The sequence below is a fragment of the Dioscorea cayenensis genome, chromosome 8 (genome assembly GCF_009730915.1).
Source record: "Dioscorea cayenensis subsp. rotundata cultivar TDr96_F1 chromosome 8, TDr96_F1_v2_PseudoChromosome.rev07_lg8_w22 25.fasta, whole genome shotgun sequence".
NCBI classification, from domain to species: domain Eukaryota; kingdom Viridiplantae; phylum Streptophyta; class Magnoliopsida; order Dioscoreales; family Dioscoreaceae; genus Dioscorea; species Dioscorea cayenensis.
The window spans coordinates 6,037,877-6,104,916 of record NC_052478.1 but is presented as its reverse complement, the minus strand read 5'-3'; the positions used below and the strand labels follow the sequence as shown (position 1 = coordinate 6,104,916).

Genomic DNA, 67,040 nt, shown 5'->3' with positions numbered 1-67,040 from the left:
TTTTAGGAATGAGAGTAATATAGGTTCTACCCCAAGAGGCCGGCAAAACAGAGTTATCAAAAAAATAGGAGATTGCCTCAAAGAGACTATCTCCAATATCTGACCAAAAGAAACGATAGAATTCAGCATTAAAACCATCGGGGCCGGGGGCCTTACCCTAGGGGAGATCTTGCAAAGCAGCAAAGACCTCATCCCGAGTGACCCGCCGAGTAAGAGTAGAACCCTCAAGCTCAGAAAGGAAAGGAAGATCATCAGGCAAGGCATTAAAAACATCAGCGAAATTATTATCAGAATTATCAGACCACAAATTAGAATAAAAATTAACAAACATACTCGCAGTGTCAGGATGTTCAGATGCAACATTACCAGCATTGTCACTGACCTGAGAGATGGAGTTAAAATGATTGTGGAGACGAACCGAGTTATGAAAGAATGTGGTGTTATGATCTCCGTCCTTAAGCCAGAGCAAGTGAGCGCGCTGGGCCCATCTAGAATAATTATGCTGCTGTAAGACGGCCAGCCGATTATAATTCTCCATTAGACGATCAATGCTAACAGAATCCAAAGAATCACTTAGCTCCAAGGATCTAATAGACTCTTCAGTTTCCTTCATATCAGCATCCAAAGGAGTTAAACCGGAAGCCCTCCATAATAAAATGTTAGACCGGGTGCGAGAGAGAAGGTGAGTAAACGAATGCAAAGGATTACCATGAGAGGAACCCAACCAGGCCTCTCGAACAGCATCATGACAACCGAGATAATCGAGCCAAAAATTGTAAAAACGAAAAAGAAACTTACGGCGCTGATGGGAAGAGGAGACTGAAATGAGGAGAGGGGCATGATCAGAGAATGTACGAGTAAGGTGAGTAAGAGAAGTAGAAGTGAAGCAAGAGAGCCAAGCTAAATTAACCAAACCACGGTCCAACCGGGCCCAACGCCTAGAAACCCCCGCTTGATTATTACACCAGGCAAACCTGCAACCTGAGAAGTTTAAATCAAGAAGGTTATTACTATCAATGAAGTCACAAAGAGCAAGAGCCTTGCGAGAGTAATAACTAAAGGAACCCCTACGATGTTCACTAGGACTAGCGATAGTGTTAAGATCACCAATAATGAGCCACGGAAGATTAAGGACAGAGAGCTTGGAAAGTTCAGACCAGAGGGCGCACTGTGAAATAAATCTATTAGAATTATAAATCACAGAAATAATCTAACTGGAATTAAAAGAAGGAGAAATAACCAAGTGCAACGCCCTGCGGGAAACCGCAATAGGAGTCACAAAACCAAGACATTTTTTCCAGATAATAAAGATCCCCCCGGAAAAGCCATCAGAAAGTAAGGCGACCTAATTCCATTTTTTAGCAAATTTTCCGCAGAAACGATCAACACGGGCACTATTAGCACGGGTTTCTACCAGACAGAGGATTGACGGGCGATGAGTTTTGATTAAGAAGAAGATCCGATTAACTGTTTGTTTAGAAGAAAGGCCCCTACAATTCCAACAAATAATATTAGCGTCCATCATTAAAAAAATATAACTGAGAAAGAGTCTAGGAACGGAGACTTCCATAAGAGCAGAGGAAGAACCAAAAGACCGGAGGTCCACAGGTTAAGAACTAGGCTCGCCAACCTCCAGTCGTCCCTTCTTCAGGGATGAGCCAGAGACCTGCGATCCCTTATGAATTAGGGTTTCTCTGTGAGATTCATTCTGATACTGAATGAGGGTCATAGAGTCATCCGGTCCATCACCATCAGACATGGCATCATCGGACTCTCCAGAATCATCATCATCACCAGATTCACTTTCTTCCGAAGGATCCTCACCCAAGGCGGAAAGAACATTATCCACGGCCATGGAGTGATGAGTCGCAGAGGAAGGAGAGTGAAAAGTGGAAGGGGATAAGACAGAAGAGCGGATGATGGGAGGAGGAGACCCAGGGCGAGAGCTGGAAGGGTTACGAGCAGGAGAATCAAAGGCATGTGGCATGTGGTTGGGAGATGACATTGGGATATGATCCACATTCAATGCAGAAGTGGACCCGTCAGGAAAAGTGGGCAAGGTATTGTCTCGAGGAGGCGAGGTATGGTTTCGAGGGGTCGAGGATCCAGAAGCCTCAACGGGCAGAGAAATAGGAGCCGTTGGATCCTCCATCGGGATTTGATCAGTATTATAATAATGGAGACGCGCAGCACGAGACGAAACAGGACCACCACGGCCGCGACTTTTCACACCAATCCACGTGCCTCGGGACGGGACACCATTAGGAACAGTGGGGGTGCGTTCTCCTCGGCTGCCGCGCCAGCAGAGACCAGGGCAGAACGAGAACCACCGCCCCGGCCACGGGCACGACCACGCCGGCGGGAGACAAGCATCCATAAACCGAAATCATGATCAGAAGAGTTGAGCGACCCCTGAAGATTATCAGGAGAGACATCCGTGTCCATACCCACGTCACCAGCCACCTCGGTCTGGACTGATCCTACCACCGTCCTTCGAGAATCTCGAAGGGGTGGAGGCGAACGACCATCCCCGGCGGCTGGAACATGAGCACAGGACCTGGAACCATGTCCAATCACACCGCAAGTATAACAAAAAGTGGGCAATCGCTCATAAAGAACAACCACAAAGACACGATGGAAATCATCACCAACCCAGAAACCACGGCAAAGCGGTTTGGATAAATTAATTTCAATACACACGCGAGCAAATCTGGATCTAGATAGAGAAGCAGTAAGACTATCAACCTTCAGGAGGTTGCCCAGATGCGCAGTGACAGTATCAAGCGTCTCAGCATCCCACATCTCAATAGGCAAGTTATGAAGCTGCACCCAGATCGCAGCAGTAGTGAGTTTAGAAAAGGTAGGTTCAAAGAAGGGTTGCCAGGGAGCAAGTTGAAGGATAAGCCCCCCAAGGGACCAAGGACCTTCAGTTAGAAGATGGCTCATGGCATCGTGGGATGCACAACGAATTAGCAAAAAGCCATTAGGTAAATCAGATATTTGCAACTCGCCAACAGACGACCATTTATCCATCAAGGCCTTCTTCACTTGATCAAACGGAGGAGGTTTACCAAAGAACTTTCCAAAGAGAGCATTCTGGAACTTCATTTGAGCTCGGGAAAGAGAATCTCCATCAAGCTTGACAAACGTAGAAGAAGAGTTCTTAAGTTTCTCAAGGAGTTGGGGGTTATGAAGAGGGGAAGTGTCAGGAACACGAAGACGAGAAGAGGCAACATGAGCCCAAGACTAAGGAGGAGGTTGGGGAGGAGGGGGCGGGGGAGATTGTCCCCCGCTTGCCATGGTAAATTGAAGAAGGAGGAGAAGAAGAAGAGTTCTCGCGTGAGGTTTTAGAGAGAGAACGAAGCTGAATGGTTGTTGGTTGGTCCCCCAAAGCAGCAGGCACCACTCGCTTTCACATTGTTGTTGAGCATGAACAAATACTTGAATTGGCGTGCGATGGGATCTACCAAGTAAGGAGTGGCCGCATTGACCAATGGGCTAACGAGATCGATGACACCCATATCAATCAATATTGCTAAGCATCAAACGAGATTATAAATTAGTAACCAAAAAAACTCTCATCACTCATCATTCAATTAAATAAATATTGTCATCAATTAATGTACAACTATAAATCCTTTTCATTCATCTTATAAATTTCTCTCTTGGATTGAATTTATTGTACATATTTGAAGTACGATAGTGCATGCAAATATAGAAAATGATTAGATGATCGATAGGTTATACTAAGGGGCCGTTTGATTTGTGGTAATAACATATTACCACGTAACGAGATTACCATGGTAATATGAGTGGGAATGTTATATGGTTGGTAATATTCCGGTAATTTAATATAACCATGTTTGGTTGAGAACTCTTATTACCGGGAATAGTTCATTACTGTATTTGGTTGTCATGGTAATCAATTTGTTAAAATATAAAAAGTTATAAGATTACCATGGTAATCCAAGATAGACACCAAATTTGGTGGTAATAGGAATACCACTTTTTTGGTAATATTTATAAGTTGGTAATGTGATATTACCATCCACATTACCACCGGTGCAATGCCAAACATGGTAATATTTTTAGATTACCACGTAACACGTGGTAATCTTTCTACATTACCACGAACCAAACATCCCCTAGAGTTATCAGATGTTTTTTATGCTAACTAATTTAATTTAATAAACAAAGCGTTAAAACTCGCATATTAAAAGAATAAAATTCACATATAAAAAAAAATTTAACTTTGAATCAGATAAGTTTGTATAGATAAGTAATGACTTTATAATAATTCTTAAAAAAATAAAAATAAAAATTTAATCACATTGGTTTGATCAATTAAAACAATTATAGTATTTGTATTTATCTAAAAATTGTGTTCTAAGAGAAAAAAATTTGTCATACCCATTTACACAATTGCAATCATGATATATATCTTTCTTGTTAACTTCTTGTAAAATAAATTATAAATCCAAATAAAAATGCATAAATATGTGTTACAATCTCCCATATCAGAGTGTCTTTATTGATTTTTTTGTTATTATAACTTTCTAATTTTTAACTCCAAAATTCTATCCAAAGAGATATGCAAACTTCTCCACATAAGCAAGAACATGAAGAATAACAAGAAACTCTACTCAACAAAGACTCAACACCCTTCATACAAAAGTTCACATTTACAAACTCAAAGGTTGCAAGTTCAAAGGTTACAAGCTCAAAGGTTCATGCCAAAGAACACACAAAACTAGAAATATTTTACGGACAATCAGATAACTTAATAATAAATAATTTTTCAATTATTAACCTTACCAAATTCAATCTTTATAACCATCAAAAATGCCCATCAATCTTGATATTCTGCACAGACATCCCATTTGAGATAGTTTACTAATAAAATCATATCTCATAAAATACAGGTATATAAAATTTAAAATTTTCAGGTCTTTAGGTAACATCAATATATACAACTTTCATATTAAACATGAGTCCTAATTCAACTTCTAAGATCCTCAAATTCTCAGATCAATCTTCATTCTTGCTACAGAAATGCCAAAGACAATGATAAAATCATCTTCTACAACTTTCTTATATAAATCTAAATCTAAATAAAAACTTACAATCATGAAATAAAAAAAAATGGATCAAGGCTGCACAAAAATCCTGACCTCGTCACCTATGTTTAAACCTTATAATTTATAGAATATTTGTGCAAAAATTCTAAAATTTGGCAGTAAGCTAAATAAGACCTCAATCTACAATTTTGCTATTTTGATCTCTTCCAAATTCTGTCTCTATGTCTCTCAAGATCTCTGCTATGCTAACAAGAAATTTTAAAATCTTATTCTCAAAAATCAACATTCTCACCAAACCCTAACCCTAACTAGAATCACGTCACAAACAAGCATAAAAAAAAGTGGAAACAAAAATAAATCCGGATCTTATTTCAAACACTCGAAATCTAGCACCCATGGAGGTGAGTTCCTCGTTTTAGTCGCCGAAACCACTTTGTGATGAGAGAGTAGATCACAATTTTTTCTTAAACGGTGAGACTAAATCAGAAGTAGACAAAGTGGTGGCTAGGGTTTCGAAAACTTAAAACATAAAAATCAATGGCTAGGATTAAATATAACATCAACGGCTTGAATTAAGCAGGGTGGGGCTCACACAAATTATCATAAATTTTGATTTTGTTAAAATTAATTCAACCAAATAATTTTTTATGCAAATTATATTAATATAATTAGTGATTAATAACTCAATTAATCTTTTTGATAGATATATTCATCAAATGAACTTTTTTTTAAAAACTCATTCTTACTTCAAATTAATTTTTTTCTTAAAAAAATAAACCATAATTTATTGGAGAACTTACTTCAAATTATTTAAATAAGTTGAATAACAACAAATCAAATTTTTCCAAAAAAAAAGAAAGAAAGATTAAAACTTGTTACATTCATTGGTAGTTAGCATTTATTACTCTCCCTAATAAAAGAAAAGTGTTCGAATCCTACACATGACTCATACACAATTCTTATATATATATATATATATATATATATATATATATGAGAGAGAGTGTGTGTCTATATGTGTGTCATCCCTTGCTAAATCACTAACTATTAAAAAATACTAATAAAAATAAAGTATTTAAAAAAAATTATTAGACATATCCACAAGAACCAGACACTTTATTACAGGGGGCAGGATCACACAAGGAGCATTTGTCATTTAGAGGTAAACAAAATCAACATAATTTATAGGGTTACATGAAATAAAACAGAAACGCTATTGTGACTCAGCTACATAAATTGTATAAATCGTCTTAACCGGCTGCGCTTACCCACAAAATGGGAGAAGTGATCCTTGTGTGCCCAATCCATGTTGTCCCACATGTCAATATCGACATCTATGTACTCTAGGGTTTTAGCACTGTCCAATCCAAGTGGGAGCTTTCTCAGCTTGGAACACCCTCCCAAAGAAATCTTTTCAATGGAAGACAGGGATAGATCTCCCTCGTATATGCATTCCAAATTTGGATTATCCCAAAGATCCAATGACTTGAGGCTCTTGAAAAGGTTCCCTTCTTCTTCAATCACCTTTGTAGCATCATCACTAGTTTTAATAATACTCTTCAGTTCATCACAAGTAGATATTTGGAGTTCTTTAAGATGTGGTAGGTCAGCAGTCCAGCACAAGCTAGTCAAGCTTTTGCATTTAAAGATATTTAAGTAAGCCAGCACAGGGAGAAAAAAGTGTGCTTCCAAATCCTTCCAAATGACATTCTTTAGCTGAGGGAGATTACTTAAACTAAAGGCATTGAGGTGAGAAAGGCACCAAGAACTGTCACCTTCTGTTGTCATCACCAATTCTTGTAAGCTTTGAATATTGAAAATTTGGAATTGTTGAAGGTTTGTCTTGCTGTTGCTTCCAAGCTGTGACGGAGATATGCTGAAGGAAGTAAAATCTGGTGCATCATCCAAGTAGCCCAATCGAAGTCTCCTTTTTGGAACAAGACATAGCCTTTCCAACGTAGAAATGCGTCTTATGTTAATCCCCACTCCTTTCAATTCTTTTAAGATCAGCAACTCATCCACATGTCTTTTTTCAAGGTAGACGTCGGCAGTGGAACATAGATCCAATACTCGCAACTTTGTTAGCCTTGTTAGTAGCCCATAAGGAATCTGTAACTTATATTGAGGGAAAGAATATAGATACTTCAAGTTCTTCAAATCACCCAAAGCAGTGGATAAAGATCTGAGTTGTGATGGTAACTTGAAATATTCCAGTCCAAAAAGCTTACCAATCTCTTTAGGCAAAGTGTCCATACGAGCACGACTTAGATCCAAAAACTTGAGGCAAGGCATTTTTGTAAAGAGTTCAGGAGAAATACGATGTCGTCCCACAATTTCTTTGGAGAGAATCAATGTTTTGAGCTTATGGAAATTAATAAATCCATCCAATGCTTTCATATTGCTAACTAAAATGTTAATCACTTCCCTATCGATGACATCCTCTGGTAATCTTTCTAAGGATGATTTTGGTTGCACCAACCAACCTTTCTTGTTTCTCCCACAATCTGAAGTTATCCATAAGGCAAGATCTCTAATCACATCATGAAGCTTTACAAAGCTCTTGTGTTTATGATACCGAAATGGGGTAGCTGATTCTAGTAATAAGCATGCTTCTTTCAGGTTTCCAATGAAGATCCCACCTTTGTTGTAAGCTTCACCAAGGTCATCAAAATCATCTAACAAACCATGGCCCATCCAACATTCTATGAGATCATCAGTATCTATTTCCACATCCTCACCCCATAAGGAACAATACAAGAAGCATTGTCTCAGAAGATCGCTCTCCAGATTGTCATAACTGAACTTCAAAATAGGAAAAAAGTCTGATTCCTTCCTCATACCTGGAATGCCTGAATACTTTGATTTCCTCATCATGCTAGCCACATACTCCCATTCTTGTTCTGTCTTCTTGATGCGCATGGCTTTGCCAACTGTGGCAAGAGCAAGTGGCAAACCAGCACATTCCCTCACAATATCCTTTGCATGCTGTTGAATTAGATTATCAGATGCAATGAGTTCTTCACCGGCTTGGGCTTTGAACAAACGCCATGCAGCATCAGGAACCAAGCATTCCATTTTGATCGTCTTGTTGGCCTCCATGTCACCACAAACATTCTCCGAGCGTGTTGTGAACACCACCATCCTCTTGTGCTTGTCTTGATCATGATGCATTAATTTAGGCTGAGGCACCCCAATGTTCTCGAGATCAAGCTTACTCCAGAGATCATCCAGCAGTAGGAGGAAACTTTTCCTTTTCAAAAAATCATGGATTGCATTAGCATTGGTAGATGTCAATCCCAAATTCTTGGCAATATCGGATTGAATCTTTTGATAGCTGTAATCTTGAGAAACCACAACCCAAATGACATGATCAAACATGCCATCTTTTGAGAGATAGAATTCATTGTTGATGCTCTTCAAGAGTGTGGTTTTGCCGACCCCTCCCATGCCCCATATCCCAATGATCCCAGTCATGTTTTCTTTGAGATATTGGCATATTGTCTCAAGGTTTGAATTTTGATTTGAGACCATTGAAGGAGTTGCCAACTCTCTCGCAGGACCCGGAGGCAATTTCTTGGCCACAACATCAAACTTCGTTGCTTTTTCAAGTAGTTCCATCATTTCTTCCTTTTTACTGAAAGCTCGCCTGCCAAGCTTGTAATTTGAAGCTATATTGAGTGAAGGCATTGCGATGCAATTTGTTCTTTGATAATATTCTTGCTCGATGGCAGTCACTTCACGCTGATCAAAGGCGTCCACCTTTCGAAGCCAAAGCTCTACGTCTGGGGAGCAAGTTTTGCCTTCTAACTCAGCTTTTTGAATGTCTTGCTCAGTGCTCACCCTTTTGGCTCTCAATTCATCCATGGCATCCGTCATGGCTTTCACATTGTTGCTGAGCATGAACAAGTACTTGAATTGGCGTGCGATGGGATCCACCAAGTAAGGAGTGGCAGCATTGACCAATGGGCTAACGAGATCGATGACACCCATATCAATCAATATTGCTACGCATCAAATGAGATTATTAATTAGTAATTAACCAAAAACTATCTTATCTCTCATCATTCAATTAAATAAATATTCTCATCAATTAATGTACATCTATAAATCTTTTTCAATCATTTAATTAAGATTTAATTTATTGTACATATTTGAGGTACGATAGTGCATGCGAATATAAAAAATGACTAGATGATCGGTAATATTAAAGTTATCAGATTTTTTAATTTAATATACAAAGCATTAAAACTCGCATTGCTTAATAAAAAAATAAAATAAAATAAAATTCACATATCAATAAAAAAAAAATTAACTTTGAATCAGATTTGATTGTCGACATAAAAAAAATATCATGTTGCAAGAGATGTGATTGTCATCCTTCCTAATAAATAAATAATTGTCAAACCCATGTACACAAGTGCAATCATGATATATATCACTTGTTAACTTGTTATAAAATAAATTATAAATTCAAATAAATTACATAAATATGTGTTAGAATCTCGCATATTAGAGTGTTCTCATATTAGAGTGTCCTGATTTAGTTTTTTTTATTGCTAGAATTTTTTTTGAATAAAATAGATAAACCACTGCTTTATTAAAAAAAACAAAAGTGAAACAAACAAACCCTGAAATTAAAAAAAAAAAAATTAAAAAAGAGCTACAAACCGAACGAGATATTGAGAGCAGTCACCAGAGGTGAAGCAAGAACAAGAACGATTACACAAAACAAGTACACAAAGCACACAAACATCAAAACAAGAAAGAGAAACGACTGAGAAAGAGGAACAACAAGAAATGGGAACAACTTGTTAGAATTTTTTTATATAACTTTCTCATTTTTAATTTTTTCTATATTATGTAATTTTCTCCTATTTTAATTCTTTTATGATTTGTTTCTATATTATGTAATTCCTATTTTGTCTCCGACCCTATCTATATATAGAGACAAGTTTTCTCAATAAAGTCAAGCCATTACATTCATAATATGTATTGTATATATTTACATAAATTATACTAATTAAGTGCATAGTTCACAAAACACCAATAATCAGAAAAAGATGAAAGTATGCAACTTTCTCGCTCAAATTAATTTTCACGACACATTCTCGTAATGAATCACATCCTTATTTATTGTCAAACACAACATAAAATAATAATTTTTATTCAATGAATAATTTTACACACTAATAATTTCTTGCTTATATTTATAATCTCAAACATCTATTTAATGACAGAAAATATTAAAATCATATCAATAACAAAAAATGGTAATGTGAAAACTACAGTAATAATTTTATACAAAGAAAAAAAGAAAATTTGATAATGGAATATATTTTTAGAAAGCAAACCATCTCTCTCTATAATGGAAAATTTTTTTAGAAAGCAAACCATATAACTCTCTCTCTCTCTCTCTCTCTCTCTCTCTCTCTCTGTCTCTCTGAGTTGACATTTATTTAATTTGCATATTCAAGAGTTCAATTTCTAGGAAAAATTCTAAATAAATAAAACTCAAATTAGTGAATATTATTTTAGAATTAATCTTTAACTAAGAGATAACAATCCAAAGTTTTATTATCAATATTCTTGGTCACCATCCATGATTAAATTTAATAATAAAATGCAAGTGACAAAAAATGTATTTCCAGCCTAATTTTTAGAGGAATCTGACTCTTGTTTGGTTCAAACCACCAAACTAACCGAGAACAATTACTATTTGAATGAAACCAGAACTTTAAAGAAAAATTTTAAGGTTTTGGTCAAGGTTTTTGTCAAGTTAGAAACTGAAAATCACCATGTTCAGTTTATTTTAATGTTTTAAATAAAAATTATACAATACTTAGTATAATAAAATTAATTGGAACTCAAATCATTCAGAAATAGGACTGACACTAGAATTAAAATTGAACCTTATGGCTATGGTTGAGTTCCGATTCCAAAATTTACAAAACCGAAATCATATACCAAAGGAACAGAGGTCAAGTCTATATTTAAGAGGACCCAAACTAACATCAATAGTAGAAACAATAGGACTAGTAGACTATACTAAAAAAATTAATAAAAGACTAACTTATATGTAAATTCAAAATTAAATAATACAGATTAAATAATATTAAAAATATGGATGATTCGGTCCTACAACCCCATTCACAAATGGGTTCTCGTTATTTTGAAAATTTTATTATACGCACTTAACTAATTACTCAAAATCCAAAATAACCTAGTGCAGTTAAGAGTTACTATATATGTAATTACATCTAAAATTATAGTGACATATTTAAAATAAAATAATAATTATAGTGTATTTGTTTTGATACCATTGAAAATAGCATGGTTTGCTTTAATATTGTCGAAAAGGTCAACGATATTAAAAATAAAGGTCGACGATTCAAATTTATAGTTTGTCAACATTTCTTAAAAATAAAGTATTTTAATAAAAATTTAATTTAAAACTAAATTTTACATATTAGGTATTTTAAGGAAAAGTTTAAAAATGGTAAAAAAAAAAATGCTGCCTACTTTTTTTAATAATAATATATTTTTTTAAAATAAATATTAATAATTTTAAAAAAATCAATAATAATTTTTAAAAAAATAAGTTAAAAAAAGTTTAGTAATTATAAAGTAATTATAAAGAAAAATAATGATGAAATTGAGAAAATCCCATTTTTTTAGTTTATAAAATTTTTTTATTGGCACTAGATGTTTGATTAGACATAGGTACGATGGCCCTAGGCTATTTTAATAAATAACATTTGGCCTCCGGATATTTAGACAATTATTACAAAAAAAAAAAATTTACTTTAAGAAAAAAACCTTAATCAAAATTGTTTTTTAAAATATTATTACTTATATTAAAAAAAAAAAGGAAATTTTGGTTGTTTTTAAATGTGTATAGGAGTTTTAAATGACTCTTATTATTTATAAAGAAAAAGCTTCAATATAAAAAATTATATTTTTAAATTTAACTATTACATGAAAAAAAATTTAAAAATGTATTCTCTTTGGAGAATGACGGATTATTTGCAACGAAAATAAATAATATTAGGGGGTTTTTATCAAATATTAATAATGCAAGTGCTAAATCATAAAGTGAGGGAGCTATAAATATATATTGAAAGATTTATGGTTTTATAGTAACTATGTAATGACCTACTTGGATAAACATATTTAAGTCTATTAATTCATGTCAATTACATTCAAATTTAAACATAAGTGGTTTAACATACACACTATCTTAGTTCAAATTGCTTCATAATTAAAAATTAATTAAAAATATGCAACTAATATAGAAATACATAAGATAACTTCATGAAAGAAAATAACAACAATAAAAGAAAAATATTATATATATATAATACTTGCATCACATGTTTTAAAAAATAAAATAAAATAAAATAAAATAAAGGTCTAAACCCACATCAACAGAAGTGATACGGAATGCTTAGTATTTCATAAATAAATAAAATGCATATGAACAATTGAAACCTAGCCTAATCAATCAAACTCAAAGAAGCGATAATATATGCTTATAGTCGGCTCTAGTGTTAAATAATTTTTAAAAATAATATAACTAAAAAAATAAATTAAGTTGAGAAACTCACAAGAAACAATGAAGCACCAAGGAAGTGAAGGCTTGTAATGCTAAAGATAAACATTTTAGAAACCTCCTTTTAATTTTATTTGTTGAATTGATGTGCCTTGGTGATGATTAAGTAACATATGCTACAGTGTATATACTTACACAATTTATACTAATTAAGTACATAGTTCACAAAGCACCAATAATTGGAAAACATGAGAGTATGCAACTTTCTTGGTCAAATTAATATTCACGACAAAGTCTCTTAATTAATCACATCCTTATATACCATCAAACACACTATAAATAACTTTTTTTTATCCAATGAACAATTTTCCACATGAATAATTTTCTTGCTTGTCATAGTTATACATATAATCTCAAACATCTATTTAATAGTAGAAAATATTAAAATCATATCAATAACAAAAAAAAAATGGTAATATGAAAACTATAGTAATAATTTCATACAAAGGAAAATAGAAAATTTGATACTGGAATATTTTATTTAGAAAGCAAACCATATAACATTCTCTTTTTATATATATATTTATTAAAAAACAAAAATCATATAAATTTCATCCAGATGAAGTGTTCATATTGCTGATTCAAGACTTCCATTTCTAGGAAAAATTCTAAAATAAATAATACATAAATCAATGAAAATTATTTTGAATTTATCTTTAACTATCAGTAATAGTCCAAAGTTTTATTATCAATATTCGTGGTGGCCATCCATTATTAAAATTAATAACAAAATACATAATGCCACAAAAATGTAATTCCAACTTAATTTTTAGGTAAATTTGACTCATGTTTGGCTCAAACCACCAAACCTAACCAGAACTGTTACTATTTGAATTAAACAGAACCATATTCGATTCATTTTAATTTTGTAAATAAAAATTATATAATATATAGAATAATCAAATTAATTGGAACCTAAACCATGCAAAACAAGAACTGAAATTAGAACTTAAATTGGAATTTTTATGGCCATGGTTGAGTTCCAATTCCAAAATTTACATAAGCATATCACGTATTCCAAAGGAACAATGGTCAAATTTATCCTTGGGAGACCCAAACTAACAACATAAGTAGAAACAATTGGACTAGTAGGCTACTAATAAAATTAATAAAAATTAACTTACATGTAAATTCCAAATTAAATAATACATATTAAATAATATTAAAAATATAGATGATTCTTTCCTACAACCCTGTGCACAAATGGATTCTGATTATTTTGAGAATTTTATTATACACGCTTAAGTAATTGTTCAAAATTCAAAATAGTGCGGTTAAAAGTTACTACATATGTAATTACATTTGAAATTACAGTGACATGCTAAGAATAAAATAATAATTATAGAGTATTTGCTTTAATATCATTGAAATGACATGGTATGTATTAATATTGTTGAAAATAGCATGCTATATTTGAGAGTTAGTAATTTGTCAAAAATAAAGTATTTTAATTAAAAATTTAATTTCAAGATAAATTTCACACATTAGATATTTTTAAATTGTAAATTTTAATTTTAAAATTTTTTATAGTTGTTGATCATGAAAAATAAGTAAAGAAAAGAAATAAATATGACTAGTGATTATCTTAAAAGAGAAATCATAATTTTTAATTTTTTTTTTCCATAAGTCTTCTTGTTAAAATAAATTCAACAAAATAATTATAAGGTATAAATGGAGAAAAAGTTTTTTCCATACAACCATTTATCTTATGGAGTAATTCTCATTAAATATCTATATTTTCCATGTTTAAGGTATAAATGGAGGAAAGGTTTTTTTTCATGCAACCATTTATCTTATGGAGTGATTTTCATTAAATATCTATATTCTCCATGTTTAACATGACCCGATATTATTAAAAACAAAATATTTCGTTACAACAGGGAAGCTAAATTTTAAAAAATTTAAAACAGATAATTTAAGGAAATTAGGAAAAAAAAAGTTTAAAAATTGTGGGAAAATGCTTTCTATTTTAATAATAATACATTTTTAAAATAAATATGTTTTTAAATAATAATTTAAAAAATAAATAACAATTAAAAAAGTAGTTAAAAAACAAAAAAAAAACAGTTTAGAAATTATGAAATAATTATAATTAAAACAATGATGAAATTGAGGAAATGCCATTTTTTTAGTTTATAAAAATGTCGAATCTGTAGTAGACGTTGATTGGACATGGATACAATGGCTGTAGGATATTTTAATAAATAAAATTTGGCCTTTGGTTATTTAGACAATTAACATAGAAAAAAAATTTCTTTAGCAATAAAGCCTTAATCAAAATATATTTTAAAATATTATTATTTGTAATTTTAAAAATAGAAAAAAAAATGGTTGTTTTTAAAGTTGTATAGGAGTATAGTTTGTGTATATAATTTTTTAAATGACTTATTATTTGTAAAGAAAAAGCTTCAATATCCAAAAATAATTATATTTTAAAATTTAAATATTAAATGAAAAATATTAAAAATATATATATTCTCTTTGGAGAATGACAGATTATTTGCAATGAAAATAAATAATATTAAAGTTTTTATGAAATATTAATAATGCAAGCGCAAAATCATAAAGTGAGGAAGCTATGTATAACCTTAACCAAAACAAAAAAAAACAAAAAGGAAGCTATATATATGTATATTTAAAGATTTGTGGTTTCACAGTAACTATGTAATGACCTGCTTGGGTAAAATTTAAACATAAGTGGTTTAACACACACTATCTTAGTTCAAATTGCTTTATCATTAAGAATTAATTAAAAATATGCAATCGATACAGAAATACATAAGATAACTTCATAAAAGACAATAATAACAATAAAAGCAAATATTAACAATAAAATATAAATAATACTTGCATCACATGTTGAAAAAATATAATATAATATAATATAATAAAGGTCTAAAGTTCTAAACCCACATCAACAGAAGTGTTGAAGAATACTTAGTATTTTATATATAAATAAAATGCATATCAACAATCGGAACCTAGCATAATCAAATTTTAAAAAAAACAATAATATATGCTCATGCTTGGCTCTACTGTTAAATAATTAAAAAAATAATATAACTAAAAAAATAAACTAAGTTGAGAAAACTCACAAGAACCAATGAAGCACCAAGGAAATCAAGGCTTATAATGTAAAAAAATAAGTCTTATGAACCTCCTTTTATATTAGTTGAATTGATATGCCTTGGGTGATGATTAAGGAACGTATATCTTCTTTAAATAAATGCAAGAGAATAACTTTTTTTTAATAAAAAAAGAGAAAAAGAAATAATATCATCAGTGTTTTGTACTGTCACATAATTTAATTTATAATTGGTGATAAAAGTGCCAGCAATATATAATATATACATGCATATGAAAAATGAAAAAGAGACTTGAATGGAATCATATTCTTAAACTTTAGTGGCCCGGAAGGCATAACTTTCTTTACTCAAAGCAACGAGCTGTACCTTTCTTTATCCTTTCGGAAAATCTTGAAGTCCAAGCCTAGCATTTCATCACAAATATTAAATGGTAGTATCTCAAACCTTGCTCTTGTAATGTCAAAATGTAGATAATTCATCTAAATTTTTTTCATACATTAATTATAATTAAAAGATTACTTTTAATATATATTTAAGAGTAAATTATTAAATATATTTATTTAGATAATTAAAACTTGTAAAATAAAAAAAGAACTCCTATCACAGAATTAATTAGAGAAAATATTCTCTGTCCAATTCTTTTAAAAGAATATTTATTTGATGAATTGTTATGCTAAGATTAGGAAATTATATGATTATTTGCAATCTATTGATTTTCATTTAAATTATGTAACAAATGATGTGGTAAAATAAGTCACATATATATATTTTTTTGTATAAATGGAAACAAAACTAATAAAAAAAAATTACACAATGGATTTCTTAAAATTAATTTTTTTTTAGACAAATAGAAATTTAGAAATGAACATTTTTTTTCTTTCTTTTTGGTCACTTGCCAGAGTATTCCAATGACATTTTGAAAATTTTTTAGGTCTTTAATTTCACTTCTTTAAATCTAAAATTATTTATTAATCACATATTGAATAAAAATTAACATATCACTCTAGCATCCCCTCATTTTTTTTATAACACAACCTGCAACTCTCTCTCTCTCTCTCTCTCTCTCTCTCTCTCTCTCTCTATTTGAATTTCTGTTTGTCAACTCTTGGAATGATTTTTTAAGAACAAGCAGCTGGCTGTATGTATCCAAAAGTGTATGAGTAAAGTGTACCTTAATGCATAAATACTATAAGTATATTTTTTTAAATATCTTATTCTTAATTTTCTTTTGAAAAATATGAATTACCACAGATTTTGACTTGATGTGTATATCTATATCATTGTGCTTTTATTATTATGTATAATAATAGTTATTGCGCAAAAAAACATATATAATATAAATATATTCAACAATAATTAGTTTTTATAAACAATAAAATATTTAATTGTGAAAATTTTTATAGCAATTAAAATAGAAATCCTATTATTAGTAACAATGAAAATATTAATGGTAATACATAGATTATGTTGATATAAATGTAACAATCCTGACAATCATAGCAATTTTTTTTTCTTTACTACTAGACTATACCTTGGTTCTTATCAAAAAAAATATTTATAATAATTAAAAAAATAATCCTATTTTTAGTAATAATTAACTTGTTAATGGCAATATATTGATTATGCTAATAATAATATAACAATATTGACGATCATAGCAACAATTTTTTCTCCTCAAAGATATATCAGTAGTATAAGATAAAAGGTAAAAATGTTAGATTTTTAAAAGAAATCTCTTAATTCAAATCCTCACAGAAACACTTCTCTTTGAAACAAACGTTACCAATTCCTTCTCATTCTTTCTTTCTATTCAAAACACTGAAAAGAATATAGTAACCGATTATTGTCTTTTGTTGTCTTAATCTAATCTGCCATTATTTGTGTTTAAGTTGATAAAAAGTGAATAAACCACAACTTTATAAAAAAAAAAAGAACAAAGGAACAAGACAAACACAAAGAAAGTAAAACAACAATGCAAAAGAAGAAAACAGTCTAAGGACCTCACCAGGGGTGAGGAAAAAAAGAAAGGCAAAGACAACACAGATAGATAGAAAGAAACTGGGCCGGCTAAGACTTCCTAAAGTAGTCACAGGCCTGCCCAAATTGCAGCAAAAAGAAGACTACTCTTGGTCTAAAGTGCGCGTTGTAGTGCCGAAATGCTCTGCAACTCTTGCGCTTATAAAGCTGAGAGAGCGCTTGATCCTCTGAGAGGTTTCCAGATTCGCATGTTGATGAGCCCCTAAATCTGCAGAAAGCCAAGAAAGGAGCATATTAACTATCTTAGATAATACAGAATGAGGGGGTAGAAAATTTAAGAAAAATATAAGATTATTCCGTTCTAGCCAAATATTTCAAATAATTGCTCGGGAACTAAGATCCCAAAGGTTATGAAGATTAGAATTTAGAAATAGAATCCAGGAGGTCCAAATATTGGAGATTAAGGATAGGAAAGAGCTTGGAGCAAAAATTTGTAAGAAGAAGGACCAAATTCGCTTTGAAAATTCACAATCCAGAAATAGATATATCTTTAGGAGGTCATCTAACCCTTATCAACTCTGTCTTATCCACAATCCCAGTTAACTGGATGTCGGTATTTAAACTACCCACCTGGGTTATACACGACATTGATAAGATTAGAAGAGATTTTCTGTAGAAAGGACCAGATCTTAGTTCCAATGGAATCAAATTGGCCGCCTGGAAAAGGATCTACCGACCTCGTATCATGAGCGGATGGGGAATCCTTAACCTTCAGGAGTTCAACAAAGCTCTACTTGGAAAATGGTGGTGGAAGATCACTTTGAACCCAAATAGTTGTTGGAGCAACATAATCAATGCTATTTATTCTATTAGAAAACCTCTTGGAGTTTTGTTTCAACATCCCCCGAGAAATAAACCCTTCTTCTGAGCAGGGATTAACACCATCCTACCATCATTTAGAGCATGTATCTCCAAAACAATTAAAAATAGTGCTAGCACTTCCTTTTGGTTTGATCGATGGTATGAAGGACAATCTCCTAAAGACATCTGCCCATCACTGTTCATGGATTGTAATTTTCCCTTGATTTTTTTAAGACAAATCACTCAATTCCTCAACTCTCCAGGTAACTTCTTTCGAACATCTATAATTTATGATCTTACTACACTCTTGAATTCAATTCTGGACTATTCTAATGATCAAGAGGATATCAATACTTGGCCATTATAATAAATGGGAACCTTCTTTGTTAAGTCCTTCTACAAATTCTTAATAGATGGAGGAATTCGCAGTTAGCTTTACCCTCAGTTCTGGAAAATCAAATCCCCAAGCAAAATCACTTTATTCTGCTGGATTGTTTGGAAAAATAAAATTTTTACTCTCGAGAACCTTTTTAAGAAAGGTTGTAATCTAAACGCAACAAACACCTACGTTTTTTGCCACAAAGGTTCTGAAACAGTAGAACATCTAGATAGTTTGCTTTCCAGGGTGTGAGTCTAGATTGGACCATTCCAATGAGCTTTGCTCAATCTTGATGTTTTGGTCGTCTTCCAGATAGAGGAACTCCAAGGTATGTAATTGGAAGACAATCCCTGTTGTAGTTTAGAATCCCTGCTGAGGATGAATGTGGTTGGTAGCCATAATTTGTGGAATATAAGCAACTTTTCGAGAAATTAATTGAGAGGCCAAAAGATCCTTCGAAGAGGTAAAGAATTAATTTAATTATTTGAAGATCTTCATGTCCTCCTGCAGAGAAGATGACAAGGTCATCTGTGTATTGCAAGTGACATATGCTATTTGATTAGTCGAGTTGAACTCCAATTAAGGCTTTTGATCTAATTTCATGGTTGAACATTGCACTGAGAACATCTACAGCTAGAGCAAATAGAAGAGAAGAGAGGGGATCTCCTTGTCTCAATCCTCTCTTGCAACGGATATATCCCTGGGTTGTTTCATTAATGAGGATATGTGTCTTTGCAGTTTCTAGAATGGTATGAACCCAGGATAACCATCGGGGATTGAATCCCCTTTAAGTTAAAATCTCTAGAAGGAAGTTCCAGTATAAAGAGTCAAAATCTTTTGCAAAATCCATTTTGAAGGCAAAGCCAAGAAGTTTCTTTTTTTGAAGATTAAAAATTACTTGTTGAGCTGCAACAATATTATCTGCAATACATCTACCCTTAATGAAACCAGAGTATGATTCATCAACTAGAGCATTAATCACTTGACTCAGCCTTGAGGCAAGGATCTTAGAAATAATTTTACAGGTAGAGTTCATTAAGTTGATGGGTCTGAAATCAGAAACTTCTGTAGGAGCACTTGTTTTGGCGATAAGTGCAATATGAACCCAGTTAAGGCGCTTAGAGTTGATCAAACCATCATAAAAATCATCACAAAGTTTATGAGGTTCTCCTGGATAAAGTTCCAGTGTTTCTGAAAGAAGAATATTGGGAAACCATCTAGACCTGGAGCCTTATCAGTGTTTAAGCCAAAAATTGCTTGTTTAATCTCTTCTAGAGTAAAAGAAAGTCCAAGAGAGGAGATATCAACTCTTTCCTTGTAGTCGAATAGGTTTTGCCAATCGAGTAGGAATCTTTGAGAGATTGGAGTACCAAGTTGTAATTGAAAATGTGCAATGAATATTTTACCAATTTCTTAGTTTCCTTCTACCCATTGGTCGTTGAAACGAGTGCTGGGTATGAAATTTTTATTCCTTCTTCCATTCGCAAGAAGGTGAAAAAACTTTGTATTTGAGTTTCCCTCTTTAAGCTAGGCTATTCTGGATCTTTGTTTCCAGTAAATTTCTTCTTGTTTTAGTAAAATGAATTTAATTCTACAAATAAGCTTTTCTTGTAGATATTTTGGACTCCAAATGTGTCCTTGGCCCAATTGCGGAGTTTAACTTTTAAAAATGCTAATTTTTTTGAGATAATGAAAGCCCCGCAGCCTTTAGGGTTTATGTCAGACCACCAACCTTGAATTAAATTCTCTATTTGTTCGTTAGTGTACCAAGATTTTTCAAATATAAAAATTCGAGGTCTAGGATGGTGATTTGGATCATAAAATTGAGAATAAATTGGATGTAAGTTTAAAATTTTGAATTTATATAGACAGAAAACTTCCATTTTAAGATGTTTCAAATTATCATAAAATTTGAATTTATTAACATTAAAATGAATTGTTTTATTGAAGCGATACGAATCTAATTAATGCTCAATCACCCAATTAATATTTTAGTCAAATGGATAAATTTTTGAATAAAAAATTCAGTATTGCTGCAAATAGTTTAAATTGATTAAATATCAATACATTAAATTTATCAAAAAAATTTCAAAAATTAAAATTAACTTGTTACAGTTCTCTGCCTACCACTTGCATTGTACTTGTCATTATAATAATAATAATAATTATAATTATTATTATTATTATTATTATTTATGAATAAGTGATTTATTTATTATTTTTTATTATTTTTAAAAACATTTCCTCCCACAATAACATAGATAATAATTTTATTTAATTAATAATGTGGATAGCACACTCTGCATAGAGCCCCAAAATTTTAATCATGCTTTTAAAATAAGTCAAACCCTCAATATTTGACTTTTTACATGGGAGTTAATTATATTATAGTAATAGTGTAATAAACACATCAAATTGTTAAAATACTTTCTCTTCAGAATAAATAAACAAATAAAATCTTTAATAAACATAAAAAGAAAACAAAATTACGAGACTTGTACACATGAACCAGCATTTCACGCAAATGATAGAAAAACATAAATAGGCATTTGTCATGGAGAGAAGCAAATCAAGTAATCTATAAATATATACAATGCCAATATGGATCTAAAAAAACATAATGGGTACCAAAGGACCAGCTATTGTGACTTGAACCAAATGAGAGAAGAGATCTTTGTGTACCCAATCCATGTTCTCCCACACACTCTCCGGTGACACATGTATGATCTTTAAATTCTTAGCGCTGTCTAATCCAAGTGGGAGCTTTTGCAACTTGAAACATCTAGTCAAACAAAATCTTTCAATGGAAGGCAAGGACAGTTCTTCCTCACATATCCATTCTAAATTTGGATTATCCCAAAGGTCCAATTCCTTGAGACTATTGAAAATGTTGCCATTTTCAGTCACTGTTGCATCACCATCAGATTCATCACCAGCTGTGATAATACTCTTTAGTTCAGTGCATCTCATTATAGAGAGTATCTGAAGACATGGAAGCTCAGCTGTCCAACACAAGTTAGTCAAGCTGTCACATCCATCAATTACTAAGCGAGTAAGGCTGGGAAGAAAATGACATGCTTCCAAATCTTTCCAAATGACATTCCTTAATTGGGGGAGTCCAACCAAAGATAAGGTCTTCAGATGAGAAAGGCACCAAGAACTATCACCTTGTGTTGTGATTACCAACTCTTGTAATGTTGTGATTATGGAAATCTTTAACTCATGAAGGTTTGTCTTGCAGTTGCTTCCAAGCAGGGATTGAGATATGTTGACCCAAGTAAGATTAATTAATTCATCAGGGTAGAGGTTCTTCTGATAGACCAAAAAATCCAAAAGACCTCGGCCTCGCAAATGAAGTCTCTGTTTTGGAACATGATAGAGTCTTGCCAATAAAGCGATCCGTTTTATGCAGATCCCCACTCCTTTCAATTCAGTTAAGCTCAACAACTCATCCAGGTATCTTTCTTCAAGGAAATAGAAACTAGTGCCATATAGATCCAACACTTGCAGCTTTGTTAAGCTTGCTATCAGCCCATAAGGAATGTCCTTTAGCAAATATGCTTGACAATATAGATACTTCAGGTTCTGCAAATTACCCAAAGGCATGGGTAAGGATATGAGACTTGTCCATGATAAATTGAGATATTCCAACCCAATGAGTCCGCCAATCTCATCAGGCAAAGTGGTGATATGAGCATGACTTAAATCCAAATACTTGAGGCAATGCATTTTTGTAAAGAATTCAGTAGAAATAGCAACTAATTGCCAATTTCCGGAGAGTATCAGTGTTCTGAGTTTATGGCAATTAGGAGATCCATCCAATGCTCTTATTTTGTTTAGTGAAAAATTAATCACTTCACTGTCGATGCAATCTTCAGGTAATCTTTCCAAGTTTGTGTTTGGTTGCACCAACCATCCTTGCTTGTTTTTTCCACAATCTGAAGTTATCCACAAGGCAAGATCTCTGATCACGTCATGAAGCTTCACATGGCTGTCATATTTAGGATTCAAACGCAGCACCTTGCTCCAGTCAACTGGTTCTAGTAAGCATGCTTCTTTCAGGTTTCCGATGATGGTCTCACCTTTGCTATAAGCTTCATTAAGATCATCAAAATCATCTAACAAACCATGCCCCATCCAACACTCTATGAGTTCATCAGCTGGTATTTCCACATCCTCACCCCATAAGGAGCAATACAAGAAGCATTGTCTCAAAGTATCACTTTCCAAATTGTCATAACTGATCTTCAAAATAGGAAAGAAGTTTGATTCCTTCTTCATACCTGGAATGAAGCATTGCCTCAAAGAATCACTCTCCAAATTGTCATAACTGAACTTCAAAATAGAAAAGAAGTTTGATTTCTTTTTCATACCTGGAATGCTTTGATACTTTGATTTCCTCATCATGCTGGCGACATACTCCCATTCAGTTGTTGTCTTCTTGGTACTCATTGCTTTGCCAATTGTGATAAGAGCAAGCGGTAGACCAGCACACTCCCTCACAATGCTCTCCGCATGGTATTGAATTAGCTTGTCAGATGCAATGAGTTCTTCACCGGCCTTCTCCTTGAACAAAAGCCATGCAGCAGCAAGATCCAAGCACTCCATTTTGATTTTCTTGTCAGCCTCCATGACACCACAGATCGCCTCCGAGCGTGTTGTGAACACCACCATCCTCTTGTGCTTGTCTTCATCATGATGCATTTTAGGCTGAGGCACCCCAATCTTCTCAAGATCAAGTTCACTCCAAAGATCATCCAGCAGTAGCAGGAAACTTTTCCTTTTCAAAAAATCATGAATTGCATTAGCATTAGCATTGGTAGAAGGCAATCCCAAACTCGTGGCGATATCGGATTGAATCTTTTCATAGCTGTAGTCTTGAGAAACCACAGCCCAAATGACATGATCAAACATGCCATCTTTCGCGCGAAAGAATTCATTGTTGATGCTCTTCAAGAGTGTGGTTTTGCCGACCCCTCCCATGCCCCATATCGCAATGATCCCGGTCGTGTTCTCTTTGAGATATTGGCATATCATCTCAAGGTTTGGATTTACATCGGAGACCATTGAAGGAGTTGCCAGCTCTCTTGCCGGACCCGGAGGCAATCTCTTCGCTACGATGTCGAACTTCTCTGTGTGCAGTAGTTGCAGCACGTCCTCCATCTTCTTGAAAGCTCTCCTGCCAAGCTTGTAATTAGAAACTACATTGAGTGAAGGCATTGCAATGCAGTTTGTTCTTTGATCAAATGCTTGTTTGATGGCAGCCACTTCAAGCTCACCGGTGTCCACCTTTTGAAGCCAAAGCGCTACTTCTGGGGAGCATGCTTTGCCTTCTAGCTCAGCGTTACGGATGTCTTGGATAGTGCTCTCCCTCTTGGCTCTCAGTTCATCCATGGCATCGGTCATGGCATTGACATTGTTGCTGAGCAAGAACAAGTACTTGAATTGGCGTGCGACTGGATCCACCAGATAAGGTGCCACAGCACTTGCCACAGGGCTAACCAAATCGATGAGACCCATATGAACAACGCTATGCATCAAATGAATTTATTAATTAGTATTTATAAGGGACAATTAAAAGATCTCTTGTATTTATTTAAATAAAGATCAACACAAACAAAATTGTGGTTAATTTATTCTTATGAAAATATCATTGACTTTAATATACAAAACTAGCTTTCTTTCAATTATATTAAACTTTTATTTTGTATTTAATTTTTTTTTTTTTTACAAAGGCGACAAACGACAAAGCAAAAACACACATAAGTACAGAAGTGCACCAATTATGATGGCTTCACTGACCTCCTAAAAATAAACTCTCCACTCAAAAAGTGAATTATAATCTGAAAAATTCAAACATGAGACCTTTCAATTATAAATACAGGTAATTAGTAGTGGACTAATTTAGATTTCTGGATTTAAATTATTATATTAGAGGTATGGTAGTGCTAATATAAAAATTACTATGTGATATGCCAGACACAAATTGTCAGATTTTTTCTAATACCAAATATTTATTTCATGCACTAAACATTAAAATAAATATTTGGTTATAAAAACACTAAAATTCGTATTTTACTAAAAAAACAATTCAGCTTGCCGTGTTAGTTGCTCAGGATAGGTTGACTTTATGAATTCCTTTTAGAAAAAAATATATAAATTTTTTAAAATTTTATTTTTTTTAATTCTTTTTATGAAATCTGACGAGCTATGTGTTGGGAACATGCATATACACCCCTACAACTGTGTATATTTGCTTATATACTACCATAAAAAATCACATTGTAGCATATTCTCAATGAAAATGATACTTTGTGTATACACTTATAAAAAGCATTTTTTTGGGGGTTGTATACACAACTATGAACATTTATGGATAGGAACACATATGCAAGTATAATTTTATGGTGAAAATATGCACTTTACAAGGTAAGCAAAAATATCATGTTTCCCTATATTGAATATGTAAATATATACTTTACAAGGGTATAATAAAAAAATATTTACTTTTATTAGGATTGTAAATGCAAATGTGATTTTTGATTGGGGCATACGTCCAAACAGGTACTTCAATAGGAGCATAAATTCAAATGTTATTTTTTTTAATAATCAAATGTTAATTTTGTCAAGTTATATACGTAAAAGTTCATTTTTTATATGCCACATTTCTAATTGTGCTTTCAAAAATATAAAAGTTTATGAATTGTGCCTATGGCTAATTGGCTATTCCAGCCAGGTATATGAACAGTGATTTAAAATATCCAAAGTTTAAACTTTCTGGTATGTAAGGACCCAATCGTATTATTATTATTATTATTATTATTATTATTATTATTATTATTATTATTATTATTATTATTATTTTAACACTAGATGATAAGCATCCTCATTTAAGATTTAGTTAGAAACATACACTAATATAGAGTACATCCCTAAGTTCAACAACATCGTACACTCACCTATGATCAATAGTATTTATTTTCATTACAAATAATTCCCTTCTCAGATCAAGTAAATGAAATGTATAAAATAATGAAATGATTTTTTATTTGAAAAAATTAATTATTTCTTATTAAAAAAATTATATTTTAAAAATGTGAAAGAAGTTTTGGTTGTTTTTAAAGATCTAAAAGAGAAGTATGGTTTGGGTATAATTTTTTTAAAATGTTACTATTATTATCTTAAAAAAATAGTTTCCATATGTAAAAATAATTATAATCTTTAAGTTAAATGTTAAATGGAAAATATTTTATTTAGACAGTGGTTTTTTTTTCTGAAAGTAACTAACGTCATGGTTTTTATGAAAAATTAATAATGTAAGTGCTAAATCACAATAACTAAACAAATGGGTGGAGTTATACCCAATATGCTATACATATTATAAAGTGGTGGAATTAGAAACAAAATTTAAAGGTGTTGGATTCAAAATTTAAAAAAATTATAAGTATTAAATAATTCTATTAATTTAAACTTGAAAGTATAATAATCAATATTTTAAAAATATTAAATATATATGCATCTAAAAATTTTGGTTAAAGTGTAATACCTATTATATCTATATAATTAGCAAATAACTCAATTAATAATTAAACACTAAATTAATAAACAATATAATTAAAAAATAACTTAATACAAATTCATAATATAATTCAATTATTAAATACAACAATTATTTAACAAATAATCTAATGCATAGATATAAGACTCACAAACAAACCATATATAATAAGTGTCTATAATGAAAAATAAAACATAAACTCGGGAGAGATGGAGCAAATAGAGAAAACTCATTGGTGTAACCTGCAATGATTTTTTTATAGATATTTTGAGATAGCAATTGCATTTGTTTAAAGTTTTATTTTTTTATTTATTATTTCTATTTATTTTTTTTGGGAAAATTTTGCTAAAGTAAATTGTGGTTTGTCTCTTTATCAATTCCAAATTTATAGTTTGAATTATAATACTTTAGTACTTTGTAATCTAAACTGTTTGCAAAAATGTGCCAAAATGCTTAACTCATTTAATTTAAATATAAATTTACCTTTTTGCCATTACTAAAACACGTACTAATTAAGAACCATTCAAGTTTAACTCTTAATTATAATTTGAAGGGTTTTTAAACACTATTTATATATGTTTTAGTAATATAAATAAGGGCAAAAATGTAATTTTAAATCTATTTTTATGCCACGTTAGAGGATTAACAGAGTTAAAAGTTTTGACACTTTTATGAAAATAGTTTAGATTACAAGGTATGAAATTGTTACAATTTAAACTACAAGTCCCTAATTGATATATAACGAGACAAACCATAAAGTACTTTAGCAAAATTTCTTTTTTTTTTTTTACATTAATATTCACAAAATTGATAATCATGTATTGATAAGTTCAATAAAAATATATATCTAAAATTAAAAATTTACAAACAAAAATATTTGAAAATTCATGTTTAGCTAGCCATATTATTTATTATTAACACCGGATATCAGTTTTATTTAATATAATAATTGTATTATTATTTTTATTTAATTTATTTTAGTATTGTGGGGTTATACTTTTATTTTATTGTTTTTATTTTAAATAAAGAGTAAGTTTACGCATAGTGGTTTAGACATGCTCTCTAATTAGTTCAAGTGCATCTACTTAAAAAAAATACATAAGATAACTTAATTAAAAGAAAATATATAATAACAATGATATAATAATTGCATCATATTTCTTTAAAAAAATTGAAGGTCTCACCCCACATCAACGTAAATAATGAGTATTTTATATTATACAAATAAATAAAATGCATATGAATAATTCAAATATGACCTAATTAATAGAAATTAAAGTAATTAATTAACATGAATAAATTTTTGATAGAGTACCAAACTACAGCCATTTTTTATTTTTAGATCCAAATTTCAATTTTAATTAAAATGGTTATCCATCTTCAATTATGTTTCACCGAGTGGTCGTCTAAGATATTCGGCCTATTTTTGATTATGTACAAACAACAAAATTCTCTATTATTATATATATAACACGGTGTTTGCTCAGCTGATAATTCTATCTCACTTGTTAACAAAAACTTTTGACATCACATAATAAAAAATACACTAAAATTTGTCAATGATTTTCTAGTGAAACAAAATTAAAGTTGATGAGTAATAATTTTGATTCAAATCAAAGTTTAGACTCTACAATACAAACTGACCATAATTTGATGCCTTATCAAAAATTTTACTCAAACTAACCTACATGCCCATGCTTGGCTCTACTATTAAATAATTATTTAAAATAATATGATATATATATAAATATAAAAGTTTAGAAAACTCACAGGAAACAATGAGGCACCAAAGAAATAAAAGTTGTAAATAATGTTAAAAACCATCATATGGACCTCCTTTTATATTATTTGAAATTAATGTGCCTTGTGTGTTGATTAAGAAACGTATTTCTTCTATAAGAAATACAAAAGAATAACTTTATTTAAAGAGAAAACGACTTAAATTGAATTATATTCTTAAGCTCCACGGGTAATGGAGGCATACATTTTCACTCATCAAAGCAATGAAGCTATACCTTTCTTAACCTTTTTGGCATTCTTGTAGTTCAAGGGTAGTATTTGGTATATTTTCTTAAATAATTCATCTATTTTTAAAATTTAATTTTTAGCTTTTTATTTTAAATTATAACCTTTTAATCTTTTTACTATGTTAAATGAGGCATATCAGTTCTTCTTTTTAAGGGGTTAGAGTTTAGGGAGACTGATAATTATAATAGTACAAAAACTTAAAGGTTTAAATTTGTAAATAGACTAAATAAATAAATTTTAAACAATAAAGAAATTGTTCAAAAAATTATATCGTACTATTTTATCATACATGGTAGTATCTCAGGTCTTGTCCTTGTGATGTCACAAGATGCATCCACTACTTTGGCCGTTATTCCACTAAAATATGTGTTGCATGTATGCCATTCGCTTGAAATTCAACGTCAAAATCCTTTTTCTTTACTAATGCATTGTGGTTTATTCATTTTTTCAAAAAAAAAAAAATATTTTTTAAAAAATAAAAATAAAATAAATAAATAAATAAATAAATAGGTAAAAATTTGAACCTCAAGTTGGTAAAATCATTTGCTAAGGAAGATGATATATTTTAACCCCTAAAAAAAATCTCTGTCTTCTCCTTCGTTATTTTCGAAATACAGTTCAAGTACAATATGTTTGAATGAAATTTATAATAACATCAACAAATGTTACCAATTTTGTTAGCCAACAAAAACGATATGCAATGTAATGATATATTATCTCTCTAATATGTTTAAATTCTTTTTTTTTTAAAAAAGGGTTTATTTAACATCAACAATAGTTATTTCACAAATAGAGTGCATATATAAAATAAAAACTCAATTTTTATAAATTTAGATTTAAACAAACTATTATTGGGGAACTGGGTTGTAGACCAACAGTAACTACCATGCTTTATTTTTAAAGAGTTTCGAATTTGAACCTCTTAACTTGTAAATTGAGGGTTTCTTGTGAAAAATTTATATGAGGAACACTCTTCCTCTCTTCTAGAGTTGTATGATAGAAATTTTTAACTCACTTATGATGCATCCCAAGAGATTTACAAGTTATCATAACTGGTGCACTGTCATACATCCCTTAACTAATAACATTTATCATCTTCGTTAAAAAAACAAAAAAAAAACTGTCATTGGTTCCATGTTGACTCTAGTGATAGATAATTCTTTAAAGTAATACGAATTATTTTTTTAAAAAATAAGTTAAGAAAACTCACATGAAACAGTGAAATACCAAGAGAATGAAGGCAGTAAATAACGCGTCCGAACCTCTGGTAGTTGTACTGGTAGGAGTTAGTGTATTATTTTCCTCTTAATCATTTTTATTCAATGTGCTTTTGTTACTGTATAAATATGGCACGCGAATGTACTTTATGAGACTGTTTACGATAAATAGACTGCTGTCAGTCTTTGATGACATGAATATTAATTACTTTTCTTGATAAATACTTAGGGAAATTTTTAAATTTCGAATTATAAAACATTTAATTACCAATTATTCCAATGAATAATCAATTGGTTTTGCTCTTACACATAATACAAAAACCAATATTGTTGCAACATCAAATTTCAATCTTACTACGATTCATTTTTATGTGGAGAGATTACCAATTTCTTTTTGTGTTTTAGATTGGTTACCCGTAGTAATATTTGATAAAAATCATTTCATTGTTACATATAATATAAATCCCATTAGTCTCCATGCAACGTAATATAATATAAAAATATATATATAGTAAATAAAAATATACTTTTACATTTTACACAAAATTATACATCTACGTAAAAAAAACCTTTTATCATACAGTTATTAAAAAAATCCAACCTAAAATAAAAAAAATAGTCAACTATTGACGTCGCAATCCAACACCAACTTAATAAATAAAATATCATGCACTCTTGCGTGTTCTCCAAAAACTCTTCTCATTTCTTTAATCACAAATAATACAAATATATTTATTCACATCTTTTATGTCCCATCATCCAATCAAATCCCTCCACGTGTCTGATCGTGATCCACGGCGGCCGCCGCCGCCGCCGCCGACGCAAACCTCGCCGAGAAATTTCGAATTCCGGCGTCCTCCTCCTGGCCATCATCATCTTGCCCAACTCCATCATCGAAATTGAGCGCATAGCTCAACGGATCATACTGAAATCTGGAAACCGTCCTTCCGATCCTGGAACTCCGCCTGAATCTTCTAATAAAGGTCTTCCATCTCGGCCCGGCGACGATCTCCGACCATTCTCGGACCTTCAAGAACGGCTTCGCCCACCACCGATTTGGCGTTGTGGCGGCGCAGCTGCTATCTGAGACTCCGATGCGCTCCCACCACTCGGCAGAGGCGGATGGAGGAGGGTGTGATCTACTTGACGGCCATGGAACCCAGACGCAACAGCAGCAGCGCCGGGCGAACAGCGTCTCTGGATCCGGATCGGCTTCTCGGGGATCAGAACCACTGGATTCTGCCATTAGGGTTTACAATTGCGATGGAGAAGGAGAGGGATCTCGAGAGGCTTTATTAGGGTTTACTTGTTTGCTGAAAATGGTTGAGCGAAAGAAAGAAAAGCGAGTTTGTAGATATGATCACAAGGGGGTGACTTGCGTTTTATTAAATATTTTCTAATAAATAATAATTGTGTTCAGGGAAAAAAAAATTTATTATTGAATTTTATCTATTTAAAAGGATAACACTTACCATAAAATAAGGCCAGAACATCTTTCTTGAGAATCAAATAGCATAACCTTGTAGTAGGTGCTCCATTTTATATGGAAAAAAAAGGTGAGATATTTAAAAGTTTTGAATTCAAATATTTTAGAAGAATTGATGTTAAGGAATCACCGGTTACACCAATCATTTCAGAGGAGTCCCCAGATCGAAACCTACACAAGGCGAAGATAAGGTGTTGTTGAGATTACAAGTGCCCTCCACATCTGTATCTGTCTCTGACTTAAATTTAAAATAGGAGTGTTTGTGGCTTAATGTCAAAAATCACCGATTATAGGTGTGGGTTCATAGTTTAAACCTCTCATCCGTAGTTAAAGTCATGTAGATTGAACAATCAATTTTGGTAAGCATGCACGCTCCTTATTCACATCGTTTGTATTTTTTGTGTGAAAAAAAAATCTTAAGTATCTTTTTTTTATATATATAAGACGGGAACAAAATCCAAACACATTTGAATTATGCAAACTCTGGGGAAAGATACTCCCCTAATGTTGTCATCCAAAAGCACCTTGATAGCATTTGGAGGTTGAGTAAAGATAGATAGGCTTGGATTTAAACTATGCGCGAGGAGTGCCAAAGCGTTTGCACATCGATTTCCTTCCCGATACGTGTGAGTAATGTGGATCGTCCAATCTTTCTCTAGTAATTGATGAATCTCTCTCAATATGCGATAAGAGCAGTTAACATGAGGCATTCTTTTGGATATTATCTCAATCACACATTTACTATCCACATCAAGACATACACATCTGTAGCCTGCCAAAAGGAGGCCTTTCCAAACCCCTAGAGCTCACCCAACACAGAGTTGCCAGGGCCAATGTTATAGTTGAAACCAGTAACAAAATCTCTAGTAGAGTTTCTCGCTAAACCGCCCACGGTAGCCCATCCTAAATTAATATTAATTGAACCATCTGTATTGAGTTTAATCCAGCCACTTGGAGGACACTGCCAGCTGATCAAACGTTCTTCACTATGAATTTGGATATTCTTAAGATTCTCTTTAATGAGATGGATTGAAAGGATTATTATATCATGAGCTGAAATTTGCAAGCAAGCGTGTTATGCCACTTTCAATTTTGAATTTCTAAACTATAATATAGCATGATTAAATTGAATATTTGAATCGTGAATTTGTGTTAAAGAGAAAAACATTCAATGGAAGATATTTCAAATTATGATAAAGTTAATTTGACTAAGTAAATTTCATTCGAATTTTATTAATATAATTAATGATTGATAACTTAGTTCATATTTTTTTTAATTATTATATTAATCAAATGAATCATATTTAAAGGACTCATTTTTACTCCAAATTATTTAAATTAGTTAAGCAACAATATATAAATCAAAATGAGGAAAAAAAAAGTTTGGAAGAAAAAAACTTAGATAGTAACAGATGGTTATCGTGGAATCATACCATCCTAAAGACCGCCAAGGCCCAGATCCTAATCAATGGCACCACCCAAGGTTACATTCGCTACAAAAAAGGGCTCAGACAAGGAGACCCGCTCTCTCCCCTCCTTTTCGCCTTAGCTGCCGACGCTCTTAGTGCCATGTTCCACCACGCCCTCAGTTCTAAAATCTTAATTGGGGTTCAGCTTTTTCAAGATGAACGAATCTGCCATATTCAATATGCGGACGATCTTATCATCTTCTCCGCTGGTGGACATGAAGACCTTCATATCATCAAACTTATACTTTACCTTTTTGAAGGTTCTTCTGGGTTATCAATTAATTTTTCCAAAAGCTGCTTATACTCAACAAACTTTGCTTTTCAACCAAATATATCATTTGCAGCAATTCTCAACTGCAAAAGGAACTGCCTCCCTATTACCTACTTAGGAGTACCTCTTTCTGGTAGACGGCCCAGGCGCCAGGATTGGACAAAACTTATCCAGACTGTCCGAGTGAGACTTCCCACTTGGAAAGCTACTAACCTTTCCCTTGGTGGTCGTCTAACCTTTATTAATTCTGTCTTATCCATAATACCTATTTACTAGATGACAGTCTTCAAACTACCAGCTTGGGTAATTAAGGAAATTGATAAGACTCGTAAGGACTTCCTTTGGAAAGGGCCAGACTTGAACTCTAAAGGAGCTAGACTGGTCGCTTGGAATCGGATCTGTCTACCTCGTCCCATGGGACGTTGGGGAATTCTCAATCTTGTTGAATTCAACAAAGCTCTCCTTTGGAAATGGTGGTGGAAGTTTATATCTAATCCTAACTTGTGTTGGGCTAAAATCATCAGATCCAATTACTCCATCAATTTTTCTGGAACTTTGTTTCATACACCTCCTAGAAACAAATGCTTTTTCTGGGCTGGTGTCAACACTACCCTACTTTCTTTTAGATCATGTATTTCCAAAACTGTTAGAAATGGCAAGGATACTCTTCTTTGGCATGATAGATGGACGAGGGGACAAGTACTTAAGGATCTTTTGCCAACACTATTCAACAACTGTTCCCAACCATGGATTTCCCTTAGACAATTCTCGTACCTTCGCAACTCTACTGAAAGTTTTTTTCATTCTGCAACACGAGAAGATTTGTCTATTATCCAAATCTTAATTCCATTCTGCACTTTCTTTGTTAAATCATTCTATAATTTTTTAATTGATGGAGGAATGCGCAGTCCATTATATTCTAAATTTTGGAAAATTCATTATCCAAGTAAAATTACTCTTTTTTGCTGGCTTGTTTGGGATAATAAAATTCTCACACTCACTAATCTTTTAAGAAGGGATGTAACCCAAACGCCACAGATACTTGCACTCTTTGTCACAAAGATTCTGAAACAGTGGATCATCTCTTTTTAGACTGTGTCTATTCTTTCCGATTTTGGTCCTACTTTTCCAATATTCTTGATCTACAATCTCTACCTTCCACAGTTCCAAGAATCTGGACCTTATGGTTACCTTCATTACATTCAAACATTAGATTGCTGAGGGACCTACTTTCGAGAGCAATTATTTGGAATATTTGGCTGGAACGTAACAACCGCATTTTTCAAAACACTACATTACCTTTTCCTAAAGTATTATTCAAAATCATTAATATGCTGCTTGCTTGGTTTTCTACAGCTTCTTTACCCCACCAGCAAACACTTAATGAAGCCTCCAAGAAGATAAAGTGCTCCCTCGACTTCCTGAGCGCACGGACCGCAGATAACACTGGCAATCTTGACACTCCATTGATTCAGAAGTAATCTACTCCTTCTTACAGCTCAGACTGTCCTGTGACTCAAGACGGATTTCTTCGCTTTCCCAGCTGCCTTATTTGTTTACTTGTATTTCCTTTTCTGAGTTCTTCACTGCTTGTGAGAACTCTTTGCTTTGTTTTCTTTGTTGGTTGTACTTTTGGTTTGCTGCTCTTCTTTTTCAATAAAATAGTGGTTTATCCACTTTTCTCAAAAAAAAAAAAAACTTAGATTATATTCAATTCATTCACTATAGATATATATACTGACATAGTCATCCACTGGCTCTTAAAAAAAATAACACTAATAAGAATTAAAGTAGTATTGAAAAGCACAAAAAAGAAAAATTATTGGACTTTTTCACAAGAAGCGGACATTTTATTCCGGGCGAGAATAACATAATTAATGGAGAAACTAAATAAGCAGTACACTTGCAATGGAGGTAGAGAGAAACAAAATAAGAACAGTTATAGCTCACTTATGAATATCTAATTGTAAGTAACAAGTACATGGGAGAAACGATCCTTGTGCTCCCAATCCTAGTTGGCCCACATGCTTTAAGGTGAGGCAAATTTGCTCTAAAGATTCTTAGCACTGTCCATTAGTCCAAGTGGGAGCTCTCTCAATTTTTAACTTCTCAAAGAAATGTTTACAATGGAAGGAAAGGATAGTTCTTCCTCATATATGCATTCTAAATTTGGATTATCACTAAGATCCAATCTTTTGAGACTCATGAAAAAGTTACCTCCTTCAATCACCTTTGTATCATCATCACCAGCTTTAATAATACTCTTTAGTGCAGCACATTTATGTACAATGAGAATTTGAAGCCGTGGTAGGTGAGAAACCCTACACAAACTAGGCAAGCTGTTGCATTCTTGGATTGTTAACAAAGCAAGCATGGGAAAAATAAAGTTTTTGGTCTTTCAAAATGGCATTCTTCAGCTGAGGGAGTTTACGTAAGTACAAAGTATTCAGATGAGAAAGGCAATAAAAAAGTAAAAATTATCACCTTCTGTTGTTATATTATCACTTCTTGCAAGCTTGGGATATAGAAAACCGCCAATTCACGGAGACTTGTTTTGCTGTTGCTTCCAAGTTCCAAGCAGGGTTGGCCATACGCTGATTTACTTTAAAGTTGAAGTATCCACCTCCATTGTATAATATATAGAAGCTTATGCTTTGGAACACGAGAGAGTTTTTTCAATGAATAAATGTCTTGCACGGTGATCCCCACTCCTTTCAATTAGCTAGCTTAAGCTCAACAACGTCATCTAGGTATTCTACTTCACAGAAAGTGCCAAATAGATCCAATATTTTCAACTTTGCTAAGCTTCGTATTAGAGCATGAGGAATATTCTTCATCTCATATTCTTATTTAATTTACAATGTAGATACTTCAAGTTCTTCAGATTACCCAAAGCCATCGGCAAAGACTCAAGCGAGGTTGATGATAGATTGAGATATTCCAACTCAACCAATTTGCCAATCTCTTCTGGCGAAGTAGTAATATCAGAGTTGGTTAGATCCAAGTACCTGAGGGGACCCATTTTTGTAAAGAATTCAATAGACATGTAAATTGTGATTTCCGGAGAGCACCAATGTTTCGAGCATATTGCAACTAGGAGTTCCTTTTAATGCTTTTATTTTATTATTTGACAAACATATCACTTTCCTATCCATGACATCTTCAGGAAATCTTTCTAAGCTTGCATTTGGTTTGGCCAACCATCCTTGCTTGTTTTCCCACATCCTTTCTTATTTGCATTAAATGTTTGATTATATGTTTCAAATAAATTATAATTATTAAAAAATTAATTTTATTTTATGGAAAAAAAAAATGTACCAATAGTTTGTAGAATATTTGGAGTATAGTTATTACAACAAATTCAAACATAGTTCAATCATTAGATCATTCGAATAAATGTTAGGTTAATAAAAAGAAATTTTTAAAAATTATTTAGAATTATAAATTATTTTTTTAGTTATTTAATATATATATATATATATATATATATATGTAATATCTTTTTAATTACAAAATAAATAATATAAAGAGAAAAAAAATTTTGTCACTTATTATAACTATGAACTAAAAAAAATCTTAACAAAGAAAAGCTTCAACCATAATTATTAAAAAACAACGAAGCTCTATTTTTATTTTTTACAATTTTTAATTTAATAAAAATTATGTTTTATTTTCTTTTTAAAATAAAAAAAATAAATGTAATGAAAGAACAAAAAAATTATTTCATGAAATAAAATTCTTCTCACCGAGTCAAAGAAATCCTTTCAGTGGGGTTGGCTGGTTAAAAGTTGTCAACATGGGTTACACTAGTTACTTATTTACATAAGTGGCCCAAATTAGAGATCTAAACTAATTTGGCTACCAAATCACCCGATTGGTCGTTCTACCTAGAAATCAAATGACAGAAGGTGTTGGAATTTTATAAATAGAATAAGTTTCTCAACAAAGTGTATTAGTAATATTTTTAATGAAGAAGAACAATATAATTTAGAGTTAGTTTGTTGATCATGTTAGTTAATGGTCAAAATAATAATTATCTTGCATTTGATTCTTTCAATATGTTACACCTCTATACTTGTTTGTCCCTTACATCGTTTGTCGCTTTTACTTTAAAAAAAACAACAGGGCACCATAATTTGTCCCTTACACCTCTAATGTGTCATGTCATTCTCTCAATTTGACGTTCTGGCTTTTGATTATGATGGCAACTTTCAAGACAAGCTACAAGTAGTGCACCACAGCTTGATTCCATTGCCCAAATTATCATGTCAACACTCTGAAGGTTTAAAAAAGTGTTGCCAACTTGTTCAAATAAGTCTCCAGTGATGGAGAGTGGGGATCCATCTTTGGTCCCGAGCTGGGTGGAGATCTCGTGGGTTGCTAATGAGTGCATTTTATATACATCTTCAACACCTCTTATTCATATTTTGCTTGCTTATTAGCATTTATTTATATATTTTAGTAATACTTTGGTATATTTGTGTTCTGCATGTAGATTAGCAGGTCTTGGGTCAATAGAAGAAATATTAGAGCGAATTAGGCTTCAAAAGGACCAAGTGCAAATTTGCCAAGGCAAGCACGACAGTGAATTTAAGCCATGCAGATTACTAGACTTCAATAATTATTCAGATGGTTGAAAAGCACGGTCACTGTGCCCAGAGCACGGTTATGTTTATGGAAGCATGACCCAAGCACGGGCGTGCTTTTGGGCGGTGCACTTTTCTATCTGGCGAAAACTCAATTAATGCTAGAAACCCATGATCTAGCTATGAAAAGCACAAGCCAAGCTTGCCCGTGCTTGGGTCCAAAACTTCTTTTTAAGGCCCAAAGTTAGGGTATCAAAGGGATTTCGGCTTGAGGAAGGCAACTCTTGGGCAACCTTCACCACCATTCTTCTGGAGATTAAAGCAATGGTTGAGAGGCAAGATTGGGAGTGGAGGTTTGCCATCAGATTGTTCCTAGGAGCCCAATTGGATCAATTGAGAAGCAATAGGGAGTCTAAGCATTTCTATTTGATTGCTTTCTTTATTATTTTCATATTGTGTAAACGTATGAGGGGCTAACCATCTCCAGTGCCTTGGATTCATTAACCTATGTGTTAATTTATAGTTTGATTTACTCTCTTTCATTGACTATGGAGTTCTATTATTTTCTATATTAAAACTTGTGTCATATAACTGGATGTGCATGATTTTGCATAGATGTGATTGTAAAACTTGGCGTGTGTTGATTAATTGTTGTAGTTGTAATCGCTAAAGGTGGCTGCAAAACTTGAAGTGCATGATTCCCGTAGTTACAGTTGCAGATCTTGGCTTATTTGATTGCCATAGATATGACAAGGCTTGAGAGCACACGTAGAATTCATAGGATGCACCGGATAGTCATTGTAGGAGAGTTACTATTTTTTGCACTAGGGATTGATTCGGGGCGCTACTCCCCATCCTTGCTATTTGCTAGATTTATCTCATCATCTCCTGTCTTCTCTTCTCTTCTCTTCTCTTTTCCTTCTTTAGATTTATTTGTTAGAACCTTTCATCCGACATTGAGCCGACTAGATATTGGAAGATCAATTAGTACCGAATACTTGCTAGTCCTTGTGAAATCGACTACCCGATCCCTTATTAGATACTCTTTACTAATTTTTATAACCCGTGCGCTTACGGATACACAAGGGATGTATCAGTTGCACACCGTAAAGATAGTCTCACCCCATTCTTAGATGCTGAAACATTGGAGAAACTCAAGACAACCGTCAAGGATGTTCTCAGGGTGGATTCTGCTTGTAAACTTTAGGCCAAGCAATGATTCCAACATGCATTCTATGGAAAACTATTTGGTAAAACTCTGGCTTTTGAATATGTCAAGAGGATGCTAGTTGGTTTGTGGAGTTCTGTAGGGTTTGTTCAGATATCAGACATGTCTAATGGGTTCTTTCTCATCTGGTGTGTGTCCCATGAAGTGATGCAGAAGGTCCTCTTCGGTGGCCCATGGACGGTGGGTGGGCTTTCACTTCAACTCTTTCCATGTCATCCATGCTTTGAACCATCACTTTAAGATTTGGCAAACTCCTCAAAGTGGAAGAACACACAGCGTCTTTAGAACACACTCGCTTTGCCAAACTGTGTCTAGAAATTGATTTATCGAAGCCTCTGAAGCGGGGTTTTGGTTGCAGGATGACGACAAGGAGGCATTCATGGTAGTTCTCTATGAAAAGCTACCATTATTTTGCTGCAATTGTAGCTTGGTGGGACACATCGCTAACTCTTACGGCCTTCGGCGAAAGGTCACCCATGGTAGTGCATCTTTTGATGTTCGTCTTGGTAACCCGAGGAGTGGGTTAATACCGGAGGCTGTATTACCGGGAGACCCAGTGCAAGGAGCAAGTTTGGATATTGACGACTAGTATCCGACCCCACAAGAAGCAATGGAAAAGCTTGACAAGTCCAGTAATGGGTGGTGGATGATTGTAACTCATCAGATAGGGCTCAACCATGGCTGTGGCCATGGTGGAACACTTGGAGGACCAACAAGTGAGATATATGCACATGACGTCTTGGATGGATAATGGTCGGAAGCAAACTGAGAAGATGCATGGAGGCCACGTGGAGGTTGGGTCTCACCCTCACTTTCCACATGGGGAGATGAACCAAAAGAAATAAATGGAGTTTCCCAAGAGCCGTCTAGTTATTGTGCAGCCACCACTCCACCTGATGTCATGATTGCACCATGTCAAAAAACAATGACTCCAATAGGGTTGATGTGATGAGAGATGGATGATCCTATTTTCAACCCCATCCAAAGTTGGGAAACTATGTGCAAGCAAGATGTTGGTGAATGTTCTCAATCTCCAAGGCAACAAAGGGGTTTTTTTGCTAGCTGTGGAGGATGAACATGTATGCGATCAGGAAGAGTCCCTGAGACCCTAGGCGTTGACATCTTTGCCCTTATTTTGGTGTCTTCTCAGTTCCCCATCCTTTGTGCTGGTGAGGTTGATGGGGGCATCGGATGATGGTGGACCAAGTGTTTGAAGCACTTGAGGTTGAGGGGACAGAGGATAGATCTAACCAAGAGATGGAGGACTCGGAGACTTTCGAGGGAGAAATAGATATGGTGCTTTTGACAATACCATGACAATATGACAAAAGAAGCTTTGGCTTGCATAAGACTTATACCCAGTTCAATGTCGCACAAAAAGGGAAGATTGGATGTGGATAGTGGTGGAAGTCAACCATCATTACCATGATCCTTTCCTTTCTCTTCCGTTTTGTTAATCTCTTAGTTTTTTTCTTTTTTCTTATTTTCTCTATTATTTATTATGAATCATATTAACATCATATGCTTGAATTGTAGATAAGCTTCAAGAGTGAACACTTTGAATAGAATTAAGCTTATTATGCATAAGCACAAGTTGAATATGATCTGCCTACTGGAATCTTGTGTTGATAAGGCCAGACTTACTCACTTTTGTAATCATTTTCATCTAACTAAAGTTGGCCTGCCATTGAGGCGGATGGGTATTCTGGTGGGATTATTTGCTTATGGCGCAAGAATATCGGTTCCGTCACGCCAATAGTGAAGTCCAAACTAGATTTACATCTGGTAATCACCCCTCAGGATTGGAGAACCTTGGTTTTTATTGCAATTTACAATGGCCACCACATTGCTATTTAGAGGCATATATGGAGAGAATTATCTGGTATGTCTTGTACTAATATGCCCTGGATTTTGATGGGTGACTTTAATACTATTGCTTCTTACATTGAACATAAGGGTGCCCCTTTCGGTATTATGCCAATAAGATGCATTTATTCTCTGATATTATTCTTAATAACTCCCTTTTGGATGTTGATTTTATCGGTCCCACTTTTTCTTGGTGTAATGGTCAAAGTGGATTGGCCAGGTGGTGTGCTTGTTTGGACCTATGTCTAGCTAATCCACAATGGTCAAGTCTTTAATTCGTCTTCGATAATGGATCTTACTAAAATTGCTTTTGATAACTCCCCTTTACTTTTGGTTGTGAATAATACTAATTGTTGTTCATGTAAGATTTTTGGTTTTGAGAATTATTAGCTTGAATATGCGGATTGGCTCTCCGTTGTTCATAATTCTCTTAATTTTCAATCGCACTCTTCTGTAGTGCATAATTTTGCTCACATTCTTTCTTGTATCAGAAAATCCTTGCTTGACAGGAATACTTCTTATTTGGGTGCTCTAGATAAGGTTATTAAAGATACTGAAATGGAACCTTAAGCCCTAGTGTCACACCTCAACCAGTGGACTCCGGGACTCAACAACTGTTGTGACAATTGGAGGAGGGATACCCACCCCACTCAACCCTCGAGTCGTCGCAAGGCTAATAAAATCCATGGAATGAGAAATGCTAAAGAGAATAGATAAATTAAGGAACACAAAGGTACACAAAGGAAGCAACAATATAATACTGTGATAGTAGAGTTCAAGAAATATACTGTTCACAGATACAACAAAACCTCCAAGAAACTAGATAATCAAACAAACCATACATACAGAGTTCAAACAGACTAGTGGATCCATGTTCTATTACAACATACTGATTCTAAAAAGATAAACATACAAGGTACAGGAAACAGATGAAGAAGAAGAGCTAGACAATGCCCAGCACACAACTATATAGCCACGCTATTGGCTGCTAGAGCTTAGGAAGAAAAAGAGGGGGTTAGTAGCCTAAGTCACTCAGTGAGTGAGTTAGTACAATTTAAAAAGTATATCAAACCAAGTAGAATAAACATCAATAATCAAGCTTTTGAATAAATACAAGAACTTTGATTAAAACAACAATTTGAATAATATATATATATATATATATATATATATATATATATATATATATATATATATATATATATGCGAACCCCATAACCATAATGCCTTTGCCTCAAATTAGGGGTTCAACTTCAAAAATCGTATTTAAGAATAATACAACTTTTTAAAACATCAAATTGCAAACTCACAATAAAAAATCTCAGTCTTTCCAAGAATATGCATAAACATTTCACAAGAATTCAACATAATAATCATGAAGTCTCAAATAAATAATATGCATCTCAAAAAAGCCGAAGAATGGTCTAGAAAACCCTCTAAACTATAGTTGTGGCCGCGGCTATGTTTAGAGCCATCAAGGCCCTCATGTCCTTGATGTTAACCCACTAGTTCCATATGGTGACTCTGGAATCTCGATGTATCATACAGTCAAAACTCTATGCACCACCTGATATGGATAAGCAAACCGGGTCCTCCACGACACCTCCAAAGAGTGGCCCATGGGGACCCCCTATTACAGCAGGTTGGTTACAACCCCATCACCATCAACCAACCATAGGTGTAATAAGAAATATCATCAAGACAATATAATCATTGGTCCTTGACCAGGACAATGCCCACATGTCGGGAATGTGCATCATTCCACATAAATGAAAATCACAAGTATTCCATGCTCAAGATTAACATACCTCACTTCAAATGCGATAAATCAATATACATATAAATCTTCATGCACATAAACACCAAATAGCAATACTCTTGCTCATAAATCAATGATATAGAGTTTCAACAAAACATTAATTCACAGCGGTAAAACCATGGAAACTTGTAATTAAAAATCATAAGATTTATAATTCTTATAACATTGTCTTTGATGTTTAAAATTTTTTTAAACTTTCTCAACTGCAAAGACATTTTTTAGGTTGATTTACTCATCCATAAGTATGGTATGATTAGCTTATGGAATTTGAGCACACCCTCTAACTATTCTTGTTTCTTTAAAGGGTTGTATGAAATTGTGAAATTGCCAATGTTATCAAAGATTGCTTGTGGTTACAATCTTTTGATCCCCTGTTGTTTTCCTTTTTATATGACCCTTGGTATTTTGAGCTTGTGACAACATTCAAACCGGTCTATCTTAATATGCACCTAGCATTTGAGAACATGTATGTTACTGATTTCATGCATGATAATGGCTGGGATAGCACCAGAATTTTTTAACCATGTTTAGCTCTGAAGGTAATCCTCATGTTTTAAGTTAAAAGGATTTCAACTCCGTCTTCATCTCAATGGATTTGGTACTTGGGTACTAATAGCAAGTCCTTATCTGCTGTTGTCTATGGACACTTCATTAGCAGACAAAAACATTCTGAGAGTTGGATTGGTCGGAGAAATTTGTGGAATCTCAAGATGGCACCCAGAGTTGAAATTTTCATTTGGCTACTTATGCATGGCAAGGTTAAAACATGTAATTATCTTCATGCCATTAATTTTGGTCCCAAGGAATTGTATTGTTTCTGTGGGCTAGTTGATGAGACCACATAACACATATTCAATACTGTTAGGAATTGCATTCCCACGGATGGTTGAGAGAGAAAGAACAAAGGCAAAAATCAATCACACAAAGACAAGATTTAAGTGGTTTGGCATGATTGGCTACATCCATGACTGCACTAGGGTTTTCTTTCAAAATCAGAAGCCTATTACATCTTACAAGGAACTACCTATGTATAGAAGAAATCTAAGGCATATCTAGAACAGAAATCTGAAGCATATCTGGAATAGGGTAAAGCATCTCTAAATCTTAAACTTATCCAAATCCTAAACATATTTGAATACAAATCCTATCCAGATACAATTTTACTAGATTATCAAACTATAATCCTAACCAGACATAAATTACCCTTGTATCCTACAGCGGGGCGTTGTCCCCACACACCCAATCTAAACCAATGCTCTCTCGTACCCCCCGCCAACTCAGCGTTGAGTTGGATCCACGCCTCAAGGGGTGTCACACAATCAGGGCTCCACATACCCAACAAATACATGTATACTAGCCCAAACAGTTTGGCATAATCTTACTACTCTAACTGGGCATACTTTTCAATTCAATAAAAGAATTTTGACTGGAATTTGGCTTGAAAATCAAAATTCTAATAGTTATGCTCTTAAGGCTTCAATTACTGCTACTGCCATTTGGAACCTTTGGAAAGCTAGATGTGATCAGATTTTTAAAAATAAGAAGCCTAATTATAATTGGTTAGTAAAAAAAGCAATTGACCATGTTCAGGAAATGAGGTGGCTCCAGTGGATCAAATGGGAAAGCGTTTTTACATCCTCAACAAACCAATTGGTGGTGCTATCTGCTTATACTCGAAAGTTGTTAGATCTAGAGGGGAGCATGAGTTAGTTAACCGAGTCCGCCTAGCCCGGCCCAACCAATAATGCCAAATCGCCGAGCCGATTCAGCCCAGGGGAGCCCCAAAACCGGCGAGCCAGGCGGAACCCGCTGGTTCACTGGCCGGCCCACCGGTTTTTATTTATTTATTTATTTAAATTATAAAATATCATTTAAAATATATAAATATGTGAAAAAAATCACAAAATAAAGTCTTTTAATAAAGAAAAAATGTTACTCAAAAGTTTATTGGTGTATTGGTTAAAGTCATGCTGTCATAAGTGTTTTGTTGCTTTGAAGTTATGAGTTAAAATCTTGTTGGCTGCTATTTTCTTTTATCCATATCGTGAATTAAATTTTTAAACATTTAAAATTATATAAGATAATTCAAAAAAATCAAACTAATTAAATATTTTTAATAATGTTTTCAAAATTGGATATTAATAGACATGAGATTAATCTATTGACCATGTAAAATGCAATGAGAAGATGGTTGAGTGAGAAAGTTTTACTTGTTTAATGTTGTTAAAATTCAGATTAGCTAGTAGTGTGAGCCCCACACCAGTAAAGATTGGCTAACCATGCCTTACATGCTTTTTCACATGCCATGCTTGCTTTTTCCCATACCATTCCATGCTCTCCCTCTCCTTAGGCCTCACCATAAGCCATTCCTTGGCATACGAAAGGTGAGAGGATCCAAGCTTTAAAGAGGCCAAGGTTTTCTTTTTCTTCTTCTTCTTCTTCTGTACCTTGCTTCTGTTAGGATTATACCCTCGAATGTCAACGAGGATACTTGTATAAGGGCATTTCATTTATATTATACATTGTTATTATTATTAATAGGCATTTATTTTGATGTTCAAATAAATCTTGTGATGGCATTATAATTAGTTTTAAATATCATAGTCCATGTGTATTAAGTTAAACGTTCTACTCTTTATGGGATAAAAAGGAGAGCACTAGAAGGGTTTGGTACTTATACACTTAAATAATTCACAAATCAGAGAATCTTTAATTGGACGTTAAAGATTTATAAAGATTTGTGTGACATATACTTTGACGAAGAGTGTTAGTTGAACACTATGGAATAGAGGGAACATATGTCATAAATACATCACTGGAATTGGTGTATTCGAACATGACTCACAATAATCCAATCACATGGGTTTTACTTTTATATAGTCCATGATTGGGATTACTGGTTATGATCATATGAGTGGATCTTAGACCTAAGATATCATAATCACAATGTACCTGTGACGCCTAGTCTGTTACTAGAGTTGTTAGGCCCAGTTTACCTTTTGGTAGGGCTGACCTCGAGATGTGACTATGTCAGACAAGTAGCAGTTGTGAGTGATCACCAAGAAAGAAATCTTTTTCTCAGAAGTAAACGAGCTAGTATACTATGTGATTATAAGTATGTGAGATTAGAAGATCTTGTCAAAGGCAGTCGAACTAATCGTGTGGGACACGAAGGGTAGTTTAGTAATCTCACTCTACTATAGTTGTTTGCATGTGATCGAGTTCAATGAGTTTGACAATTACCATGGTTTTCACTCTGTTGGGATATAATAACGAAGGGTTTACACACATATGGTAATCATAATCGAAAATGTTTGTAATGATCTAACTAATTCTTATTCAATTGGGTTCCAACGTGGGGCCACGGAGTTGGCTAGGTATCACCCACGTCCTTCGGTATCCTCCCATTACCAATCAGAATGAACCTAGGGAGTCACGCTTAAAAGAATAAAAAATCAGTGTCATTTTAAGTGCAGCGGTAAATTTGTCAATTTACAGTTTTATTTCATGGGATAAGTGAAATTGTAAATTATTCTAGGGTTTTTGTTTTAAGTTTAAATTTTGATTTAAATTCGATGGAGTTGAATAGATAATCAAAATTATAAGGACTCAAAGACAAAAGTGGTTTTAGTTACATTAGAACTCATATTTCGGATAGAACTTCTATGATAATATTTATCATATTATGAAAGTTCATATTTTGAATAGGACTCATAATTGAATAATGTTTATAATATTATGAAAGTTTATATTTCGAATAGGACTCATAATTTAATAATGTTTATCACGTTTTATGAAGTCTCTAACCCTAGAATCAATCAATTAATTCTCTAGTGAAAAAAATCCCCAAGCTCTCTCTTCCTCTATAACCCTAGCCACTATTTTTAGAAGAAAAAGATATTGTTTCTTAATTCTAGCGTGTAATCTAGAGGTGTGGGACTTTCATTCAGTGCTAGGAGATCTACGACAATCCGAAAGACAAATTTGGCACATCAAAGAAAAGGCTTTCAAATTTAAGAGGTAATTTTCTAGGTCTTTTAATTAAAACAATTAGAACATATCACAAATTTATTATTGCTTATGCATGCCTTTAATGATATTATTTGATTTTTGCATAATACCTTACAGCTTTAACCTTGGAGAACTTGATAAGTTGCAGGTTAGAGAGGGAGCTCTAGAGTTGAGTGACATATTCTCTAGCTTTATTGGGTAAGCAAGCTCTCATTTGGCTTTTAGCTGAAATCTTCTCCTTAGATGTTTATTCAAGCATGTTTGTATGGCTTCCTTGTATTGACATCATGTCTTCTTTAACCTAGTAGCTACCTTGCTTTGAGTAAGAAATGCATAGGATGCTCTTATTGGTTCATGCCAGTGTCGGTGTAGTCAAAATGCTTAGTGGGTCTTTTTGACTTTGAGCAAGTAGATTTGGCTATGCTATTGATAGGGCTTTGAAGAAGGATTGTCTAGCCTGTGGGAGTGAGTTGGAGTGGAGCTTTTCCAGGTAAGTAATTCCACATTTAGTTTCAACTATATTTTGTCATACATGTTTATAAATTTCAGTTATATGTGTATTTTAATTATCTACTTTTGTGTTAATTGCCACCTACTTGATCAAAAATCATTTAAGGCTTTGATAAATCGAATCTTGTGAACTTTGAGGTTATCTTCATTTCACAAGTGAGAGCTTGGTTATTGCTATTGTTGAAAAGTTCTTTTCAATTATTTTACATTGGAAATCCTATCAGTTTCTTAAAATATTGACATGGGTTAGAAATGGTTTCTATTAAATTTTTCACACTTGAATAAGCAACCAACTGCACAATTTCATACATTTTATTTATTTATTTATTTAATTGATTACTTGTTATTTATTATTTATTTAATTATTCGTTGTTTTGAAATACTGGTTAGTTCTTAAAAGTGGGATCTTGCAAGAATTATTGCTATGCATAAGTTAGTCTCCAATTATAATTATGTCCTAACCCAGTCAATAGGGGTCAATATTGACCATGTCGACATGAACTTTGTAACTGAGACTATAGTTTCATGTCGCACCGTCAGCAAGATAATAGCGTTTTAAATTTCTGACTCGAGCCACCGAGGTAAAACAAATAGGTTATGATATTCTGACTCGGGTGCTGCTGAGGTAAAATAAATGACCGTAGTGAATTGGAGACACTTAAACGATTGGAAAACCCCCTTTTTTGTTAAATATTTATAGATCCATGTATTTGGGTTTTGTTGATGTTTTGTACTCAAGATTTAGCTTTGTATATATATGCATGGTTCAGATTTTTGCAACATGATGCTACTTTAAATCTTTAAACTCTGTTAATATGTATTTTGGTTTTTAGTGGATTACTTACTGGGTTTTTTGAAGCTCATCAAGTTGTTGATATTTATTTTTTATCAGGAGTAGGGTTTTGCAAGGGTCAGCTTAGTCGGGTCGTCAGGTAGCGCATGTTCCTTTTTGGTTGGTGTGTGGTTATAGTTGTTGTAGTAGTTTGCCTTTGTTTTAGACCATGTCTTGTACTAACACTCTAAGCTCCTATTTGTAAAAACTTTTATAGAGCTAAAGTTAAATTTAGCCAATCTTCGTAGATGCTCCCGAAGAGCTGTCACTTTTTTAGCCATAAGAAACGCCCCATAGCCCACATGAGTTCGTTCCCCCCCACCATTGATGAACTAAATCCTAGAAAACATCTGTAGTAGATCATGCTAATTCGTAGTGGAAGGGTCTTGAATTGGAGTTCCAGTCTGGTTGGCACATGATCAGACCCCAGTCCAGGAAGTCAATTTTGAGTAATCTTGGGAAAGTGAGCCACCCAAATCATTGTTAACTAAGAAACAATCTAGTTTCACCAAAATCTTGTTCTCTTGCCCATTTGTCCAGGTAAATCTTCTACCAATGGCGAGTGGTTCCAATAGTACCAGGTCCCTGCATAAAATCATTAGCCTTTTGAATGTCCATCAGATTATGGACCCCTAAAATTTTATCTTCTAGGGCAAATATTGCATTGAAGTCACCACAAACAACCCATGGGCAGTGCGATGGCCCCCTACTTGCCCGAAGCTCCTCCCAAAAAGCTTGCTTTAAGGTCCTCACGTTAGAACCGTACACCACAGTGCAACGCCAGTAAAGTTATATTTCTTGGAAGAGAATTCAACAGTTAAACTAAACTCTCCCAACTTTTCAAATTTTCCATGGATGTCGTGATTTCTTCAAGTTTCCACTCTTGTAAACAACAAACTTCGGCAAAATGCAAATTTAAAAAGTCCTTAACCAGAAACCGATTAGCCGGTCTTCCTCGTCCTCTAACATTCCAAGTGACAATTTTTTATAAAAACAGTTAGAACTCGCATACCTCTGAAGAGGTCGCCGCCAACCCCCTAGAAGGGGCAGCACGTCTCTTTTCTAGCATACGAATATAGGTAATACAATCATGCACAAATTCAGAAAAATTAATGCCACATACATTATAATAGCTTGAAATTTGTGCATCAAACCAATCAGAGAAAAGGAGAGGTTTGGAGGTTGTACCTTCCAAGTTATCTCTCTTCAAAACTTTCTTTTTGGCAGACTTAAGGGGCTCATCAAGAAACCCAGCGTCCTCATTTAATCTTAAAGAAGGTTTTTTAGGCCTTTCACTTCTTCTACTTCCCTGTGGTTGCTCTAAAGTTGTCGACTCAGTACCATCATATAAGTTTGGTAAAAGAACTAGGAGGTTTCTTTCAAATTTGGAAATCGAATCATCAAAATCAGACACAATGTTAAGCGATGTTTTATCAACAAATTGATTTTCAATGCCCTCGGAGTACTTAGCAATGAAAGCAGCACTGTCGACCCCTAACGATGAATCAACATTGGCTGGAATCATGGCCTAAATGCCTGTTATGAAATACCATAGGTATATAAGTCTCCGATTTCTTCAAGTGTCCACTCATCAACCCCTACTCATTCTGCATAGATGACTGTGGTAAAAACAGCATATTCGGGCCAATATCTGGCCCATTCTGTAGCCCAAGAGTCTCACTGTTTGCAGGCCCAGTGATTGGCCCAAGATCAGGCCTCACTTCTGGCCCAGACCCAGTACACGCCGAAGAGGTCTCAATAGCAGAATTCAAAATCTCCCTATTTTGGCCCAAACTCTGGCCCAAAGGCTGCTCAACTTCACACATAAGCAACGGGTCCACACTACCAAAAGTTGGCTCAAGGCCCATTCACAAACCCAACCTAATATCTGAGTCCAGAGGATCAGTCAAAGGGCATGATATCTCCACCTTACGTGCTGCCAAATCAGAGTGACAACTATCCTCTTTACGTCTAATTACCACCTTACATTCCCCAACCTAGGACGCTTCAAACTTGCCACATGTCGTAACCTTGGAGCTCTCTGCATTTAGCATCCAGATGTGCAACTAGTCAACAGGTTGAGGCCTCAAGCCCAACCCTCTCGACATGTCCCTTCTCAGCTTGGGAGACCGAGCCCTCTCCCGACCACCGGTCCATCTCCAGACGCCAAAGTGACTATTGGTCTATTTTACGGACGACCGTGAGCAAGGTACAGTCCTAAGTCTGCCAACGTGGGAGTAAGGCTCAAGCACCGTCAGTAAGGCCCTTTCTCCGCCATTATGGGAGATCCGCTTGACCACCGCCAACAACGTCACCTTTACTTTCTCCGACAAATCCTTTGGTTGCAAACCAACAAGGCTCCTCACGCCACCAACTTCGTCGTCTCCTGAACACGAGCCGCGGACCATTATCCCACTCTCATTTGAAGGTAGCTGAGAAACATGGGCCTTGAGCTTCCCTTTCTCCTCCCTCGAGAGCTCATGCTTGAAACAATGCTCCACAAGGTGTCCCTCAACTGCTATGGCCCACATCCGGTAGCAAATAGGGACCCAGCTCCCGCTTAAACACCGAAAATAAGCTACGGTCCGAGGTGATAAGTACAAGACATTTTCTCATCCCCAGACTGGCATTCACCATCATCAGAAGAGAAGCTCCGGGCCATCATCGCACTAGTGCTGTAACGAATCTTTTATGAGGTACCGTCGCCTATGACAGTGTCACCAACTCCCCGCCTGCCAAACCACCCATGCAACGGGAGGTTCCATACAAGCATCCACTGCCCTCCCCGGATGCCTTCCCATTAGCACCCAACTCCGCCAACCATTGAGCAATTTTCAGGTCATAGGGGTCGTCCTTCATTGACACATCAAAATTGCCAAGCTTACAGACCTCCTTAACTTCTTCTCTGCTCGCAAAAGGCACCAAAAAAGTATATTCATTCACCAGAGTAATGGGCCCAGCTAGCTGTTTGTTGATCAAAGAGGAAGCAATCTCCAGAACACTAGACTAGTTGAAGAAGGACAGAATGGCCACTTTAGCTAGATCCTCCTGGGTTGCAGAAAATCTCCGAAGAGAGAGACAATGAAAGGGACACTCGACCTAGCTTTTATAAATATGATGAATCAGTCATCATCACCTGATTCTCAGCATCAAGTTGCACAAGTGATCCCACTGTCACTCGTTTAAATCTAACATGGAGCCGCTTGCAGTGAGGACTCTGTTTCAAATCCACCTGACACCTAGCCACCAGATGTCCGACGCCCAGGCATCTGAGACACACACCACTTGGTGCCTATATTCCGCCGTCATGTGGGATGATCGGAAGCATCGTTCACAAGTTGACTCTTTTGGCGAACATGGCTGTTTGGAATCAATTAGTTTCGATCCCCCACGCTGAAGATTCAAAGGCCTCTCGACGACCTCCGCGCTACCCACCACCATCAACACCGCCACCAGAATCCCGCCAGAGATCTTGGAGAAGACTCGTCTTGCTCCACTCACTTCAATCTCAATCCATTATCCTACACATGACTTATACACAATTCTTATATATATAATGAGAGAGAGTTTGTGTCAATATGTGTGTGACTCATTGCTAAATCACTAACTATTAAAAAAATAGTAATAAAATAAAGTAGTTTAAAAAAATAGGGAAAGTACAAAAAAAACCCTTGTGGTTTCCAAGATTTGCAAAATAAGGAATGTGGTTTTTTTCCGATTTTATGATGTGTGGTTCTCAGATTTGCAAAAAGAAGAAAAATCATTAACGGTGTAAATTTTGTCATTTTTTATAGAGGCAAAATCATTCATTCATGTAAAAAACAGCCACATGGCATAAAAAAAAATGACTTTTCAACATGATTTTGTTTAATTTTTTGGAATTTAAGTTTTCTCAAAAACCAAAAGAGTTTTTTTTTATACTTTTCCCAAAAAAATATTTGACCTATCTACAAGAACCTGACATTTTATCGGGGTCAGAATCACATAAGGAGCATTTGTCATTAAAGAGGTAAACAAAACCAATATAATTTATAGGGTTACATGAAGTAAAACAGAAATGCTATTGTGACACAGCTATATAAATCGTCTTAAACAATAGTACGCACTAAATGGGAGAAGTGATCCTTGTGTGCCCAATCGATGTTGTCCCACATGGTGGATGAGACATCTATGCTCTCTAGGTTCTTAGCACTGTCTAATCCAAGTGGGAGCTTTCTCAACTTGTCACAACCTTCAAATGTAATCAATTCAATAGAAGGAAGGGATAGTTCTCCCTCGCATATGCATTCCAAATTTGGATTATCCGTAAGATACAATAAGTTGAGACTCTTGAAAAGGTTACCTTCTTCTTCAATCACCTTTGTAGCATCATCACCAGTTTTAATAATACTCTCCAGTTTATCACATTGTGATATAGTGAGTTGTTTAAGACGTGGTAGGTGAGCAGTCCAGCACAAGCTAGTCAAGCTATTGCAGTTAATGATAAATAAGTAAACCAGCCCGGGGAGAAAAAATTGTGTTTCCAAGTCCTTCCAAATGACATTCTTTAGATGAGGGAGATCATCTAAATATAATTCATTCAAATGAGAGAGGCACCAAGAACTGTCATTTTCTGTTGTCATTACCAATTCCTGTAAGCTTTCGATATTGGAAATAGTCAATTCATGAAGGTTTGTCATGCTGTTGCTTCCAAGATGTAAGGGAGATATGCTGATAGAAGTAAAATCTGATTCATCATCCAAGCAGCACAAACGAAGTCTCCTTTTTGGAACAGGACGGAGCCTTTCCAATAATGTAGAACTGGCTTTTATGTTAATCCCCACTCCTTTCAATTCTTTTAAGATCAGCAACTCATCCACATGCCTTTCTTCAAGGTAGACGTCACCAGTGTAAAATAGATCCAATACTCGCAACTTTGTTAGCCTTGCTATCAGCCCATAAGGAATCTTTGCCTCAGACAAATCGAAAATATATAGATACTTCAAGTTCTTCAAATCACCCAAAGCAGTGGGTAAAGATCTGAGATTTCTTGGTAACTGGAGATATTCCAACCCATTAAGTCCACCAATCTCTTCAGGTACAATTTCGATACTAGCATGACTTAGATCCAAATACTTGAGGCAACGCATTTTTGTAAAGAATTCAGGAGTAATAAGATATTCTCTAGTATCTGCGGAGAGAATCAATGTTTTGAGCTTATGGAAATTAATAAATCCATCCAACGCTTTCATATTGTTAACTGAAATGTTAATCACTTCCCCATTGATGACATCTTCTGGTAATCTTTCTAAGTTAGAGTTTGGTTGCACCAACCATCCTTGCTTGTTTCTCCCACAATCTGAAGTTATCCATAAGGCAAGATCTCTGATCACATCATGAAGCTTCACATAGCTCTCTTCATGTAACCAAGGTAGGGCAACTGTTTCTAGTAAGCATGCTCCTTTCAGGTTTCCAATGATGATCCCACCTTTGTTGTAAGCTTCACTAAGGTCATCAAAATCATCTAACAAACCATGCCCCATCCAACATTGTATGAGATCATCAATAGCTATGGCCACATCCTCACCCCATAAGGAACAATACAAGAAGCATTGTCTCAAAATATCACTCTCCAAATTGTCATAACTGATCTTCAAAATAGGAAAGAAGTCAGATTCCTTCCTCATACCTGGAATGCTTGGATACTTTGATTTCCTCATCATGTTGCCCACATACTCCCATTCTTGTGCTGTCTTCTTGGTGCGCATGGCTTTCCCAACTGTGACAAGAGCAAGTGGCAAACCAGCACATTCCATCACAACACCCTCTGCATGCTGTTGAATTAGATTATCGGATGCAATGAGTTCTTCACCGGCTTTGGCTTTGAACAAACCCCATGCAGCATCATGATCCAAGCATTGTATTTTGATCGTCTTATTGGCCTCCATGTCACCACAAACATTCTCCAAGCGCGTTGTGAACACCACCATCCTCTTGTGCTTGTCTTGATCATGATGCATTTTAGGATGAGGTACCCCAATCTTCTCGAGATCATGTTCACTCCAGAGATCATCCAGCAATAGCAGGAAACTCTTCATTTTCAGAAAATCATGGATTGCATCAGCATCTTCATTGGTAGATGGCAATCCCAAATTCTTGGCTATATCGGATCGAATCTTTACATAGCTGTATTGTTGAGAAACCACAACCCAAATGACATGATCAAACATGCCATCTTTTGAGCGATAGAATTCATTGTTGATGCTCCTCAAGAGTGTGGTTTTGCCGACCCCTCCCATGCCCCATATCCCAATGATCCCAGTCATGTTTTCTATGAGATATTGGTATATTGTCTCAAGGTTTGAATTTTCATTTGAGACCATTATTGAAGGAGTTGGCAACTCTCTTGCAGGACCCGGAGGCAATTTCTTGGCCACAACATCGAACTTCGCTGCTTTGTCAAGTAGTTCCACCATTTCTTCCTTCTTCTTGAAAGCTCGCCTGCCAAGCTTGTAATTTGAAACGATATTGAGTGAAGGCATTGCGATGCAGTTTGTTCTGTGATCATATGCTTGCTTGATGGCAGTCACTTCAAGCTCAACGGCGTCCACCTTTTGAAGCCAAAACTCTACTGTTGGGGAGCGAGTTTTGCCTTCTAGCTCGGCAGTTTGGATGTTTTGCTTTGTGCTCGCCCTCGTGATTCTCAATTCATCCATGGCATCAGTAATGGCCTTCACATTGTTGCTAAGAAAGAACAAGTACTTGAATTGGCGTGAGATGGGATTCACCAGATAAGGAGCCACAAAACTTGCCACAGGCCTCACGAGATCGATGACACCAGCCATATCTGAATGCTAAGCATCAAATGAGAATATTATTAATTAGCATTTTTAACCAAAAGATCACTCGTCAATTAATTAAATAAATATCAAAACCAATACACAAGTGGAAAAATTCTTTTAATCTTTTATCAAAAAAAAAAAAATTCTTTCAATCATCATCAACTTTAACTTTAGATTCAAAAAAAAAAACTTTAACTTTAGATTTTTTTCAAAAAAAAACTTTAACTTTAGATTTTAATAATTGTATTAATTAGAAGTATATATATATATATATAAGATGACTAAGGGTGATAGGTCATATCAGACAATGGATGGTGTTTGTGAAGGTTACGGTGATTGAAAAATACAATGCAATTATTATTATTATTATTAGATTTTAACTTTAGACAAGGGTGATTGAAAAATTAACTTTAGATTTTAATAATTTATCAAGGGTGATAGGAACCTCATCGCCACCGTAACTTTAGATTTTAATTCCAAACTATTATTTATAATAAAAAGTCTAAAATAAATAAATAAATAATAATAATAATAATATTATTATTATTATTATTATTATTATGTCTTTTTGACAATCCCTGTTTGTCGTCTATTAATCAAATAAATAAATAAATAAATAATAATAATAAACCTTAACTAGATAAAAGCAATAAAAAATTATTTAAATTTCAGTATCAACAAGTTTCATTATCACCTATGATTAAAAATTTTTAATTTCTATATTAATAGTACATTCTAGTAAGTTCAACTTCATCTTTTGAAGAACCAACTCTACATTCCAATTAATTAGTCCGTACCAATTATGTGTATATTGTGATAAACACTCTTAAATAAGGTAAGTATTATCAATTATATAGAAATTAAAGTGTGATTTCAGAAACTTCACAATTAAAAAATTAATTAAAATTATGCATCATCTCAAACGATGCGAAATACTTTATATTTCATAAAAAACATAATATGTGTGAGAAAGTAAAACATGGCCTAATTAATCAGAGCTTGCACAAACTATATGATAGATGCTCAAATCTAACGGTAAATAATAATTTAAAATAATATGAATTAAAAAAACGAAGTCAAGAAAACTCACATGAAACACTCAAAGCACCAAAACACAGGTCGTAAATAATGTAAGGAGAAAGTCATCCGAACCTCTTTTTATATTAGTTCTTGCTGACACGCTTTGCGTGATGATTAAAAAAAACAGTATGTCTTCTTTTAGAAAGCCAAAAAAACCTTTAAAAAAAGAAGCACAGTAAAGGAACAACATCATCTTTGTTTTCTATTATTGGGAATTATTCCTCGGGCATCCTTTCACTGTTGATAGCCATGAGGCTATGCTTTTAAAAAAGAACAATAATACATGCACTTCCAAATCGGTAATTTATTTAGTATATATATATATATATATATATTATTGTAACTTTGTAAGGGTTAAAAAAATGATAACCACATAGAAGTTATTTTAAGTGTCCAAAGGAAGTTAGAAAATATATTCTATGTATATTGTTCGGCGAAATTTGGAGTTTTTAAAGCCCACATGTGGAGGAAATTAGTATGGTGTCGCCTTCAAAGGAGGTTCTCGAACAGGACGCAGGCTAGGGGGTTATTTGGAGATGCTTTGAAGAGATTTTTTCATTTCCTCTCTTTTGTATTTGTTGTTGTTGGTTATCCACAGCTAATGATTTTTATGTTCTTCTGTTGTTTGTTTTTCACCTATTTGGTGGTGAAGTTATTATATTTTCTCCAGTTTAATAAATATTGTTTAGCTATTTTTTTTTAAAAATAATAATAATAATAATAATAATAATAATAATAAATTTTAGAGTTATATATACTCGAACAAAAATAAATAAATAATTAAATTGGTTGTCATTCTCTAAACTTTTGCTTATTAGTAGTTTGGAATATGCTGGGGTGCAACAAATAAAAAGTTCAAATGTTGATCAAATTCATTCAACCAAAATAATGAATAAGGGATATCTATTATACTAGTACTACAACAACAATAATAATAATAATGATAGATGACGACGATGATGATGAGATATAATGCTATTCACCTTAATTTTTTATATTAGTTGTAATTAATTATTTATCTTTTATAGATGTCTGAATATAAATTATTAGAAATATTTATTTAAATAATTGAATCTTATAAATGCAACACCATTTGCAAACATCCATAAACACTTTGGATTGAATGGACAATAAAATCTCCAAATTCTTTTGAAAGAATATTTTGACATGATTGTTATATCATATTTTATTGCGAATTATTGGTGGACCCACCATTTATTTCCAAAATGAATTGATCAAGTGGAGGAATGAGTTGTCATCTCAAACATTGGTTTTCCTTCCAACAGTGAGTGGAGGAATGAGGTGGATATTGAACTTTATTTGCGAGGTATGGATTTCCACCAATATTAATTCAAATATATTTTAATTTTCAATATAATGTTTATTTAAGTTATAATCACCAAAATAATTCAGGTACTTTTCTCTCTCTTGTTTTTTGGTCTATCTACTCAGAAATGTTCTCAACTAATCTCTCTACTTTTAAAAATGTGCTCACTTAGTTAAAAATATTCACAACCAGTCCTTTTACTTTTAAAAATATGCCATTTAGAGGGACTAAGTGAGCACATTTCTAAAAGTAGAGGGACTGGTTGGGAGCAATTTTTAGCTAAGTGGGCATATTTTTCAAAAGTAAAGGGACTAGTCAGGAGCATTTCTAAGTAGAGGGACCAAAAAAAAAAGAGAGAAAAATAGAGGGACCAACTAAAATATTATACCTTTATTTAATAATATATGTTATAAATGATTCAATATATTCTAGCAGGATTTTTCTCAGACGTGGTACTCAAGACTACGCAAAATAAGGCCATTGTTGGGTTCTCAGACAAGGTTAGGACGGCCCGGCTCGCTCATGGGCATTTGATGATTCTGTCAGTCTTGGCGGCCCGGCCTATTCAAGGTCCCAAGGTCCCCTTCATTATTAATGGTGTGATATCCAAACATGCCATTCAAGTTCCCCTTAATATTATTATGTTCTGTCGATGCTAAAAAAGGTGTGGTTTGGTATCATTTTTATTTGTTTATTATTTATTTTTATTTCAATTTTATTTTGTTGTTAATTTGATTTTATTTTGTTGTCAATTCTTTTAAAAACAATAGCATTTTTTTTTAAGGTCCACATGCATTAAAAAGAAAAAAGAAATAACAAAAGTCAGACCAGTCGGTCAGATACAACTAACAGAACACAAAAGCCCGCTAGAAGTGGGTACAAAACATGCCAGACCCACACCAGAGTGGCCAGAACCCACACAGGTGAGCACTACCCCAACCCCTAAACTGAGTCCCCTCCACCTGGAGCAGCTCCACCAGTGGAATCCTCATGCTGCCCAGAGATCACCAAGCTGCGACGGAGAGTAGAAGTATGCTCACCAAAACTCGCCTGCTGGGAAGGAGGGGCTTCGCGAAGCTCGTCGCGAGTACATTTCTTCTTCACCGACCGAGGAGGTTCTAGAACAAAACCCGCATCCTCCGTCCACCTGGAGGACGGTTTTTTCTTTCGTTCACTTCTTCTGGCTCCCGGTGGTTGGGGATGTGATCTCTAACAGGCTCTGACCGGAGACCAGGCAAAAGAGATCTGATAGTCTTCTCAAATTCGGATTCCGATACTTCTGAGTCATAGTCGACCTCAGGGAGACCCTCCTCTGTAACAGAGTCTCCAAGTGAATGTTCTCTGGGAAGGCCACCATCCATGTCCCACGAGGACACCACCTGGGGGCGGGTACCATCGTGTCAGGGGCCGCCGAAGTGGTGGGTGGAGGGATAGCTGATCCCACAGACGGGACCAGAGACCACAATCCAGCAATGAACTGCCAAAAATAGCCATTGGGGGGAGCAACAGAAAGGAGCTTCGAAGCTATGCCCAATTCATCCCCTAGTACCCCTAAGAAAAGATCCTCAGCAGGGTCCCCAGGTCGGGTTGCGTTACCACTCTCCGCACCAAGAACTTCTACAGCCACTTCCTTTGTCAAAAGGCCGCCACCCATTTGCTCTCCAGCCACATGCAAAGGCTGCTCACCCAACAACACGGAGGCCACATCGTAAACAGGCCGTACCAGGGGCCCACTACTGACCAAAGTGGGCTCGATTTGACCAACATTCAGTCGGCTAGCTTTAATGCTATCCACATCCAATTCTAGCCTAGCATAGGAGGGAAGGCCCACAGAAGTTGAGATCCTCTCCTGAAATGGGCCGAGAATTCCATCCTGGGCCGTCTCCACCACATCCAAGACAAGTGCAGCCATTCTATTAGCACCCTCTCCTATCTCATGTGCCTCGGCGTCACTAGTACGAGGTACCATGGCCTCAGACGCGTGGGCCAATGGCGGATCGACAACAACCTTATGGTGAGCGGCTTGATGATCGACAAGTGGTAGTGAAGATGCACGCGATGGATCGACAAGCATGGTTACCGGATTTTCATGCACGTCCAACCCACGGACATCGTTCACTTCGCATTTTTTCCAAAAAACCATCAGTCCGACTGCGATCACTCTTGTGACCATCGGTCCGAAGAAGCCTCCAGGTTTTCCGTATGTCTTCACCAGCGTGACGTGGACGCATCCCCGTCACCAGTCTCTGAAGACCATCACCACAGCGGGAGTTGCACTCCACCGCGTGTAATGGTCTAGAGAGAGAGAGCTAGAACCCTCCGCTCTAGGAACAATGTCATCCACACTAGTGTGACTTTCATTATGTCGTGTCTCCAACGAGGAAAAGTCTGCAGTCTTCCGAGAAGCCACAACGCCTCCAGTTTTCCATCTCTATCCGCAACCGGGGGCTAAATCATCGGGCCTTTGCCCTTGTCCACCGCCCCATCACCTGTGAGACCGTGCGGAACGACAGGAGTCCTCGGTAAAACATATCTCTCCAGGTCCCTGCGATAAATAGGAAACTCGCCCCTGTCCCCAGTGATAAGGACCTAGTAGCGTCGCATCCCGAAGCTCTTGTTAGGCCGGGACATCTTTGACACAGCAGCGAGACCTCCCACTGGCTTAAGGATCTCAGTGATAACGCTCCCACACCAGCCGTGTAGTGGCACATTCCACAATTGCCCCCATTGACCAACCCTCGACGCTTTCCCAAGTGCTCCCAGATCTGCCGTCCAAGGAGTAATAAACATAGAGCAAAGTCCCTGCTTAGACGAAAGCTCAAAAGTACCAAGAGACCAAGCTTTCTTCACCTCCTCCTTAGAGGCCATCAGAATCAGATAAACATCATCGTTCATTGGGGTAATCGGTCCCGAAAGCGGGAAATTCAAAATAGCCAGAATGGCATCAATAAGGACCCCTTCACTGATCTGTCCCTTTCTTAGAGATAGGACTCTCATTGTCTCCAGGTCATCACGAATATCCGAAGCCTCCGGCGGAATCGGGATAGACAGCTTCATCTGTGCAGTGATGGATCGACCGGTGGAGTAGGAGTTGGAGCTTAGTGTCTTCAACCTCAACTCCTTCTCATCCTCCAATCTTGGCCGTGGTCTCACTCAAATCTTCTTACGACGAGGACTTCCTCTAACCGCCAAGGGATAGTTTACCTCCACATGACTTGCACACTCGCAGCGTCGGCAAACCACCTGGTGGCGACACTGCGTCGTAGTGTGTGAGGTCCTAAAGCATCTGTTACACTTTCCAGAATTATTCTCCGGCGACCTAGGTCATTTGTTGCTTGCCAGAGCAGTGCCCTTGCCACTCTCCATACGAGGGCTGATGCTCTTCCTCTTCCTATGCTGCACCAGGACCCACTCTTTCTCCCCTGGTTCTTTCCCTCTAGAAGCCGTCGTGCCGCTAGTCAAAGACGGAGTCATCTTCGCTTTACGATCTCCGGACGTGGAGGAAGTCACTACTTGCACGTAGGAGAGATCCTGCCGGCGAAGAGCTTTCCTACCAGTGTCCAGCATCCCAGGTGCTTGTCGAGAGCTATCTCCACCACTGGAACCACGAACGTCGCCCCAGATCAGTTTTTTTTTGTATCTTTAAAACAATAGCATGTTTGGATATATTATATTTTATAAAGCTAAAAGCACAAAACACATTTGGTTAGCACAAAATTATTATAACATTTTTTTAGGTGAAATTCTCTAATAGGTCCCTCTACAATTAAATCCCTCTACTTTTTAATATAGGAAAATCTCAGTCCATACACAAACTTCTGTTTTCTTTGCTGTCTATGTGCGCTAATATGGCTTTTTTTTAAGATATAATACCCGAATTGGTCCCTCTACTTTTCTCTCTCTTCCCTTTTGGTCGCTCTACTCAGAAATGCTCCTGACTAGTCCCTCTACTTTTGAAAATGTGCCCACTTAGAGAGAAATGTTCCTAACTAGTCTCTCTACTTTTGAAAATGGGCCTACCTAGTCCTACCACTTAGTTCTATTTTCAAAAGTAAAGGGACTAGTTGGGAGCATTTCTCCTTAAATGGGCACATTTTCAAAAGTAGAGGGACTAGTCGGGAGCATTTCTGAGTAGAGAGAAAAAAAAAGAAAGAGAAAAATAGAGGGACCAATTCGAGTATTATACCTTTCTTTAATGGAGAAAAGAAAGAGACCAAACTATCCTCAACTACGCATCCACCTTCCAAACCAATTCTGGTAATTTCGCATTACACCCCTAACAACTCTCTTTCCAATTTGGTCATCTCCAACTTGTCATCATCACGCCTCGATCAATAGTCACCACCGACGAATCTCAACCCTCGTCCATCCTCATTCCCCTCCACCTCTATCTACTATGTCGTTTTGGGCTCCGGCGTCATCTTTGACAATGATGACCACTCTTCTCTAATCTCCTTTAACCATGGTTGCCGCCCATCCGCAACATCCGCACTCTCCTACTCTTCATCCTTCTCTCCCTCGCCATGCTATCCGTTGTATCATTACCTTCATCCGCCACAATGCCTCCTTCTCTCATTCCCACTCCTTCATCTAAGCCCTAAAGCAACTCAAAGACGCCACATTTCCTCCCTTCCTCCCCATTCTGTGAGAGAAATCCAACCTTTTCCCTTTTCTTTATTAATTTCTTCTCTGTTTTCTTCTTCTTCTTCTTTCTCTTAATTTCTCCATTTTATACTCATCTCTTAATTCAATGATAACTAACTTGTTCTCTTCTTCTTCCTTTTCTTTCTCTTCTTAATTAAATCCTATCAAATAGGAGTAATGTTTATCTATTCCTCCATTAATGCTTGCTTATTTATTCTAATGAGAAAAAGAACTTTACCTGGTTTTCTTATGCTTATTAGGTTTTAGTCAATCTTCTCTATGAATTAATGAAGAACCATTAATGGCTATAAATTTGGTAGATCATTCACATTGGAAAGAACAAGTTTCAATCTTCTCTAATACAACATGTAATTAAGGATTTAAAGGTTGCATTGCATGTGTTTTTACTTATGATTATTAGTTTTTTATTAATATTCATTAAAAAAAACCCACGTCAGCACACACAAACGGCAAAGAGAACGGATGTTTGTGTGTGGATTGAAATTTATGATTTTAAAAAGTAAAAGGACTCAATTGGTGCAAGTTTTAGTACAGGGACTAAATGGGCAGGTTTAAAATAGTAGAGGGACCGATTAGGAAATTCTACCTTTTTTTTATCATTTTTTCAAATTCATATTTTTTATATTCTTTTATAAAATTTTATTTTTCATATTAATTTACTTAATTTTACTATTAAATAAAATTAATAACATAAGACTAGTATTGTATAGGTAAAAAATATTTATAAAAATTGCACTATTTGAAACTAAAAAATTTATACATGTTGATAATCTTCCAATAATTTAGTTGCGGTTTCATCTCTAGCACGAGGCATTTGTTGTAGCTTTGTGTCTGTGGTGGAACCAAAAGGAAGATGTAAGATTTGTTGACTCAAAAAATCAAAAAACAAATTTTGGATGTTTGCCTTAAGAAAACATATTCAAATTAAAAACACAAAGGAGGGGCTATAGAGATGTAGTCATAAACTTTTTGTTGGGAAATTTACTAAATATCCTAGAATATAAAAATCAAGGTCAAAACAATAATTTTTATAAATACTATCAACACGCCAAATAATAAATTTTTATAACTGGTTTTTTCAAAATATTAATTTTTTAATATAGGTATTAATTTTTTTTTAAAAAAAATGATATTTTTAAAAAATAAAAATCAAAACCCAAAACAAGAGAGAGAGAGAGAGAGAGAGAGAGAGAGAGAGAGAGGAATAGGAGAGGAGGGGTTTCATGGAGGAAGAAGGGGTTTTGAAAACTCTTTCAAAAAGCTATATATATACATATATTGTGCAAACATGATGATTGTTGTTTAAATTTTTGAAAACAAAAACAAGATGTCTAACATATTTTTATTAGTTTTGTTTCTAAAACATGAAATAAAAAATAAAAAATGAGAATTAGCAACAATACCAAACGACCTAACATATTTGTTTTGCACTCAGTCAACTAGTCTACCTTTCTGTTTACCGGTTAAATCTTGTGTTTCTAAATGTTGGTGCAAAATACATTTTAATTGACATGATTTGACACCTAGTCAAGGTGATGTGCATCCATGGTGACGTGGATAGTATGGTGACTTGGCAAATGCTCTTGGCTTGGAGGCAAATATCTTGAAAGATCTTGGTGGAGTTATTTTTGACAATATCTTATCAAGACTATATTTAGGAAATTTGATTGAAGACTAAATATGGATGGGTGTTAAATGAATAAATACCTATCAATGATTGAAGAGTTATAGTAATTGAAGACATGTCAAATTGAAGAGATATTTATTGTTGGTATGACTGGCATGATTGATTAAAGATCAAGTTTTGGCAAGTTGTGTGAAGACGCACAAAGTCGTGCCCCCTTGGGAGGGGATTATGTGGTGAGGAGCTAGGGAGGTATGCTAGTTAATAGTAGTTGGGATCGGGAGATCTGGCTACACTGACTCGGACTAAGCATTACCGGGAGGTTGATGTGTCTTGAGATAGCTTCAAAACAGAACTAAAACTCAGCCAAGTTAGCAGTCAAGGCCATGTTGCAAGTTCAGTTATAACAGGAGTTGTAACAGCTAATTTTGGAAGGTTCTAAAGTTAGTAGCCATAGAGATTCTAAAAGAGTTATGGGCTATATTTGGGACGTTGAGGCGTCCATATAAGCAACTTTGCTAGAAGATTATGATGATGATCCAAGATAGAGGTTGTGTGGCATTAGAGAATCGGGAGAAGTTTCTTATCTGTCTTTGAGAGGTTGAACGAAAAGTGCTTGTACTTATGTATTTTTCACCTATTTTAGTGGATTATTGATCTCCGAGTTTGGCCCTCCAAACGTAGGCAAGTTGACGCAGAACTGGGTTAATTACTAATTTCGTGTGTCTCTTTTTTTTATTTTGGTTTGTGTGAGAATTTTATGAGTATTTGAGTGTTCTTTAAATTCACAAACCACACCGAAGGAACTAACACTAAATTTGTCTCAATTAGAGATATATTATATATATATATATATATACATATATTTCCAAATTATAGTTTATATAACAAAACCATATCGATACTAGGTAAGTGTAACTCATTTCCCTTCCGTAGAATTATAAACATAGAATACTACCTATATATATATATATATATATATATATATATATATATATATATATATATATATATATATATATATATATATATATTTGTCTCATACACTCTCATACACTAGGGAAATAATTAGAAAAGATATATTTTACATCCACCAATATAAGCATATCAAGTATTCCCTACCCCTATGATTCGAATACACATCAATTCTTGATCCATGTTATTATATGCTATAATCAAAATGGTTTCTATATTGTTGTGGATGCACAAAGGGAAAACAAAAGAATGGAGTTCAAGGAAGCACCAAGCTATTGAACTCTATGTTTTGGAAAAGATAGAGGCTTAAAGTAACCTAGAGGCACATGGCACAGGGTTTCTAGGAATGAGGTTTGGGTCGATGACGCTCAACAATTCATAAAAGGCGCTATAAATGAATTTATGAATAAACAAAACACAAAGCTTTAATATATATAGCATCCAAAAGGTGCCCCACATAATATAAGGGTCCAAATATGTAGGTCTAACAAATCCTTTAACTTAAAAGATTAGCGATATGGTACTATAAGAAAACTAAAGAATCTCATGAAAAGAAACTAAATATATTAAACGATAGGTTACTTGCTCGCAATTTGAATGGCTTCAATAATAGATGCTTTTGCATCAGGTTTTCTCAATAATTTTTTTAAATTACTTTTATGATTATCTTTTCTATTCAATCAACCATGGTTACTTTTATGGTTTTCTCCATTTATTAATTGTATTAACTTGCAGGCATGCTTTTCTCTGTGATAATTTACTAAAATGCAATGAGGAGATAGTTGAGTAAGAAAGGTTTACTTGTTTGATGCTGTTAGAATTGAGATTAGCTAGTAATGAAGAATTCATTGCATCTGATTATCGTTTCATGTGTACCTATGGATTATTGTCACATTCTTGATGTTGAGCTTAGTAAATATTGCATTTTGTTTGTTCTTACATGCACATTTTCCTTTATTAGCTTTTTCTTATTTTATTAATGGAATATATTAAGTATGTATGATTTCTTTTTCTTTTTTTTATCTTTTCGTTTTCCATTGTTTCTCCTTGCATATCTGAGTATTTTGTTTTTTGTTTTTATAATTTATTTTATTTTTCAAATAATATTTTTATTTTATAAAAAATAATAATTTTTAATTTTTCTTATCATAAACCCTACAACCTGGCAATATTGGTTCTATTGCGAAAAACCGATATGAGAATCCCATATTTTTAGGTGAGAGCATAGGCCTAGATAATGAATTCTTGATCTATACATATGTTTTTTTTTATGTATAGCATTTGTCATTTTTGTAAAAAAAAATAAAATTAACTCCTGAGGAATTTAATAGATTTAAATAAAAAATATATTATATATGAGGTGAAAAAAAATGCTCAAATTATTTTAAAGGACCTAAAAGACAAATTCAAATATTATTTTTTTCTCTCATGGGATTCATTTCCATTTCTCATCATTAACTTGCTGAGCTAAAACTCTGGCCACTATGGACGAAGATGTTCGCCTCACCTTCGACCCCAATGGCCGGCCGGTCTATGTGCCAGTCTGTTACTCCCCTCCTCTTTGTGAGGAGGATGAGAAAGACTTTTGGTCCTTTGATGACGAGGAGGAAGACGTTGGTGTGTTTTCAAAGTTCTTGGACCATATGCTTGGGGACAAAGAGGGGTTGTTGAGTGAGATACCGCTGAGGTTGGATTGGGAATCTATTCCGGTGAGTCGCTGGCGGTTGTAGAGCCTTGCTCCCATGGTGACCAACGTACCCCATTGGATGAACGACCGACAATGGCCGAGCGTCGCCTCCGTGGAAGTCTTGGAAGTGCTCGGTTTGTTGGTGATGTGGCTAAGAAGGATGCTTGCCCGGCTTTGGTTGAGCCTTGCTCCCATACTGGTAGGCAAGTTGGTCTAACGGAAGATTATCCTGCTGTGGTAGAGCTTGGCTCCCACGCTGGCAATGGTGTCTCGCAGCAAAGCCCGTGGGCGGCCGTGTGTGGGAATGATGGTGTCTTCTGAGCTTGGGAAGTGATGGGGGGTCAAGAGGAGGCTCGGTTTGTGGAGCATGGTTGGTTAGTACGTGATGAAGATAGCATTTTGCATGGATCGAGTGGGCATCATGGCGAGCAGTGGTTGGGCCATCTGGTGGGCTCGCATGTCTCTTTTGCAGGGAAATGTGGCGATCAGCAAGGTGTTGAGGAGATTGCCTGGGTGTTTGCCTTGGAGTGTGGGGTCTCGTCAGCAGGTCTTAAGATGGCGATCTCGATCCGTTATGAGGAGAGAAGGCTGACGTCCAATTCTCACTTTGAAGAGAGGACACACGCGGTGGAGTTAAACTCTCGCGTTGACGATCGACGACCGACGGTGGAGTGAAACTCCCGTCGGAGGATGGTTGCATTTGCTGATCGTCCGGCGACGTGCGCTGGGATCCAAGGAAAGGTTGTTGGGGTTGTGAAAAATGAAGGGGCGACTTCACCGTCGGTGGTCGAGCCATGCTCCCACGGTGGTGAAGTAAAAGCTCTGTCATGTCTTACGGCTCCAGTTCGACGAACCGCTAGTCCCTCTATTGTTCAACATTGTGCTCTTGGACCGGCGGGGGACCGGTCTCCCGAGCATGATCATCATATGCGTTGCATTGTCCCGTCAATGCGTGGCTCGAGACCACGATGTGTCGATTCGGAGTTTGCT

The 67,040-nt window shown here is 34.9% G+C and overlaps 4 protein-coding genes across 4 annotated transcripts; all 4 read right to left on the bottom strand.

Annotated features, from left to right (window-relative positions):
• Positions 1–6,181: 6,181 nt before the first annotated feature.
• LOC120267487 (probable disease resistance protein At5g63020) lies at positions 6,182–15,874 on the bottom strand. The gene is made up of 2 exons (XM_039275161.1): positions 15,783–15,874; positions 6,182–9,082 (listed from the first exon to the last, which is right to left on the bottom strand). Exon 2 carries the CDS (start codon positions 9,066–9,068, stop codon positions 6,306–6,308), a length of 2,763 nt encoding a protein of 920 aa, XP_039131095.1. The 5' UTR covers positions 9,069–9,082; positions 15,783–15,874; the 3' UTR covers positions 6,182–6,305.
• A 5,710-nt stretch (positions 15,875–21,584) lies between these two features.
• On the bottom strand, positions 21,585–24,552 carry LOC120266687 (disease resistance protein RPS2-like). The gene is made up of 2 exons (XM_039274329.1): positions 23,364–24,552; positions 21,585–23,273 (listed from the first exon to the last, which is right to left on the bottom strand). Exons 1-2 carry the CDS (start codon positions 24,526–24,528, stop codon positions 21,598–21,600), a joined length of 2,841 nt encoding a protein of 946 aa, XP_039130263.1. The 5' UTR covers positions 24,529–24,552; the 3' UTR covers positions 21,585–21,597.
• A 5,921-nt stretch (positions 24,553–30,473) lies between these two features.
• LOC120267471 lies at positions 30,474–31,258 on the bottom strand. The gene has a single exon (XM_039275145.1). It carries the CDS (start codon positions 31,037–31,039, stop codon positions 30,557–30,559), a length of 483 nt encoding a protein of 160 aa, XP_039131079.1. The 5' UTR covers positions 31,040–31,258; the 3' UTR covers positions 30,474–30,556.
• Positions 31,259–51,855: 20,597 nt separating this feature from the next.
• Positions 51,856–54,711, bottom strand: LOC120266576 (probable disease resistance protein At5g63020). Its single transcript, XM_039274215.1, has one exon. It carries the CDS (start codon positions 54,693–54,695, stop codon positions 51,960–51,962), a length of 2,736 nt encoding a protein of 911 aa, XP_039130149.1. The 5' UTR covers positions 54,696–54,711; the 3' UTR covers positions 51,856–51,959.
• Between the last annotated feature and the right edge of the window lie 12,329 nt (positions 54,712–67,040).

Coding starts and splice junctions, on each gene's coding strand:
- LOC120267487 (XM_039275161.1), bottom strand. CDS start 9,068: ATGGGTGTCATCGATCTCGTTAGCCCATTGGTCAATGCTGCCACTCCT.
- LOC120266687 (XM_039274329.1), bottom strand. CDS start 24,528: ATGCATAGCGTTGTTCATATGGGTCTCATCGATTTGGTTAGCCCTGTG. Junction 23,274..23,363: donor AAAGTATCAAAGCATTCCAG/GTATGAAAAAGA, acceptor GCTTCATTCCAG/GTATGAAGAAGGAATCAAAC.
- LOC120267471 (XM_039275145.1), bottom strand. CDS start 31,039: ATGGCAGAATCCAGTGGTTCTGATCCCCGAGAAGCCGATCCGGATCCA.
- LOC120266576 (XM_039274215.1), bottom strand. CDS start 54,695: ATGGCTGGTGTCATCGATCTCGTGAGGCCTGTGGCAAGTTTTGTGGCT.